We start from the raw sequence: 60948 nt of genomic DNA, 5'->3' as shown, positions 1-60948 counted from the left end.
TGAGGGCTACTGTGGGGAAATGAACTCCAACTCAGCCAGACCCAATACAGTTTCCTACTAGGAAGCCACAGTAGGCTCCAAGTCCTTCAACCTAAGAAATAAGATTGTAATTTCCTTATTTAGTAGGTTTTAATAAAAGGTTGTCTATCATGAATGTGGAAGGCATTAATATTTATGCCCAACTGAAAGAGGGCTGCTTGTCACTGACTGCCATTTGTCTACTGAACACCTTAATCTCTCTAGTCACTACCGCTCATATTTTTTTTCTTTGAATTTAACTGCCTTTCTTCTTGTGACCTATTTTCTAGAGAACATACACTCAGCTAATGCTGGTAGATCAAATCAACACTGTAGCTATGGTTCCTTTGAACGGAGACATGTCCTTTGCATTCGAAATATAACACATCAGGATTTTTCCGGCATTTATTTCTAAATGGAAACACTAGATCTGATGGGATGCCTCGCTTAAACTGAGACTCAGTGATCCTTATTATCAAAAGTCTTTTTGGATTACAGCAACCAAAGCTCATTTTCCTCAAAACAGGCTGGAATACTTCTACAAGTAACTCAATTGCTATCTCTTACACAATAGCCACATGCTGCACAATACCCAATGAAATTCAGATACATGTGTCCCCCTGTTCTACCTCTGTGGGTTTGCTTGCTGCTTCTGAAGCCTCATGAAATGTATTAACTTAAATGATAAAGCCGAAGCCAGAGGGAGGAAACACCTTTGCGATTCTTCCTACAGTGAGCTCAGCACAAGACATGTTCAGCTCTGCTTCAACACTTGGTTTCAGCTCAAAGTTTTTCTAACCTTCCACATATTGCAAAAGAGTATTTACCTTCATTGCCCAGCAGCAGCCCATAGTCTGTGCAATGTGTATTCAACTCAGTGTGTATCCTGGGATGACCAGAAGTTGTTTTCATCAGACAATCCCAGCAGAGCACTCTGATTTGAAGACCATATGCTGTGGTCCCCCTCACTGTGGGAGAGCTGCTAAACACTCACATGGGAGCTGCAGGAGCTCAGCAGGTATCAACCATTCTGCACAGGGACAAGGTGCTGCTGACTAGAGCAGTGATTTGCAGAGGAGGCAGCCTGATTCACAGCACTGGCAGGATCCTGGAAATAGCTTACATCAGCATAATGCAACAAACAGGATGCCTACTTGCAGGGGTTAAGCAGGAGTTAGGATCTTTCTTCCCACTGAAGCCAGCTTCTCCCAAGAAACAGTCTCACTTCTCAGCTGTACTTAGAGCTTGTGTTCATTTCACTGGCTCCAGCTTAAGTGGTCTAAGTCATACCATGTGGGGATCGAATCCTCTGACTTCCAGAATACATGCATTCTCCCCAGCTCCCATAACGGGGAGGCTGTGTATTAAAAAGGGAGATCTGGGATGGGTTTTGGCAGGGGAGCAGGGGCAAGTTTCTGTCTGGCAAAGTCAAACATTCGTGTCTCTCACTGTTGAGCTGCATCCTTGTCCATACCAACACAGATGGTATTGATCCTTAATGGCTTTAATGGAGAATTTTTTCTCATTATTTAACAACTGCTCCTTGAGCTTGTGTATCACCTGTGCTTTTAGAAGCCCTGTCTCCACTACTTCTCCTAAAGACTGTTTTTTATGGGCTCGGTCACTACATATTTGGATTTATTTTAAAAATACGTCTTCCACGTCACCCCAAAAAGGGCATTGCTGTTAGCCTGTGAACTGCACACATTAGAAGACAAAGTTATTACATAGACAAAGAACTCAGAGCAAACCTCACTACTAAAAAAGGCTTCATTAAAATTGTTTGCCATAGGCCAAGAGTCTCTTCTGATGATCTGCTATGATTCCTTCCAACCTGACTCATTCTGTGATTCTCTGAATATGAGGGCCCTTAGAATTAATTCAAAAGGCAGTCACCGAAGCAGTCTTAAAAGATTAAGATTGTAATGGATGTCTGCAGATGTATGGTAAACCCATTGCATCAAATTCTTCAAGGCTTCAAGTTGTGGTCTGATCTGCACTGGAGATGATGTGGAATGAGTTAAAACTCTCTATTTTCATTTTACAGAAAACATTTTTTTAAAGATGCATCCAATATTGAGTGGAAGGAAATCCATGGGAAAAAAGTACTATAGCATGTACAGTTGTGATTTTGAGCATAATGCTGCATTAGAAAACATGAATTCTGCTTTGTACAAACAAGAAGGAACTGCACCTTTTCCAGCTGGCGTAGAACAAAAAATCTAACCCTACCTACCTGCTCAAGCAGGGTCATCCTAGAGCACAATTCAAAAACTAGAGACAAAGAGGACCAAGGGTAAAAAGGAATGACGAATGAAGGAATGAAAAAAAATAAACCCAGCCTTACCATGTTTTGCAGATTTGTCTTTAGGCAACCAAAGGACCTTCTAACAACAGGGAATGAATGCCATGTATCACAGGGATCTTGGAGTGAAGCTGATCAGTGAGAAACTCAAGTACTGCAGGTTCATTTGGGTAGATATTCTTGAGAGGAGGGAGCTTTGATTCTGGAACAGTGACTCATTTTTCAAGTGTAGTACTCTTTCAGAATAGTCATCTGTGTTTCAGGGGAGAGAGCAAGCCAGGAAAAAGGCCTGAAAGCCAAAGTAATCCCATCACATTACCCCACTGATAACCAAACTCTCTATAGAAGAATTAACAGACTTAAGCCAGTCAACAGTTCCAGTGCAGCCAGGCCTGTGTCCCAGTTTAAAAAAGTAGTCACTGCTACTGCTGTTTGCACGACAATTCAATCCCGTGAAAGGCTTCTCTGTCTCTAAGCTGCTTTTGGAAAAGCAGATGTAAGTTCCTCAGTCACTTAGATATTACTGAAAAAGTCTACCCCGCTTATATTAGTTGAAAGGAGAATAACACTCATTACAGATCCTAATTACCACTAGATTCGGTAAGGGTCCCATATCATATATGTTTGATTTAGTGAGCATGTGGCAGATGTTAGTCATCTAATTTAACATGCAGCTGGCAGAGCTTCCCCTCACAACAGATTATTATAGTGAAAAAGAACCAACCACAAATACTGCTTGGACCTAAACTGTCCTTTGCAGAAGTATTTCTGGGTTGCTAGTTGACCTGTTTTGATTTGGTTTTTTTGTACCCTCCACCACTGATTCCTAGAGGTCCACCTAGATTTCGGTGGAGCTAGAACAGCCCCCCCATTTTTTCAGGACTGCTGAATGTCTATCAAAGTTGCAGGCAAAGTTGTAAGTGGTTATTTTGTGAAGTAAAAGGGATAAACCCCCACAGAGCCAGCCAAATCCTAGTTGACAGAGGCACACACACAATTACTACAGCATATCTCGGAGCAGGCCCAATTCTCCCCATATTCAGTTTTACTACTGTGCCCTTTGGCTGCCGGCAGCATTACTAAGTGACCACCATAGACATCTCTGTCAGGTGATTAAGAACATCAATAAATATCTGCCAAAATTTTTTCCCATCAATGGGTAGCTGCCTTGTCAGGAGAACGTCATGGCTGGCAGGTGGCTGTTGTGGGTCAGCATCAGCAGCAAGCTGTGCCCAGCGGAAGCTCATCCATCACAGCAAGTTGTTCCTTAACTCTTAAGCACTGGCAGCATTACAAGAGCACTCTATTAAATATGAATATCTTATGGTGTTAAGCTGCCACCCTCTATAAATAGTGAGGCATTCATTTTAATCATTTTATTGAAATATAGAAGCCTGCAAATATCTTGCTTTGGGATTTGAATATTTATGGCCATTTGCGATGTTCTACTGCTCAGTAAGCTCCCCTAAATGGTTGGCCGCTTCTTCCATCAAAAACTCATTTTATTTTTCTCAAGTACTGTAGAGCTGTATTGCAGAAGTTGCAAACAAAAAGACATCTGCAACTTGGGCTTTATAAGAAAAAAATATGTTTTAAAAATGAGATGGATTTTTGCGTGTATTTAGCCAAAAGGCTCACGTCTGACTGTAGTTAAATGAAGGACTTATAAAAATTAATGAAAATAGAGCAAATTAGAATAAATTCTTTGATAGTCTTGCCTGGAACATCAGTTTATCCCTTGAGTGTTTTTATCAACATCCATGAGATGTAGCTGCACTCACCTTGAAATTTGTGTTGATGCTTGCTCAGATAATCAATTCTGTGTTAAAGTGCTACAGTTAAACTCTGTGGAGGAAGAGAAGGCACCAAGTTTACTTTCTAATGTAGGATTTTGCTTCCTTTATTTCTTTTGCCTTCCCCTTTCTCCTCACTACAGTCAGGACTGGCAGGAGAACGTTGACCAAAGTTACCTGATTGGCAATTACAACTACAGAATAAAAAGTTTTTGTAAAGGGTGGATTAGTTATCCATTAAGCTCCTCTCTCCAGCCTACAAATGTGTGCAGAGGCTCTGTACTGACCTTTTCAGAAAGACATGCTAACTCACCCTCTGCATTTGTGGTGAAGGCTTCCTCAAATTTTGTAGCAGAGCCAATGGCTTCTTCAGTGACAGCCATGGAACCAAGGCTTGCTTCAGGTTTACAACAAACTCTGTGTTTCAATACAGCTTCTTCATAAGAAGATTTTTGTACCTGCCCTGCACCCCTGTAGATGTGCCCAGCATTATTCCTGGGTTCAAGGAAACAAATGCTCTAAAGAGCTGGCCAGAGTCTCAAGTATTTGCCCATGCTACTAAGAAGTGCAAAGACAAGTAGAGAACCACTGCACCTCTGCCAAAACTCCAGCCTTTTCCTCCATTTTATTTGGAGGAAAAACCAAAATTGAACTGTACAATTTTGAAGGAGAGAAAGCCCTTTTCTTTCTTACACAAGAAAACTGCACAACTTGGTTTAGTAGCATATTTTGCAACATAGCCTGTTTCCTGCCCTTTAATACTCAGGAGACCACAGAAATCAGAGTGCTTTCAGCAATCTAAAAAGACCTAATTGTAAAGGAGAGGGCTACATTTCACAGTAAGACAAGGGGGTTAAGAATAACCTCTATTTTTCCAATTTCATATTGGCTTTTACCTAGGGCGGAATGGCCATTACGGATACAAAGCACACTTACCATGTCCCAGATGCACTGGTTTTTGTATTTGCTCTCTGCAGATTTCCCACTCCAAGAGCAGCCATATCCTCGTAACCATGGCAACCACTCATGGCAAATTCCCTCAAAACGCAAAAGCAGAAGGATGTAAAGGAATAAACATTTTAAAAAGGTTGTACACAAAGACAGTATCTTATCTTCATAAATGCAAGACAGGAGAAAAACACAGTATTTTCATGCTGGAGGGTTAACTGTCAGGCTGGTTACCTTCCTCACTGGACAGTTAGCATCAGACAAAGTCCTCTGTTTTATGAGTAAATGACAACCTTTTATCATGCCCAGGACAGATGTGCTTTGAATTAAAAAAAAATAACTTAGATTTTTGTCTTCCGAAATAAAAAATAAAGGTATGCTCCTGACTAAAATCATAACAAAGGTAGAGTCATACCTGAGCAGACCTTGGTCCACCTAGTTCAGTTTTCTGCCTCCAACAGTACCTGTAAATGAGGTAAAAACCAAGTATCACTGGAAGGCACTTTCACCCTAATATTCTCCCCAGCCTTAGAGGATTCCCTGGTTTATCTAGACAGTAAAGCTCAAAGAAGCTCTATGCCAAACACTTTTCCAGGCTCCTTTCCAAACCATCCTTTGGCAGGCAGTACAAGAAGCCTCGTTCACTCCACATGAACAACCACCTTCTGTTTGCATTGAGCCTACTGGTGTCACTTGATGGGCCCCTGTTCTCATGTGAGAAGAAATAACAATCAGTCAATCTCTGTTCCCCCCCCTCCTATGTCACTCACAATTTTGTAGATCTCTACCATATCATCCATCCACCCTTGGAAAAGGACAATATAAAGCTCATCCTACTTAACTGTTCCTTGAAAGAGATCATCTCATACCTTTGCTCACACACATTACCTTTCTTCAGAATTTCTTCTGCTGTAATACATCTTGAGATGAGAGGATCAGAACTGCTTGGAGGGAGTGAACCTTGGGAACAAGCAGTACCTTTTTTATCTCTGTTGTCTTTCCACAAAGTAATAGTATTTAATCTTTTATTCCATTGCTACTGAGCACTAAGCTGATGGTTTCATGGAACTATTATAAACCCACAATTTCACTCTTATGTTACAATAACAAAGTCTTAGCTCAGAATACTATAGGTGAAGCCAAGATTACTTTTACCCAGGAGTTACAGTTACCTGCTCTGAATTTCATCTGCTATCATACTATCCATCTCTCAAATTCAGCAGATCATTTTTCAGTCTACCCTTGAGCTTTTCCAGAGCACTGGGGTGATTAGTACCAGCCCCGTCAATCAGCTAATTTTCATTTTTTTTATTTGTACCTCAACCTGTTTCATAATTAATTCAAATTTTAGGCTTATCATTTGCTGAATCACTGCTAAAAATAATGGCGTAGGGAATCTCCCCAACTTCTTCTACGGTACGCAAACACGAATAATCATCTCTGCAGCAGTCTTGTCCATATGGCTAACAGCTGGCTCCACCAGCCTTCTGGTGAGCTTTTTGTTCTTGGTGTAAGGCCCTGCAGACTCTCCTCCTCCTCCCAGGGCTCTGACAGCCATTGCCCAAGGCCAGCTCTGAGACGGTGCAGCTGTGTGACCTTGAACCTGACTGCTGGGAGCAGAGCTGGGAGAAGCCTTAATGGGGGCCTCTGCTCCTTCCAGAGTTTTAAGCTCAAGCCCTTGCTCTTGGACCCTGCTCAAGCTATGCTGTAGGTGGCCCTGTGTCCACCCTTGCCCCTCGCAAATCCAAACCCTGATCCAGTAACATAACTTCCCAGTTATGAGTCCATAACTGGACTCAGCTGTCAAGTTGGACTCCAGGCTGCTCCTGGTCATCATCACCCGACTGACTCTGCCCTCTCTGCCTGTGACCCATAGTGAGGGCACTGTCCTACCTACTTTACTTCACCTTCTCTCCTGGCTTCCAGTCCCCTGTGCAGCAGCCTCAGGCTCATTGCTAAATGGCAGACAGGCTGGAAGGAGGACCAGTTCATTTTCATATCTGATTTTCATATTTGTATTATATTATAATAATAAGTTTCAAACTCATGATGATTAAAACTGAGGAATGGTTTTGGAGTGAGATGTGGAGAGGAAGAAAAAGGGGACCTCCAGTTTATTCTGGTGTTAGCAGAGGAGGCTCAGTGGCTGTGTACACCACACACATTCTCTGTGCATGACCTTGATCTGGTTGCTTAACTGCTCCCTGTCAGTCTCTCTTGCTCTAAAAAGGGATTAAACTTTTCTCCGGAGAACAAAAGAATGCTCCTTCCTCCCTCCCTCCCTCCCTGCCTGTAACAAATGTCAGCAACAGCCCTGACTGGAGCTGGGAAAACTTGGAAGTTTGCCATTGACTTTAGCAAGTTAAGAAAGAGGCTTCATTTACAGAGCAGGAACAAGATGAGCTTTTCTGTAGAAAATCTTCTATAGAAAAGATTATAGTCCTTCTCTGTGTTCAACATGTATAAACACACTAGTATATGGTTGGGCAACAGATATCATCCCTAAGCCTTGTAAAGACACACTTAAAAACTTGCAGAAAACAGCTTTTCACTCTGAAGTAACAAAAATTTACTAGTGACTATAATACATTACAAGGCCCATGTCAATGTAGCCAGCTTGTAGCCTCAGCAAGCAGGTCTTCCTTTAAAAAAAGAAAAAAAAATAATCTGTATTTTGGCAACAATTTTACTATGCCAAGCTACAAAGGAAATGGCCTGTAGTCTTCCGCTGACTATGCTGTAGAAAATTCTCTCCTACAGTACTAATTATCAAATGGCCTTAAAAAAGAACGCTAATACAGTTTTGATAACTGTGTGTTGAGGTACACGTAGAGGCACAAAATGTTAAAAATAAAAGACAATCTAAGCTCTATAGTCATGTTTCAGCAAGCTGTAAGTGAACTTCTGCATAAGGGCCACAGAAGCAGGGAGAGCACTTCAGAAAGACAGGTCATCAAAACACCAGGTTTTATTGACATAAACCCCAACTATGATATTAAAATACCTTGTCATTTTTCCTGATTCTATTTAAGAAAACTAATGCAGTTTTACAGTGCTCTGCATTTTAAAATACATGTTTTTCCCCCTTCTCTCCCTCTCTCTTTTGTTGCACCTTTCTTAGTGGTAAAGTGACAAGAGAGAAGCAGAGAGAAAAACACTGATACAAACATCAGGGGGGGGAAAAAGAAAAATTAGAATATGTCTTCTTATAATTAAACTGTTCAGGGTGAAAATTGTCTTAAGAAAAGCCTTGCCATAATGGCATGCATAAAAATATATGGAAAACCAGGCCTGGAGGCCGAAACACTATTTGTGGGTTGTTTTTTTTTTAAACTGATATTGTTGGTAGTGATTTTAGGAATATAGTAAAGGTTATGAAGGAATTCTCTACCTGAAAGTTTCATGTTTTCTCCCCCCAGCCCTTTCATGTCAGTTGCACTTAATAAAACACAATTCCCTGCAACATTTGTCCCTTAAAAAAAGCTGGCATACCCACATTCATGTCTGTTAATGTTTAGCTCAGCTGCCTAAAATATTTATCTTAAATCAGATTCCAGTGTCATCTCTAAGATTAAGCAGCACTGGCATTAACAGGGTGAAATGAGAACAAGCATGGTGATTTTGTCACATTCAAATTTTAGCATTACTCCTGCATTTGAGTGCCCTAACTCGACTTCTGAACAGGGAATTTCATACTGTATCTATCCAGAACATGGGAAAGGTTATTGAAAATAATAATTAAAATGGATTACAAGATGGTCCTCAGCTCTGCAGATTAAATGGAATAATTTTGGAATTCTGGTCCAAAAGACTCTCAGAAAGGGCTTAATATTTACTACATAAAACTAGACAACATGCCATAGTCACAGGAAGAGGCCTGATGGAATCAGTATTTTTCATTGCATGTCATATCCTTTCTCTCAGGTCCTTGAAATTGTAAAGGTTTAAATTGTTGTGCTACATCTAAAGAGAGATTTTTAGATCTCTAAAGAGAGATCATAAACAAGCCTTACATTTCATGGACCACACTGCAGATTTAAGGTGGGTGACTGAGCAGTAGACCCTGTTACAAGCCTCGTGCTGACACCAATTTAGAGGTGAGTTATTTGGGAATAGCTTGGTAGACAAACACCATGTAGGACTGTGCAGAGCAGAGACATCTTGAATCCTGATCTAAGCAGAAATTCAATTTCACCACTTTCTGAAGTGTGGCAACAGCCAGGTGGGAAGCTGCATTTCCCACCTGGGAAAATCATTCCTATGCTCTAGAAAGCTCACTACAGGCTTTAATTTTCCCAGAGTAACAGTTCTTCCAAATATGTGCCACATACATCTCCTTTAATCAAGAATTCAACATTGGGAAGTGCTATGGGTGTCTGTTTCTAATCTGTAGCTGTGCCCTCCGCTGCAGTGATAAGCTGTGGACAGGTATTTTTAGCACAGCAACCTGGAGTCCCATTTGATGTGTGTTATGCTGGAGGCTGCTTCACTGACCAGAATGATAACAGTACCATGTACAAGGAGCATAATTTCCCTCTTCAGACGAATAAATGTGTTAGGGGAGGTTTCCAAGTGAGGGCATCTAACTGGAAATCAACCGAAAGATATCCATCCTCCTTCACAGCTATTAATGGATCTTGCAACTGCTCTACAACTCTCTTCTGACTCACTGAGATGTATAATTCTTTGCCCTGTTGCTTGCTTCATAAAAATCCTGTCTGGTATTGTACCTTTATGAATAATAATGTCTGTTCTCTATGCAAATGCTTCAGACATCTTAAGCTGAAGTCCTGTAGGTTCATTATATATTGCTATAGTACTTGTTACTGTATCCCTCGACTGGCATTCTTGCTCCTGTTTCACTAACATCCACTTATACCCATTAGCTGCCATCTTCTCCCCTCAATCATGCATCTAATCACCCATCCTCCACAGCCGACTTGCCACCTTTATCAATTCTCAGGTTGTTAAGCACAAAGGAGACAAAGTTAATCATGAGTCTTCTCACAGCTCAGAAACTGCAGTTCTGCACGTTTCAGTGCAGATTGGTTAAATGTCCCTGTTGTCTCCTCAACTTGAGGAGTGGTACTCCCAACCCTCTTAACCTGTTCACAACTAAACCCCGGGGTATTTTGATATTTTCCCATCTGCACTTCAGTAGTTATTAAGTATAAGGGAGATCAAAATTGTTCTTTCTGAGAAATGTATTGCTTGCACATTCATCATGACCAGCACCAGTGATTGTACAGGCTCCATAGCGTTGTCCCACCTATCAAAGCCCTGACCTTTATGGACCTCCTGCCAGGGAACACCTCCACTCTCTCTTCAGCAATGATCGTATTTACTACCTGGAGCCACAGGTTATAATGCCAGTATGGGTTCAAATTTGTGATTACTATAATGTCAGCTTGTTTGCTGGATTAGATATTTACTAAGTCTACAGAGAGAGGATGCCAATAAGCTGTTTCAAGTGAACTACCCATTGATAAATTTTCTACCAATACAGGCTGGAATCAGAAACGAACACAAGCAAATCTCCCAGTCATCAAAGCCTGTAAATTGATATTTTTTGGAAGCTACATGTGAACAGATGTTGTCATTTTATTCTAAAAACCAGGGCAACATTTATCATAAATATCAATGTCACATCAGTGTTTTCTGGCAGCTGAGTCATCAAGCAGCCATATTCTCCGGAACAAGATAACTGTACTATTAACTCACATGTTGTACAAAGACTATGTTCCCACACATGCAGTCTCTGTAGACATCTCCGGGAATTGAGTCCCTATAAAAGGAAAAATCATGCTTATATCAGGAATGCTTGTAAAGATGAGGTTTATCACAATAAGCAAAACAGTGAAACTCACTGTGAGCAAAGCAGGGTGGTGACAACACCACCTCCAAACAGTACCTCCCAACAGTCACCCAGTGAGCATCAGTCAGAGGGCAGCCCAGGAAATCTCCACAACTCAGGAGCAGGTCTAGGGTCAACTACTCTTGTAGTCCATCTTAGGAATGCTAAAGGCCCTGGGCTGAGCTGAAGCAGAGCCCCTGGTGAGAGGGTGTGGGTGAGGTCCCAGGTGCAGTGGGTCGTCAAGGCAATCCAAGCTGTGAGCACCCTCACCTGCAGCCACCTGCATATTTAATCCTACACACATAGACATGAAGTATACACTATAAGGTGCATGGGGAACTAATTGAAACAGAATTACTAAACCCTCTACACGATCTGAGCAGTGCTTTAAGGAAGCAGTCATAAAAAATTTTGTTGTTGTAAAATGTCTGTTTCCAAAAGTTCAGCACATTCACCTTATGCAAAGGCACCTGATCAGACATCTCCTCTTTTCAACAAAACCAGCTAGGGCTAATACTGTTCCTTGCAGAATGGTGGGTGAGGATCTGCACGATTCAGTACCTGGACACTGCCAACACATGAGCACACAAGCCCAGCTCCACTCTGACAAAGATGAATTATTACAGCTTTAAGACTGAAACTATTCCCGGAGATCTCCTCTGTTTGCATTGCAATTCTTCCCTTATTTATCAGTCCCTCTCCTTCCAAGCCATCCCAGCGCTTTCTGACCCCTCCTTCCACATACACCCACTGGTTGTTTTTCTATCTGAAGGTCACTTCAAGATGGTTGAATGTAGCTTGTGTCACTGTGCTAAACTGCTGAAGCCAGCTCCTATGAGACAAAAGGAAACTTGGCAAAAATCAGGAAATTTCTTTTTTGAAATGAGTGCATGTTCATTCAAAAGTCATGGAATCTGTTCAACTTAATTTTAATGGCAACAAGGGAAAAAAATGGATAATGGTTTTTTTGCTGGTGGTGGTGCTGATGTTTTTGGTTTTTTTTTCATTTTACATGACTAAGTTGGCTTCTGGTATATGTATTTATTTCTATTTCCAGCCTGCCCGGTAGAAGGTGATACAGCGAAACAAGAATTACTTGCAGATGGTTTCCAAACTAAACTACAATGCTAAATGAAGTAACTTACTAATGGAAATTATTAAAGTTGCTTGGAGACCCCCAGAACACTGGAGGCATTTTAAGGTTACTGCAAAGAGATTTGTAGACAGGATCAAGTGCCTCCAAGGAGTTGAGAGCCTCCTGTGAGATGCCAGGGCAGCCAAAGGAGTCTCAGTGGTTCACAGAGCCCTATAAACACACACATTGCAATTGCCACCAGGTGTTTTTGCCAGGTTGTGTCAGAAACAGCTGTAGCAGAGGGACATGCAAGGTTTTACATGGAGCACCAACATATGCTGTAAAAGATTTTAGTTAATAACTTTTATTTTTTGAAGTTCACTTGAAAAAACACACACAGAGCTGATGCTGGGATGCTTTTAATCAAAATTCAGTGTTCATATTTGGATTTTCTTCTTGCCAGTATATCAGCTGTCATTTCTATCTAAAAGTTTCTAAAAATTGTTTAAGAGAATTTGAGGACTAGAAGATGGGTGTTGAAGGCACCTCCGCAGCCCAGGCTGGGGCTGAGGTGTAATCCAGTACTTTCTGAAGATAGTGGGCCCTTGTGCAGCTGAGAGACAATCTCATACCAGCCAGATCTCCAGTTCAGACATGTAGGTAGCCTCACAAGACAACAGAAAATTAATTTTACTACTCTGCAGAGTTAGACAAGGTATCTTTAGAGAATAGGGAGCTTTTCTCCAAATACTTACCTGGGCAGGTTCCCCTAACAGCAGCCTTTAAAGTGAAGAACAACCAAGTCTGTAGCAACTCCTCTACTATGGTGCAAGGCATCTGCCTGCTAGATGTCCTGCCAGGACAAAAACTAATCCCTGAAAAATTCTGTCTTAGCCACCTCTTAGAGTCCCATCTCCTGTTCTGTGACACCAAAGTTCAAGTTGTTCTTTCTTTCAACAGGGCACGGTGGGTTTATATACATCATTTGTAAGAAATATAGAGATGATAACAGGGATTAGGAAAGCCCAGAAAGTTTGAATTCATACAGTTCAATAGTAAATGCATCCCAGCAATTTCCACATCTTCACTACTGCTATGGACTTTTAGGGAAATGCAAATTTTCCATTTGTTGAATCTAGATATATAATGTATATTACCTTGGTATTTTGCCCTTACCTGAATCCCCCAAAGCATTTATTACTAACAAAGTTAATTAAAATGAGAATGGTTTCAGAGCTAGAAGAAATTACCTGACAGCACTGAAAATGGGAACGCTCTGTGTGCTATAAAACTTGGGAACTGCACTTCAGGGTGTGAACATTTCCATGAAAGCAGTTACATTGATGAAAGATGATAGGTAAAATAGCCTGAAAATTTGTGTATGTGTGGAAAAGGGAGTTCAGAGATAGTTGACTGGAACAGGAATGGATATTATTATAGTAAGCCACTAGAAAATGTTCTTTTTTTTTTTTCTTTTTTTTTTTTTAGTTTGTTGCTGAGCTATAGATTATTGCTGTTATAAAGAACGGCCTTGGAATCCAAGACCGAGCTTTTAAAAAGTATTTGATGTAACAAAAATATAACAGACTAGTGGACAAAACATAGCATAGTGTGATACACTTTCTCTTCTCTAACTTTTATAAGACTTGGCAACATTATAATGCCAGCATATTTCATGACTCGAAAAATAAAAACCGAATGATTTTGTCATCACTGTTCCTGCCAAGAGACACATACCTCCTGCTCCTTCACTAGATACCAGCATACTTCAACTCTGTTCTGCTCACGAAGCTAACAGCCAGGACTGGTACATGTGACCCCCATGCAGCGTGCCAAAGGGAGCAGCCAAAGCTGCAGAGACAATACAGACCAGCTTTTTAACAACACAGCTCTTATACAGGAAGTATCTTTGCATTGTGGAGAGGAGCTTGGGGATAAAATTCTTGTGCCACTTGTTTCCATTAGAGTCATCAATAGGTTAACCAATAAATAATTCTAAAAATTACATGTTAAGTGTTATGTTTCTGAAGAACCACAGACCAATCACCCAGTTGGATGGTAGCGCTTTGCGTGTTCCAAGATATTTTTCACAGGGCTCTGCAGATCTGGGCATGTGGGATTTTGCCTGCTGCAATGCCTGAACAGGGGAGAGGTCTTGTTTAGAAATCTAAACCATGAAATTTTATTTCAGCTACATTTTTTTTAAAGGATGAAAGACTGATGTTTGTTTGTTTGTTTGGGGTTTTTTGGATGCAATAACACAGCAAGTACTGAATTCTGCACCATATTTCAGGTCCCCAGAATACAAGGGTACATGGCAAAAATAAATTAAAAAAAAAAATAAATTCCAAAACATGCAGGACGAAAATCCTGAGCATTCATCATCTGGGCCCCGAGGGCACCCGCAGGTCTGGCTGTCCCTACTGGCCCCTGGGTTTCCCACACCTGCCCATGGCGCAGGTCACCATGTGAGCCCCCCCAGCCCCAGGAACACTGCAGCAAGGCTGGTTTCACACTCCTTAGAGCAGATCCAAGTCCTGGCCTGTCCCTGGCCCATCCCCATCCTCAGGGAGATCCCTGATGCCTGAGGCTGCCCTGGCTCTCTGCTCCTGGCAGGGTGGTGGGACAGACCCTGGCTGCCCAGCTCTGCCCTGACAGCCCCATGGGAGCCCCTGCTTCCACCAGCCCTCACGGGGCTCTGGCATTCAGCTGGTTTTCATATGAGGAATTTGGTTGTACATTTTAAAAATTAGCAATACTTATATATTTATTTTTTAATACATACATTTTAAAGTGCTTTAAAAGATAAGTAGTTATCATGTTGTTAATAATTCATAGAAAAATTCAAATTAATCAGGGGACAATACTGCATCACAAGCCAATGACGCTGCTTTTCAAAATATTACTCAAGGAAAACTCAGTGATAGGGAGACCAAAGAAACATGGTAGGCTGACAGCAAGGTCAGGAATTGAAATAGAATAGTCCAACACCCACTCCAATGCACACGTCTACTAGGTGCTATTTCTACTTCACCATGGTTAACTAGAAGAACTGACAGAAGAGTTAAAACTAATGAGAGTAAACCAAATAAACAAATAAAACCATTCCCAATTCTAATTCAAGAGGTTGCTCAGAAAGCCTTTGCATGAGTGATATCTCTATTCTAGAAATTTACCTTTACAATTTTCCTTTACGATCTGCTTTATTTTCAAAAAAAAATAATTGCCAGGTTTGATTTCACTGATGGTCTTGAAAACGCAGAATTCCTCCTCTAAACCAAGTGGCATTAAACCACACACACCTAGACACAAGATCAACAGCTAGGCAGAGAGGTTCCATATGGATACACACCATGTCTACAGTATGAGTAGCACATGGAGCACAGAAATTGCCAAAATTCATCCTGTTTCCAAAACTATAAGAAAAAAAAGAGGATTAGACATGTCTGGGAAAGTGCCCTCAAATGAAAAGGAAAAAAAAATGAAGCCACTGTTTTAAGCAGTAGAAGTGTACTGAAGGTGAGTTTTATTTTATTTCATTAAAATATATTTTAAAAACATACTGTGTAAAAGAATTAGGATCCTCAATAATTTATTATTTACATTAACAAATTCTGTTTGACTGTTATTCTATAGATAGAAATGAAAAGTCTGCAGAAGGGAGTTGTATCAGTTTTTTAGGGACCAAGCAAGCCTCTTTTCCAAGAAACCCATCCAAAATGCATCCCTTCCCATTTCAATCCCTTCAAATTCAGATTTGCAAACAGTTTGCAAAAAGCTCAATGAAAGGTCATGTTGGCAAGTGTTGAGCACTCGTAGTAAGAGCAAGGACTTCGGAGTGCTCTGCTAGAGAAAGACTCTGAGGAGACTTTAATATCACACTAGTCAAGAGGCTGCAGAGTCCAATCCCACTCTTGCTCCCACTGTCCTATCTCTGCTGAAATCCATGGCATTACATGACCCCTCCAGGCAGATCTTGGAAAGCTAGACAGACTCCTTGAGACTGGTTGGCAGTGGAACAAGTGTTTTTCCTACCACTGTAGACACAATACAGCTTATCAGGCTTTTTCAGTCCAAATACAACATAAATCTTTTTGTCTTCCTTCCCAACCCTGGGAAGAAATATGCATAGGGAATTATTTCTCTGATGTAAACAACTGTAAGCACCATTCACATATGCTGGTCCACATAAAAAAAAAAAGTTGTATCAAAGTGCCTGCCATAGCCTTGACCCTTCTTAGCAGAGCAGCTCAGCTTTCCCATCAGCTTTCCAGAGCTCTGAAATTGTATGGGTACCCAAACATCATGCACAGTCCATTGCAATGCCAGTTGCTGCCTGCTTTACTATTCCAGGAAAGAGCAGTCACCCTTTCAGTGATTATATAAAAGCCCATGATTAAAAGAAGTAAAGCCATCAGCTCATGTGTTCTGTTTCCTGGAGGCACTCAATGGTATTTCTGACATCTCGTGTAAGGCACCAATCAACCAGTAGCTGAGCAAAAAGCGACCCACAAGACCTCCATTAAGCAACCGCAGAGGGAACTGACAAAGTTCAGCTGGTTTGCTTGTCTTCTTGCTTGCACATCATAAAAAGCGTGGTCACGCCATCTGGGGAAGTTTCTGCTGGTATCCTAAAAGAGGAAGCCTCAAATTGCACTGCAAGCTGAGGAGCACGGCTGACAGAGTACCACAGCACAAGTTTCTGATGGCTGCATCAGAGTGGCAGCTCCCACAGACACGGTAGAGATTTCCTTGAGCCCCAAGAGGCCTCTGCTGCTTTGCTTTCACAGAAAACGAGTTTGTTGTCAACAGCCAAGCAGTAACCTCCTTACAAGATGTCTCCATAATACACAACGGAGGACCACACTACAAAATCAGCTTTGTGGCGTACTTGCTGCAGCTTCTCTGCTGTTGGTCTTGTCTGCACAGCCTTATTCACAGAGTTGCAATGCCAGAGATAGCAGAGCCTATAGATGAAGAGGTTGGCTGGATGCTGGCTGACTGCATCCTTGAGCAGTCTCAGTCCAGAATGTCAGTCTCAAATGGAACCAGGTGGTAGTATGTCAAATTGGTGACATAAGCTGTTGGATCATCACTGTCTTCTAGCTCTGAGGTAAAGTCACTAACACTTTCGAACCTAAGGAGAAATGAAAGAAAAACAAACACCAAAAGGCATTAAGTCATTAATGTTCATTTAGAAAATCAAAGTCAAAGGAATTGGAAGAACAGTACTAAGGGAGAGGGAGAAGTACCTGGAGCTGATTCCATCCACACCTCCTCCTCCTCCCTCTTACACCCATGTGAATAAGAGTAAACCATACACCAATGAGAGCCATGGTACATGCAAGCAAATAATCTTGTTATCCCTGACTTTCAAAGCTACTGGTGAGGAAGGAAGGAAAGAAGCATCAAGTGAGCCTTGGAAGAGTGAATCATGCAGCTGAAGTCCACATCCTTCTATTTTTTTCCCCCAGCATGTGGCAACAACACGAAACGTCTCAGTTCTTATGCAAAAGTGGAAAGGGAACTGCCTTTGTTTCCCATCTGAATCTGGACTCTCACCGTTTTACTTCACAGGTACCTTCTTTGGGTCTGGCTTTTGTAAGAAGCCAAATGTCTAACGTGAGTAGGAAGATATGACTACAGTGTCCTTTTTCCAGAGCCTTGCTGTCCTCCCTGGGGCACAAAATTTAAATTTTGGCAAGCAGAGAAATCCCAAATATAAAGAGATTTCAAATTTAGTTTTATTTGTTTGGGTATTTTCCTTCCCACTTCCCAAATCCTGTGTTATAACCTGAACTTTTGCAAGGATTATCCACTGTCTCACACCTACTCTCAGCCAGAAGGCATTGACTTGCTAAAACCTACACCTTCCTCAATTATACACATTTCCATTCCAACGAGGCTTGAATTTCTGCAATAAGAAACATTATCTTCTTCCTTGATAGCCTAACAGTTAAAGGCAGTCACTGCAGGCCAAGGATTAAATTTCATCTGTTTTAGAAAGGGATTTGAAGAACTGTCAAGCTTCTTTTTCTCACACTGTCTTTAATATTCACTTTGATAGAGTGAGAAATAAAATAAAATAGAAACTGGAAAACTGCACAAGATGGAAAAAGAAATCCTAACCTAGCTCTGACTATAGCATGTATTCTAACACCTTTTTAGGCTGGTCTACTTCAGCTCTCTGAATGGCAGATAAACAGAGGAGCTTTAAAAGAATTAATGTTTAAAACTGCATCTCACTAGCACACAAACTAGTTAGACTCTTACCTAAGAGTGGCTTAGGTAAGTGAAGCAAACTCACCCTAGAGGGTGACCTAAGAGTCAGGTATTTCAGAGGACCTGAAGAAGAGTGGTAGGATAAATAAACAGATATATCTCCCACTCCCATCTCTTCCTGAAACTTTATTTAGAAGCATCGTAAGTTATTGGATAGCCTGGTCTACACATCCTGCAATGTATGGCCATAGTTCCGTCTTTTCCATACTCCTGACTGGTCCTTCTCATCTCTTTTTTTTAACTATGAGAACCACAACATTTTTTTGAGCAGAAATTCGTAGATTTTCTCCTGCAGTGCTGTTGCTATGCTCTTTGCTTTAAATGAAATAGAAATGAGACTGAACTTTGAATGTTTATTACCCTCATTCCTCCACTCCCTCCAGGCTATTTGCTTCCCTGCATGTGTGGGAACATGTGCAGAAGGAAGTTGACTTGGTATCTTGCAAATACTTCACAGATCACGTTGTGCTATCTTATGCACTGCTAGAGATCCAGAAACAACAGATTATGAAATACCAGTGGGGCAGATAGAATGAAGAAAGCGTAAGAGGAGTCAAGAAGGCTACTCAGATTCTGCTCTCTTTCTCTTGTCAATAGTATAAAACTAGATTATTACAACTGAAAGGTCCCACAGATTTTTTGGTTCTTCAGAAGCACTGATAGGTTACCACAACCAGAATGTGAGGTACAAAGCAGTGGCATTCAGATGCTGTGGTTAAGCAGAAAAGCTTTCCTTGCCACCAAAAAGGAAGTGAGCACAGAGAAGTCTGCAAAGCACCACTCTAGAGTGCTCATACAAAACCAAACCCAATGAATCAGGACTGTTTACTACAGTTAGCAGTTTATAGGGCACTTAACAGTCAAAATACTTTTGTGCTGTTACCAACAGGTCTTTTTCTCAAAATAAACTCCGCAAGCTACTATGGACCTGTAGATTCCTAAATGCCCAAACTCCTGCCCTTGCTATTTTTTCACAAAGTACCTTGACACACACACTGTCTTTCACAAGAGCCTACTTCTTGTGCTGTAAGACACACTTCTTTACCATTTTAACCTCTGTTAATGCATTAGAGGAAGAATGCCTGGAAAGCTGCCTCCCATGGGCAGGGATACCTTCCACTAGACCAGGTTACGCAGAGCCCCATCCAGTCTGGTCCTGAATGCCTCCATGGATGGGGAGTCCACAAGCTGGGCAAACTGTTCCAGTGCCTCACCCTTACAGTAAAGAACTTTTTTCTAATATCTAATCTAAATCCACCCTCCTTCAGCTTAAGGCCATTTCGCCTTGTCTTATTACTACAGAAAATTTCTGCTTTTAAAAAAAAAAGTTCAATTTTTTACAAAACAGCTGTGCTACACTGGGGCCATTGTCTCCTTGCTATTACCTCTCAACTATAAAATACAGCTACAGAATGAGAAAATTTAGGCCATCATATAAAACACACATTTGAAATTTACTAACTTCTTGCCTTTTGACTTCACATCCTTCAGGAAGTTAAAGCACAAATGCACAAAGTCAGGCTGTTACCCTAGATTTATTGCTTCCACCACAGTTTCTGGGAAACCATGCCAACAACATAGTTTTTATCATATTAGTATTTTCTGGCCTTAATAGTCTCTGACTTCAATGGGATGACATATAGATGATGGCAGTTTCTGATCTCAGGTCAGCAAGTTTTGCTTGGGCTGCAGCACATTTTTCAAAACAAAACTAATTTATAAGCATTTTTTAATCAAAATTTTTTAAATAATCAAAATAAGAAAGAAAAAGGCTTCCTTTGGTAATTTGCTCTTATTATTTGTCACTCTCAGTATTAAAGAGTGATCCACTGAGAAGTATATCAACTTTAATTTCCAGACAATGGCCTTACAGAATTACCTCTAGTGTGCCATTTCAGCCTCATTAATACAAGCTTATAAGCTTAAATGCTGTTAGCAAGGTCAAGGTTCAAAACACTAAGTGATAAGTTAATAAAAAGACTTCAAGAAGTGACACTGTAGCCAGAGATACACTCCAGCTTCTGAAAAAAATCTTGTCAAGCTCTAAATCTTGCTACAGACTGTCAATTACCACATTTCAAATGTGGCAAGACAGATCACTGCTTTCAAAGATAAAGGATCCATAAGGCTTTTAGTATTCTGTTTCCATCATTTTGACTGGTCTAATGAAAAAGCAGGTAATGTTTCTCATCAAAAATATTTAAATGCCTCACTACCTGAAGTTCATTTAAACAATCAATCACCTGCTATGACAGAAATCTGTGCAGATTTCCATCAATACCCATTAAGTCACTGACTTAAGACCTACATGAATCACAGAATTGTTAGGGTTGGCAGGTACCTCTGGATATCATCTAGGTCAACCCCTCTACCAAGGTGGGGTCACCAAGGGCAGGTGACACAGGAATGCATCTAGGTGGGTTTGGAATGTCTCTAGAGAGGGAGAATCCTCTACCTCCCTAGGCAGCTTGTTCCAGTGCTCTGCTCTCCTCAGTGTAAGTTCTTCATGTTGAGGCTGAACTTCTTGTGCTTTGGTTTATGGCTATAAAAGCCCTACTGGTTACAGGTCTCTGACCCCAGAATACCTCCATGCATTAGGAGCAGAATTTACCAATAAAACTCCAAATTCCCTTTTCCCTAATGAAATACACATGCTCCACCAAGTCCCAGCTGACCTTTGTTCAATTACGTTCCGCAGCGTCTTCCCCTCTGGGGATGGTATTTTGCATCCCAAACATCCTACTACTCTTCGTAGTAGGATATACCATCTGTAAGGATGTTTGTGTTTCCAGATTTGGGCTCAAAGAAGCTCTCATCACAGTCATGAGAGAAAGAAAAAACTCTATTCTCACCTGGCAGGATCCCTATGACAACCACAGTTCTTTTTTCATACAGAGGACTGAGCTCCTTGGCATCAATCATTCTGCCATTTTATCCCTTTTAACAAGAAATCGCTGTGAAGTGCTAGCAATCAGGCTCAGTAATCTTTAGCCAGTCAGAATGACAGCTGTACCAGTCTTGCTCTTAGACAGACAACAACATTTTGCTAGGGGGTAGGGAAAGCTACAGTTTACCCGAAGGTGACGGCACTGGTCATGCTCAAACCCCACTTACAAATGTTCTGCTGAATCTACATCCAGGTGCTTCTCTTTTCCATTAGGTATACTGTGGTCAATGACTATTGTTTCAGTGTTGGCTAAACAAAATCCATTTGATCGCATGATTTCTGTTGGGAGAAGAAAGAAAACAAGATGAAAAAAAAAAGCTGAAAACCAACTGCGTATGGTATGTAATTGACACGGCTATGAACTGAGACGCGTGCATGACACTGAAAATCTGCACATGAAAGCAGGAATGAAGAGTTGCTTTCGTAGCTTCTTACATCTGCAAACTGCCAGTGCTCAAGCAATTTTATTCACCTAATCAATTCATGACACAGAGCATCTGAAACAACTAGCACTACCAAAACACAGTTGTATTTTTCCTTGTCAGTCCCAGGCTTAAGCCACTTAAGGAAAAAAAAAAAGACAGAAAAAGGGAAATAAAAAGTGGCTTTCCAAGTTAATTCACCCACCAGTTTTAAGTCATGTAAAGCAATACCATGTTTTACACTGTCCTTAACCCTGCTTATTTTTCTCACTGTTTAAGAAGCCTCCAATACAGAATATCTAAAATTTACACCTAATTCCACCAACTTACTACCATGGGGAGAATTTATAATTAGAACAGTATTTGATGTGAATGAGAAGTTAATCCACATCTGTGCTGTATGGAAAGTCAAACTAGGCAAGTCACAAGGATTTCTTTTGGCCACACAATCTTAGATTAAGCTAGAAACGTCAGAAAACAAATATACATCTTTTAAAAAATCAGCACTGACTTAAGTAGGATAACTCTTGATCTGCCTCAAGGTACAATGGCCCTGTGTTACAGCCTTTCATTCTGAGCACAACAAAAGGAAATTAGCCTGTGGCAGAAAATATGGTAGGCAGAAAACACACAAACAAATTTCAGCTATATATACAGTTCAAGTAATGAACAGGAGATGAGATAGGAGAAAGAAGGTAATTTTTTAACATTTACATGGTCCTAAGGTAAAGTCAGAACTCACTTCCATATTTTTCTTGAGAGTCATCTTCGACTTTCAGTCTATATTTTACTGCAACCCACTTCAACAGAATATGTTTGGGGGTTGTGAAAACAGTGAGTCCCAGCAGAATCACACTTCACATTACTTATCTTGAGCAAACATCGTACTGCAGAATAAGATTTACACCATAAATTCAAATTCAGCTTTCATCTAAGAGTCTAAAAGGGCGGCCCCTTCTCTCTTTCCCATCACCTACCACTGTGAGAAGGACCATGTGGGGGACAATTTGTTTTTTTCAGAGAATATACTTTTGCCTGCTTTTCTAAGACTGCAAGCCACGTAGGAAGCTGCTGCACTACGATTAACACAAATGCCAGTGTTTTCCTAGTGTCCTTGACATGACCTAAGAGTTACAGCATTTCACTGCTTTACACATTATCATTTACTGCCATCTACTGACAATGCTGCCAGACACCGAACCATTCCCAGCGTGCAACATGCAGACGAGGTAAATACCAATTAACAGCAAACTTCCACCTATATTCTTACATTCTTAGCAGCAATCACTCCAATGATAAAACTAATAGACACAAGATGCTTTTGGATAGCTACATGGGTAGGAGAATTTTCCTCTAATTAATTAGGTATGACAAAACCTGCTATTATTCAGATAACATGGTTTCCACAGCTCCTCTACATACAGGAGCTGTAGGAGGGTTCCCTTTGCTGCTAGCCTCTGTCCATCCGACAGGCACCCTTGCTCTGAATTTAGCTTCATCTTGACTGTCTTCTCTGTGTTGTATCCACCGTGTGCCATATTCAGTCACGCACACACAGAGTACATGTGCCCTGAGGGGGTGCATGCCTTCCCAAGAGGTATATGAAACCCTTCCAAACAGCAAAAAGCTCAAACCAGAGAAATGCTTCAGCCTCTAACCTATGTAATTCCAAAAACATTTATTCTTGATATTTGCTGTTTGCAACAACAGCAAGGTATTATTGACAGCAGCCACCTTCTGGAACATTTTTATAGCATTTAGTTTGGCTTTCCTTCACTTCATAATGGGCAGGATCTAGGACCCACTTTGCAGCTCCGGTCTCACAGACTATCAACATACTTCAGACAAAACCCATTAATACGCTCTCAAGGGTCAGTGCTGAGAACACGACCTGACGTTCAGGAGCCAAGAGAGTAACCGTGGTCAGCCTTTGGAAAAACATACACATGAGGAATTTTATGTCAGGTTTCTACATCAATTCAAGGCATCATCCAAACCTTCCTAGCCACAAGTGGGGAGCGAGATAAGCATGTTGGCTCCCATTTCTTGCTCCCAGAAAGCCAGACTTGCGTCACCCGACTTTGCAGTATATCCCTGGGGGTGCTCTTTACAATCCCTGAGCTGCCCCACAGCCTGGGCTTGGGTGGCTCAGCGAGAAGGCACGAGACCAAACTGGCTGGCAAGATCACGCTTCTCACTGAGTCTCTGTATTACACACTATTCTTCTAAAGAGTTATTAATGGGCTTTCAAACCATCTTCCATTTAATTAAAAAGATACTTATTTAACAGAGGACTAATTCACTTAGAACCAGAGCTAAGGATCAATTACAAATAGTTTACCCTGTGTATAAGAACAACCTTGAAGGCACACTGTTTACACCTTTTAGCACGTTGACTGGCCATTAACAGACACATCATTAGCACCAAAGAAAACTGATATCAGTTTCTTGCTAAATGGTTTATGCGTTTTGGAGGACTATGTAGTATTTCACTTCAACTAGTTCTCCGAATACACACACCCAGCAGTTGACATTAGGCACAAACAAAATGTTTCAGTATGGAAATACAAAACCAGGCACACCAGAAGTTCGCAAATCTTTTAACAATGGTCAGTAGCAGACAAAGAGGGAAAAGGTTAAAAGAATAGGCAAGGATAGAGTAATACTGCTCTCCACAATCCCCACTAGCAATCTGTGGTTTAGGAACTGCCTGTGTCTCCACCTGTGACAGGTTTCAATGTACTTTTCCTCCACTTGCTTGTCTAATTCCTTTTTGAAGTCACTTATGCTTTCAGTTCCACCATATCCTATGACAATGAGTTGCACTCATCAACTATGTTCTGTATGAAAACAAAACAATATTATAACCTTTCTTTTGTTTGCTTAAAGCCTGTTGTCTGTCAATGATATTGGATAACCTATAGCTCTTGTTTCAAGAGAAGTACAGGGTACTGACCTCCTTCTATTCACAGCTCTGTAGATTTCCATCACACCCCCACTCTCGCCTCTTCTCATAGGTGAAGTGTTTTTCTTTATTTAACCTCTTTCTTAGAGAAGCTGTTCAACAGCTTGAGTCCTTGTCCTTTATTTGTGTAATTTTAAATTCTATTATATCCTTTCTGAGATGGAGAGACCAAAATTGTGCACAGTGTTTTCAAGATGGGGTTGTGCTCCTCTCCTCTGTTTTTGCCTCCTTTCCTAATAATATCCAATATTCTCACTGCTGGCTTTGTTCATCACTTGGCACTAAGCTTACATTTTCATAGAACTGTATCAATAGCCTCAAAATCTTCTTTTTAAGTGGTAAAAGCACTATCATAAGTGACAATACGCAGTAAGGACTGCATTTTCCTCACATCCACTTATTTGCATTCATCAGCCTCCATTTCACCTGCCACTCTATCACCTGAACACGTTGCATAGTATCTCAAGGCTAATTATATGTTCTATATAATAAAGCAGACTACTGAGAACTATCTTTTGAATTGCTGATAGAGAAAGAATAAGGGGAACAGCAAATAAAGTAATTTTTATTCTGTAATTCTTGTGTCAACTGCAGGAAGCTAACAACTCTTACCTGATATTTTAACTGGACTTTGAAAATTTGGCTGAATTTTATGGACATTGTCATTTTTCAGAACTTGGTCCAAAGGAGATCTCTCAAAGAATGTGAGGACAACTTCAGACCTTGAATACTTAAAAAGAGAGAGAAAAAATAACAGATATAATTTTTTACCAGTGGTTTGCTTTATTCCCCTTCTCCCTCTCCACCCCTTTGTAGTATGACAGAAAGACTTATTACAGGCAACAGCTTGGAGGCATGGTACACAGTTCTGGCCCTCAGCATTTCTCCAAGATCCTCAATAAATTACTGTTTCTTTCAGAGTTTGGCAAAACCCACCACTTCCTAATCTGTATGAGAGTGCACGTCACCATAAGGAGGATTCAAGCTGGGCTAAACTGGAATTTGGCTTGCTCACCTTCCAGGGCATGTTTATAATAGTCTTCAGAAGCTTTTCCACTTCATTAAGTCTGGCTTCTATATCATGGGCTTCTTTTATTGTGATGAGCCCTAGAAACAAGGCAAATAGATCATAAGCATAGACAAAAGCACACTTACACACATTTCAGCAGCCAAAAGCAGCCACTCATGATGTGAATAACCTCAAATATGCCTCCCAGAAATGTCTTTTAAACCAACTGATCATAAAGAGTGCACCTCAAGCTGAGGTGGGTGTAGTTACGAGCAGAGTTGCAAGCCTGACACAAACTCAGCTGTTTGTGATCATATTTAGGAATTGCAAGACAAGCAGAAGTAGAACCACCTACTCCCTCACCCACAGTTTTGCTACACAGCATTCCCAGCAATGATAATCAAACAGCCTGTTTTCTGCTTCCAAGAACCATTATTCATCTTTTTCTTCCTGACAATAAAAAGCAAAAGAAAACCCAAGAAAACAAAAAAAATACAACCCACAGATAAGAGGAAAATAATAAACACAAGCTAAACAAAAGGCTTTGAGGGTAGTTTTGTATTTCTCTGACTGTAAGCCCCAGTGAGCGCCCCAAGGAAAATTTCTCAGTATCATGTTCTTCAAGTGCAAGACCACTGTTTGGATTTCTTTTTTTTTCATATAATCACTGAATTACCACAGTGTTGCTGAAAGAAATAAAATGGGAATTTTACTGTCCAGTGTCCAGAATGATGGATTACAATGCAATTTTGAATTGCTCAGTATGGTGATCTTCAACTGTAATACTCTATTTTGTATGTATAACCTGCAGGACATCTGTAACTTCCCCCTCCTCTAGCAGACTGAGAGAAACATAGCACAGGTTTCTCATGTACAGGGAATTCGAGGAGAACTAAACCCCAAAATCTCACATTCCTCTAGCAGCCCTTTTATTTCTGATATTTGCAACATACTTTTTCTAACTCAAGCATCATTTAGCCTCTACATTTGTGCATCTTTTCCAAGGAGTACGACACACACATGAAAATGAAATACCTGAGAGAAATTATAAAATTTAACAAGCCACACCAAACAAACAAAAAAAAAACCAACAAAAAGCTGGAGCAGGAAAAGACCCAATAAATCAAAACCATAAAACCATCAAAACTGCAAATCTGCAAAGCAGTCTGTGAGAAAGTACTTCAATATACTAAAACTGTGTTAAACTAAGTACATCTCTATCTCCCTATTTAAAAGACAAATGTACATGAAGAACCATAAATATGCACAGCGTGGGAACATCCACAGTTTCAGTCTGCATCAGTCTGTGTTGTTTGCTACCAACGAGATGTGATACCATACAAACTTTCCAGACAAAAGTGTGACTTTGAAGCTGTCAGCTCTCCTCCAGTTACAGCTCTAAATAAAACAGAGATTGTTTCCAAAGCAACTGGGTTTACTTGATGGTTGACCCACAAAAGTAGCCTGTTTGTATAAGCCCTTCTATTGCTCAAGTCCTTCATTTTGCCTGTTTTTTTCAGCATCACTATCACTTCACCCCAGTACAACTCACTGCCCCTTCTAATAGCAGAGCAATGTATACCTGCAGGCATATAAGGAAGGCAGCTTGTGTTTTGCTTTGAATGGTTACACTACAGTCGAGTAGCTTTGCATGAAAATTCTCTGAAAGGCTGAAAATGAGAAAAAACTCATCTGCATGGGTCCACAGACTGCATATTAGCTGGGTTGTGCTTCACATTACAGACCTGAATTGCAGACCAGCTCAGCTTCCTAACTACTGGGTGTGACCAGGCCTGAGTGGATCTGCTTCGCCCCTCCACAAATATGTTCCCATCCCACATCTGAATGACGTTCAAACCTTTCAATACAAGTGGTTTCATCTTCCCTTTAAAAAAAAAAAAGAAAAAAAGAAAAGCTGCCAATGGCCCCATGGCTCAGACACCCACCTATGGATGTTAGAAACATGCTGCTGCCCTGCTGTAGCCCACATCACAGAAAACAGGGCCAGCCACCCTGGTGCCAGCTACTGTGGGGTGCCTCCACTTCACCTGCTGGTCATGATCCACTCTGCACAAATATTGATATAGTTAGAGCAGAGACTACCCGGCTGTGCCTCCCACCTTGCAGGTGAACATCTCATCATTGACCCACACAGGATTTGGCATTCAACTGCTCTGTGTCAAATCTGCCCTCGATCTTGGACCCTTTCCCAGATAAGCATTTACTGTTGAAATAAGCATTTTACCAAGAAAAGGGATACTTTCAAATAAATGAAGATATTCGGATTGGGAGGGGGAGAAAAAGAAAAAAAAACCCAAACCAAAAAAACACCTTGCCAACAACTCTGAGCATTCATCCTGTGAGGAAAACCAGCCAAGCGGTTAGGCCTTTCTCTCATTAGTAATCAGGGAAAGCATCTGCAGCTCCACACGGCCTTTTTATGCTTCACCAAGAAGTCAGACAAGGCTGTCAGCCTGTTGCACTGTCACAGATCATCCCGTGGGAGGTTTCACAGCTTCTTGCATTCACCAGGAATTTCCAGCCCTGGTATATTTCCTCCTTCCAGTTCTTGGAATGACACCAGCCATGCAAACCCACACTCCAACTTGGAAACTGGCACAGACAACTTGTAACATCTGACACGATAAAACCACTTCTTACTGAAGCTTTTAGTAATATCAAAACCAAAAAGCAGACAGCGTAGGAAGGAGAGTAAGTGATACATCTGCCTGGACAGCTTCCTATATATGTGCTTAATGATTGCAGACGAACAGCTTTGGGGTATACAGCTGCTGACCTTAAATGAATTCCCCATGTAGGGAATTCAGTTTGGCCAGGCTAAAGCCTTCCTTTTCATACATCTACAGCCCAAACACACAGAAACCACTTGCCTGGCTATATATATATGTTGAAACCCATAATTTCTTCTGCAATTGCCAAAAAGTTTGTAAGGCTGTCATTTATCTTAATTCTGCAAGTCTCTGTTTTTAAGAGTTAACAGATGCTTTTGTGGTTTTCAGTTAGTCATAGCCAATGATCCCATGGCCCAAGACACTGCTCCCAATCCCACACCCATGCAAACCAGAGTGAGGCACTGGCTGCCCAAGCAGCCAGGAGGAGTGCAGATCCCAGTCCCTCCATTCAGTCCCTTTCAGCACTCACTAACTGGCTGCTGTCATCAACCACGGCACCTACGTGCATGAGGAACACCCTGGTTTTGCAAGTTAAAGTCTGTGGTGTCGACACTGGTTTAAGGTGCTCTCACCCTCCCCTGCACCTCATTTCCTCTCCCACACCACAACACAGGGCCTTCTCTGCTTTGCCAGCACAATTAGGTGAGCAGCAGGGAATACCTCAGACCGCTCTTGTCAAAGGCTACACCTCAGGAAACCCCAGACTTCACAGAAAAAGCAAGAGACTGCAGGCTAGGATGCCCCATTCAAGCTCCTTTCTCACCCAAGAATCAGGATTTGTGTAGAGAAGGGTCACAGAACTACACCCAAGTTTCTTCACTTTGTGGGAGCTTCTCTCCTGTCTGTCTTCTTTCTCCTGTTTGGAAGATTTGATGAGGCAGAAAGAAAGGGAAAAAAAAAAAAAAGCCAGAGACTGATGTAGGATCTCCAGACTCTGGAAATGCCTGAACAAACAGACACACACATGCCAGCTGACTCTGCAGACAGAGCCCAGCACTCCCATCATTCATTAACCCTGATACAAATGCACCACAAGCTGGATGCATCTGGAGTGCGTGGGACCCACTGACCGCATATGAAGCACCCATACAGCAGCTATAACATGCCCCAAGGCTGTTGTCTCTGCCCACAGACCATAAATATGTGTCTAGCCTATATTTCCATCTGGGGCTTTTACAACCCAAGAGCCCTTATTCCACTTGCTATAAAATAAAAATAAGATACTGGTAAAGCAAACAGTATCCTGGAACCAGTTGTGTTTTCTCCACTTGTTCAGTCATGCAACAGAACTGAGCTCAGAGCTGGGAAATTTGTTAGTGAGGTCATGGTGAAAGGCTGTTCTCATGCCTTTTTCTCTGCCTTGGCCCTTGTCTGACTGCTAATGGAAAACATGCACAAACTCCTCCCAGGAAAACTTTGCTCTCTGTCTTGTTACCCATAACGTGCTTGGACAATTAGCTATTATTTCAAGTGATTTAAATGCTATAAACATCTATGTTTATAGGGCTTGAGGTAAACTGGAGTCCCTCTGGCTCCTTTTTTTACCACAAACCCTATTGCCAAATACCACAAACTTCTAAGATTCCTTCACCCTGCATACAGGGGAGCCCACACGCTGGGTGCCGGGAGGGACGACACAGGCATACCACCTAACCCAGGGTGGCAATCACCTGCTGTGTGCACGGCCCCCATAGTCAGTGACCTCATTCAATCCCTTTGACATCATCTCTGCCACTTTCCAGACCAAAAGCCCCAGGCAGAGTCCTCAAGACTCTGTGAAAAGGATTTGGTTGCCATTTGAGACCAAGCGTAGGTAGCAACTTTACACAGAGCAACACGTGTCTGGAAAAGCACAGTACAAACAGCACCACAGGCCTGCAGCATCCTTCCTGCTCTGGGACCCTGGTGCCGGAGCAGCTGCAGGAGGCTTGGGGAGCAGGCCAGCAGCTGTGTACCTGGTATGCTGGCTTAAGGCATGGGAGAGGGGCCCAGAGCTGCTAACAGGCAGGAAACGAGCTCAGTAGCAGAGGAGAACAAACTGAGAGCCAACCTCTGATGTAAACACAGAAGCCTTGGTAGAGCTGTCCTATTACTGCCATGTGAGCCACCAAATCTGCAATTAATGACATTCTGAAAACCATAGATAATGCATCCCATGCTTCTACCGCAGGAAGCAGGACAGGAATTGCAGCATGTGCTTCATGGCTCATAATGAAATCATAGAGCAGTCCTGATGGTCAGCACTGACAATGAGCACGTTGTCTCAAATATCCTATGGTGCCTTCCGAGGAAGAGTAAGCTCAGGCCTAACTCCCGTATGTCTCCAATGTCATCTTTCAATGATGATACACAGAAGTTTGTTTTTTCTGGAGATGTGTTGCTATATACAAGTTGCTATGTATGCATGATCTCAAACTGTGGGCAAACCCTATTTCTCCAATTTAAAGGACTACACTTCATGTTTGTGGCCAGGACAGGAACAAAAAATATCCAAGAGATACCCCACTTTCTCAAAATCAGTTCAATACATATGGGAGGCTGAGCAAGAGCAGAAGCCAAGGTGTACTTTCTGAAGATGTATGCAAGGTGGAATGCAGATACTCCTAAATGCTCTATATTTTAGTAAGTACATGAAGATAAGTATTACACTGAGCCCCTCTCATCTAGATTCAGATCTTGAGTCCATCCTTCTCTCTTTGCACAAACCTGCAAGCAGCAGTTAGGAACTTTAAATCTTTAGGGAACACACGTAAGCTGTCTTGCATGGGAGACTGCTGTTCTGCTCTCTCTCCTGACCAGACTATTGCTTCAACAGGAGATATGCCCTTTTTTCCCAGTTACAGTATTCATTAACACTGTAGTCCTCAATATTTTTTATCCTTTTCTCTTATTCCTCCTTTCCCTCATATATGTACTAACCCATGTGTACACACACAATCCAGGATGGAGCAATAGGATGAAAGTTCCAGCCGCGACAGAAGATACACAAAATCACAAATAATGTTCAATAATGTTCAGTAAAAGAGTCTGATTTGATTCATCCAAAGAAGGGCCAAATCCAAAGTCAGATTAGGCTGCTAGGGACCATCTACAGTTGACTTCTGAACAGATCCACAGACAGATATTCCACAGAAACATGCAGGAACTGAAGCTACTCAGCTGGCACATGGATCAAGGCTGAAAGGTGGCAACTCAGCCCAATGTTTTCTGCTACTGTGCTCCTTTGTACTGCTTCCCATTTCCTCCCTCTGCTAAACTGGGCTCTTCTCAATACCACTTCAGCTGTCACTTTTCCCTGCTTCATGGCCATGATCCATTGCTCCTCCTAGCAGCTGCCCAAGTAGCATCCCTCCTCCCTGCAAACATGTGTTCCCTCAACCTCGCCACCTGGGAACTATGGCATTAGCCACCTCAGACTGGATTCTGAAAAGGGTAAAACTCCCACTAACAGCTGACTCCTCTCTGATGAAGAAGAGGATGAAAGGTTGTTGGAAGGGCAAAAGAATACTCAGGGGTATGTAAAGGCAGGAAATTAAAAAAAAAAATCAGCATATGGGAAAGCTTGTTTCACACATTCTTCAGAAACTCTGCAGAAATAACACCACAGGAATCCCTTACATCCAAAGACTTGATAAGATCCAGAGAACGACAGATAATTACAGGCAATTAGGGATAACAGGTCTTCAATTAGTAGAGACCAGGACTGTCAATTTTCTGTTCTCTGCCTGTTATTTATGCTGTCTTCTGCAGCATCTGATTCTCATCACAAGGGACAGGAGCTAGCTACAGCACTGGCCTGACTTAAGTCTGGCAGCTCTAGCAACTCCTCTTTGATGCCTCTTGCCTACAACACCCCTCTCTGGGACAGACACACTTACCCCTTTCCTTTGTGGGTAAATTCATTCATCTCATATGACAACAGTCACTACAGTCTCTAAAGTCTTTACAAAGGGTTTGCTATCTATGCAATATTACTGACAAGATATATCTTGGTGGCATTACTCAGGGAGCAGCTAAAAGTATACAGTGGAGTTGAAAAGAGGGGTGTATGGAGATGGACTTTTCACGTGTATCACATATTGCACTGCCCTTCTTACCTTCTTAAACTTGATGTTGAGGAACAAAATTTTTTTAAAGAGGTATCAATGCACAAAGTGCATGTAAGTCACGCCATACTTTACAAGCATATTGAAGATACCAAGATAAATCTGTTTGATGCAGAAAGAGAAATTCAAAACACTGCCCACACCTAGCTCTAACACAGGTCACTTCTTCTTTTGCAGTTCATATAAAGCAGATGTAGGATAGGGAAAAGTCCTATCCAAATAGCTGTCTGACTGAAATCCCCCAGAACAGAAGTTGTCACCATGACCTCCTGAGGACCCTAGCACACTCAAATACTTCTGCAAAGCACGGAGGCAAGTTAAAAGCTGAGAAATCCAGACCCTTGAGATGATGGGTTTTCCACACATTGTATTATTAATGATGGGATCTCCCAGGATCTCTGGAGGGGAGATGGCACCTCTCGGTGGCAGAACTCAGCTGACAGGCTTTCCCCAGAGAGCTCTCTGTCTTGATGCCTGATGAACCACAAAAAAGAAAAAGATGTAAAGGGAGAATGAGATAAAATGAATAAAGCAGTCAAAGCATGATGAAAAATGCGAGCTCCTACAATCATTTTTACTGCTGATTTCTTATCAGGTGAGAACTGTCATGAAAAACACTACTCATTTCCATTCCTTTCCACCAAAATCTTCCCCCACACATTGCCTTCGTTCACCACAAAAAAGCAACTTGTGTCTAGCTTTATAACAACACAGCCAGCTTCATTTATCTCCATCATTACCAATGAACCATGAAATTCAGCTAATAAAAAAACAAACCCAGAAGCCACAAACTTAATTTTGGTTACACATTTCTGCTAGAGCCTGATAACCAAGAGCTGCATCCTTTGTCTGCCAGACAGAAGCTCTGAGCAAGCTCCACTAATGAACTGTTGACAATGTCAACAATGAAAAGAGCACAATAGATGCAGTGTATTTATCTGTATTGTCACAGCACCGGAACAGCTGCTGTCTGTGGAAACCACTATGCTCCTTCTGTAGAACTCCCTCTTCTCATAAATCACACTCCCAGATGGTCTTGTAAACAACAACAACAACAATGCTATAATGCAGCATATAGAAAACTAAGTTATGTATGCGACATTTGCAAGCAAATACAATGTTCCTGGGCTGGCTCTTCAGGAACTGCCTTCTGCTTTGTGCACGTCCAGCAGCAGCCCTGCAGGAGCTCACCATGTGCTTCCTGGTGCACAGCCACTCGGACAGGACACAGAAAACAGCTGATCATCTGCTTCCCACATGAGGCAACCACACCAGAGGCAGGCACAAGGCTCAGAGATCAGCACTAGTCATCTGTGAGGGACTGCTCAGGGTCTGCTGCAGGTTAAGTGACTACCTCTATGCGATGGGGCAAGTTAAAGGTGTAAAATTTCTATAGGAAATCTCTACCATTACCGGAAAGCTTCTATGGATGGACAAAAGTCGAGCACCAGCAAGGCAGAAGGCAACAGAAAAGTTCTGGAGAGCCACAGATAACTATGGATGGCAGCAAGCCAGTGAGGGAAACCTGGAGGCAAAGAAAAGGAACAGAAAGCAGTTCAGGGAAAGCAACTTGGAGGAGCAGAGAGGAAATAGTAGAAAGGAGAGCAAGGGGAAAAAAGGCCACAACAGAGCAGAACGAGTCAGAGGAGGCATGGAAAGGAGGAAAATGAGCACTTTGGGAAGAGAGGCCCGTCTAGTATTAAAATAAACCTGTCAGAGAATTTTTGATTTGGCAGCTCAGAGTATCAGAGCAGAACTAGGTGCTACACATAGGTGCAATACAAACAGTGACATTGAAAGAGCATCTGAGCCTCTGTTGTGATGACAAGGGCAACAAACAAGTTCAGAGGAGGATTGTCAGAAACCACTCTGCCACTCCATGGGCAAAAAAAAATCCCAACTTCAAGGGAAGGATTGATTCTGGGTTGATTCCAAGGGTTGATTCTGCCCACACTGAAGTCAAGGCAAGAGAGGTGCCTGACTGCACTGAAGCTGGATCATCTTAGATGAGAACCCCTCAGAAGCAGTATTTACAGAAAATAGGAGGGGGAAAAAAAAAGAGTACTTTTTCAGGTTTAGACCTCACTTTTGGTTTCTATTGGGTCTGTTGTAACTATTTCTAAATCATCAATTTTAAGTCAGCTTCTAAGTCCATAGCTCTGCCTTTCTCATACAAACTGATTTAAATACAAAAGTTGTTTACTTTGCATATAGAAACAGACAGTTTAGTAACATTAGGCTGTGTTCACTGCAAGAGTGAACTAGCCTGTGTTTTTCTGTGATCCTCTTTTCTACATTTGCCTAGAGCAAGGGACAGGCATATTTCAAAGACGAATAAAGTACTAGCAAGTTATAGGTAACATCATAGTGAATCATATTTAGTCACCCTGCAGGTATGCACATAAATAACCTTGTTTACCAGCTTACTAGTGAGATGCCTTGTGTTTTTGAATGTCCTTGGCCTTTAGCATCATAGTACACTCCAGATGCAGAAAGTGCACTTTGCCACGTGCTCTTATTAGTTATCAAAGACAAGACCAGATTGTGTGAATGCCAGACTCCCCGCTGGGACCTCCCCTCTTCTCATATCAAAGAAAGGGTAAGATGAACTGCCACTGCAGAAAACTATACCTCCCATCCTCTCCTCGGCAATTTCAAAGCACTCAGCAGCTCCAACGAGTACAGAGGGGGAGAGCATTGTGGAAGTCAGTCCAAAAGGATGAGGGGTGAAGAAAGGAATGGAGAGGATGGTTCGCTGTTGCTGAGCAAGAAAAGGAGCACACTTGTGCTCAGTCTGAGCAACTCTTTCTAATATTGCTGACTTTTTTTAAAAAAAAAACCCTCTTAAAGAGTTAATAACATCAAATAGCTCCAGCTTTCACTCCTCAACCATATCCCTTAAATGTAACATACTGCAGCTTCACTGAGCTGTAGGATAATGCTAGTCCTTTTAATGCTCCTTAGGCAAATCTGTAGGGACTGTGGAGGCCTTCAATGCAATGCAAATTTGGTTTGCAACACTTCACCACTTCCTTCCTCCAGATAAAAGGCACAGCTGATATTCACCTTCTTTCAGAAAGCCCAAGATAAATACACACACATATACAAACTCACATACATATGCATATGTATGTATACAAAAATACACACAAATGTATATGACTAAATGCTAATACACACAAGAGTGGGCTTTTGTCAGGTGTTTCTGTTGCATTAAGTGTACTGAGCTTCACTGTAGGCAGAAGGATGTCTGCTTTTAAACAGGACATTAAGAAACTATGCTTACCCCACGAATTTTGTAAAGATCGGACATGCCCCATGCAATCTCTTCTTACCTCCAAAGCTTTGCATCAGTGTCACTAAGTTAAATGAGATTTTTATGTTTCAACTTTGTCAAGTTACACAAGGCTGTGGCCAGTCAATTTAAAATGTTGGTATGACAAAGTGTTCTCTAGGCAGAGAAGCACACTCTGCAAAATAATTTTTGTTAGAGCAGGAGGAGCATAATTTTAAACAGAGTATTACTGAAATTGTGACGCATGCTGTGACTGCTTAGAAACTACTCCTGATTTTTATTCTAACTCTGTTGCAAAGTTAACCCCAACCCCTCAATAAGCTGAATAGATCATTTGTTTATATTGGGTTTTGATTTTTCAAATCCTGGGCTGATGTTTTGCTCATTCCCAATTCTACTAAAGTCAGTATGTCTCTTCCTGAGAGAAAGGTAAGTCAGGGTTGCTGGCTCTAGGTCTTAGGGAGGGATTGAGCAATGCAGTCTGAGGATGGTTAATCTTTCCCAGTTGTTCATGCACTAATGGTGTATGCTACCTGGGACTGTCAAGTAAAGCCAGTGCAAGGGACTGTAATCCCATCTGGCTGGAACTGCACAAATAATGCCTCAGAGAGATGTGAAAATAGTTTTAATATTTTGCAAAAGCTGCAGCAGGCCTTGAGACATGAGAGAAACCACGCTCACTTGAGAGAAGCACTGAAGAATGAAAATGGCTCTAGGACAAGAAGTGGTTCCTGTGCACAATGGGAGGGGCAGGAGGCCAGGGCCAGCAAGGATTTGCGGCCAGACCCAGCACACACCACAGCCCAGCTGCCAAGCTGCTCTTCAGAGCCCCATAAAGCCAACAAGAAGGACTACTGGCACCCTGGGAGGCCCAATTTTAGCCACAGTGACCCTGGCAGGTGCTGTGCCCTGCAGGCCATAGGCAGGCTTGCTCCAGACCTACCCAGCATTCTCAAAAGCCAGGGCCCCGGTGCCATATACACTTGAAGGCCGTGTTACTTAGAATTTACAGACATTCAGCGCTACTAAAAATCACATTCTGAGTACTTTATGTAGGGCACACAAAAAGGGTAGTAAGTTTTCACAATACTTTAGATCTGTGGTCAGCAATCTAATAGCATAAGACACTGTATGTGCCAGGCACACATCAGAGCTGAGAGGTGGAGGTCTGGGAGCCGCAGGACCCCCTATTCCCAGCCTGCACCCAAGCGGGGGCAGACAGCCCTCCTCCGGCACCCAGCCCCCGCAAGGACTTCCCACCCCGCACGCCGGAGTGGGCAGCAAGGGGATGCGGGGCTTGCAGCTCCCCGGCTGCCTTGCGCCCGTTCCCACCGTCTGCAGAGGGCACTCAGGGCCTGCGAGTGGCGGCGGAGCTCCCGGGGCCGGCGGGGCCGAGCTGCCACCTCCCGGCAGCGGGAACGGGAAAGCCCAGTGCCGGGGAACACACGCCGGGAAGCGGGCTGCGGCTCCCGAGATCGAAAGAAGCTAAGGAGAGGTAAAGGTACAAGCACTTTTATGTGAGGCACATAAAAAACCCCACCCTACTCCACCACCAGGGGTTAGGGATCTGGCAAGACAACGGAAAAAGACCTGTCTCACTTTAAACACCCGTCAGAAAACATCCTTGGGGAGTCAGTCCGGGAGAGACAATCCCCACTCGCAGGGAACAGGGCCCGCTGTCGCACAGGGAGGGCAAAGAAATTAAGTCCACTATGAGCGGGGGAGACCCAGCCCCAAGAATGGGAAACCGCAGACCCTCTGCAAGGGGGTCACACTAGCAAGGCGAGAGGCGAAGAGAGATCTAGGGAAAATTTCCCCATCCTCTCAGAGAGGAAAACATGCACAGAATATCGGCTCCTCCCCGTTCCTCTTCAATCAAATCATCTACGTGGTAGCTCAACAACTGGGGAGACTGGAAGTGCTACGCATACATCCATTTTTAGATGACCGGATGCTCCGCACCACTCTACACACTTGAAATATGTTAGAGCAAAACGCGTAGCTCTACCTAAAAAATACCTCAATCGTTAAACAAATTAAAACCAAGCCCCAAGACAGCTTAACGGGTACATCCTGCTTCTGCACAGAGAGACCTGAGCATGGGAAACATCCCCCGACTTGGGTTAATCCACTTCAGAAACTGGAAGGGAACACTCTCTAACCGCTGGTGCAATTCCCATTTTGCAGAAGTTATGCGAGGAATTATGCCAGCTCCCAGACTCGCTCCGTCCACTGGCAAGCGTCACAGCCTCTTTTTTTTTGCCCTCTCCTTGTGGCAAACAACATACCAAGATAGAGAGATTTTTCAGCTACGCCCCTTCTCCCGCCAGCCACCCCCCAGCCCTTCCTCGGGGAGACCGGAGGCACCGGAGAGGGGCAGCGCGAACGGGGACCCCTTTGCTCCCCCAGCCCAGCAAAGCCTGGAGCTGCGCAGCGGGAGACAGAGACTGGGGTCTTCCTCCAGCTGGATCCCCCGGTTGCGGGGTAGCCCGTATATTAAAAAAAAAAAAAAGGAAACACAAATCAACATCTCAACATCCCGGGCGGAGTTTCCGACCGCAAAACGCCTCCGTAGCTTTTCTGCCCCCCACCCCGTCCGGGCCCGCAGCGGCTCCAGCTCCTCACCCCCTTCCCTCCGTCCAGAGGGACCCGCTCGCCCGCCCGTCCTCCCCGGCCACCGCCACCCCCGGGGAACCCGCCCGCCCTCCCGCCGAGCAGCGAGAGCCATGCCCGAGAAAGCTGCTCAAACCTTGGAGCAAAGGGGAGCGGGACAGCTCGGGCCGGTCCTCAGGGAAGGAGTCGAGGAGCCGCTTAAAGAGGCGGCCGAGGTCAGAGTAGCTGCGGTGCAGGTAGAGGATGTTGCGGTCCGACCACTCGGTGCGGATCTCGTAGAACTCCTCCTCGTCGCCCCGCCGGCTGATGATGAGCCGCCGGATCCCGTTCACCCAGCAGCCCCGCACGTACATGTTCACCAGCGAGGTGCCCTCAAACACGGCCGAAGCCATCCCGCCGCCGCCCGCACATCCCCCGTCGCCGGCGCAGGGCGAAGCGCACCGCCCCGCGCCGCCGTGGCCAAGTTAAGAGGAGGAGGAGGAGGAGGAGGAAGAGGAGGAGGAGGAAGAGAGAAGGGGGGTGCCACCCGCCCCACGGCCCCCCCCGGCCCGGTCCGGCTCTGCCCGCCGGGGCTGTGCCGCCTCCCGGCGCTGGAGGGAGGGCTCGCTAGTGCCTCATAGACGGCGGCCGGCGGCGAGGGGACGGCCCGAGCAGCTCAGCCTCTGCCCCGCCGAGCCCCCAGCACTGAGCAGGGCGGCTCTCACCCCCTCCTGGGGCGGGGAGCAGGGTGGCTCGGCCCCTTCTTCCTCGGCGCCGCAGGAAGGCTGAGCCCCTCCCGTCCACGGCGGGGGGGACTCCCCCAACCCCGGCCTCGCAGCCAGCGCTCACTCCCTCCACCAAACACTGCGGTCCCCGCGGGGCGGGATCCTCCTCTTCCTTCTCGGGACGGTTTCGCAGACGTAACAGACGTGACGAGGAATTTTTTTCCCCTCCCAGTGACCCCAGAAGTTTTCTTTTCTGTTTTTTACTTTTTTTCTTTAAACCTCCATCCCGGCCAGCTGAAGGAGGAAGAGGGGGATTGTCAGCCGCTAGCGGCGCACAGGATTGACCAGCGTCCTGGTCAATTGGGAAATCTCGACGGAGACCCCGGCAGCCGTGACTGCACCTCCGGGAAGAGGGGAGCCCGTATAGAGGGGAAAAGCAGGAGAAAGGGAGTATGGGGCTGGTGCCTGGGACTGTTTTAGCCTTTCAATAGCCTGGCGGGACGCCATCCCTAAGGGAGCCTCCAGCAGCATCGCATTGGGGAGGGAGGTGGGGAGGCCTGTGCCTACAAATACAGTCCTTCCTTCCCACGGGGACCCCATGGCATGCCCTGGGGCACAGGGAATGCCGGCAGGGGGTGCAGCAGCCAGCAGTAGGCATCTGGCAAAAACGGAGATGCACTGTAAAGCGACAAAATCTGTGGGAGATGCCTGGATGCCTGCAAATGCCTTGAAGCTGTGGGGTTAAGATATACATACTGAAGGTGAAGCAAATGACAGTGCAGTGATGTGGGATGCATCATCCAGGAGGGGATTCTGCTTGAAGGCAGTGGCCTCAGGCACCAGGCTTTTTGCAGCAGAGGGGCTTGGCAGAGCCAAGGGAGGCAGTGGATGACTTCCCTGAGTCATTTCATGGCCTGGAGCAGGAGAGACCTTTCCTGTTTGTATAATCTAGGGAGGTCAGAGGTCACTACACTCACACTATGTATTATAAAATTTAAGCCGTTTTTTGCTGTGGTTCAGGAAGCCAGGAATTCACACGGTAACAATTCAGGTGTAGTTTAACTGCTCAGAAAAATCATCAGAGCCCACAGACAAGACTACTTTTTTACTCAGCCAAAAAGCAGTGCTTGGAGAGCATTGCAGCTGTATCACCTTGGGATAGCACAAATAAGCACGATGGAATGGCACAGAGGTGAAAGTTACTTAATAGTTTTCTGTAAAATGTATAATTAAATAACTAAGTCATACTCTTTTCAATAGATAATGTTGTAAATAGCTGCCTACATAATTCAGATGCCAGATGCCTCTATATTAAACCAACTCCTACAAATGCAATGATGTTGCAATTGTGTATTTTATCTGTTTAGCTTCTATAGAACAAAACTGGTTTTGGTTTGTTCTGAAGCACAGTCATATATGAAGAATGCAAACTGAGTCCCATCTCTCCAAACATAAAGGTGCGTGCCTGTTTGCTGCAGCTTTGACTATACAGCACTTGCAGCCATTTCTTTAGAGAAATCTGTATTTTTGGAAACAGGCAGGCAATACTCAAGATGTCATAGCAGATCCTATTCCCACCAAACCAACTTCCTTGAGAACAGTGCTAGACCAGAGCTGCGATACAAAACTAAACAAAGCGAACAACCTGAAAGCAGGCACTTCCCACAGAGACCTGTATAGTCCTGACCAGAGCAAAGTATGTGGCAGAGGCCCACTCACTTCACCTTGGATCACCACAAAAAGGGTTTTCACATCACTGTCGGACTAGACATCTCCCGAGTATCCCATATTAGTTGTTCAGAATGTTCAGTGTGGCTTCACAGGAAAGGAATTATTGTGAACCTCTGTACTGCAGGAAGATCTCCACACAGCTCCTTTTGTTCAGGGCAGGCTTTTGTAATCCCTCCTCTTGTTCCAGGACATGGTGGTCTTCCCTGTTCTTCAGTATAAAAACAAAACAAGAAAATAAAATGCATTCTCTTCTGGCAGTTGCTGTGCTAACCCAAAATAACCACATATCCTAAGGAAGTGAAACTTCTAGGAAGAGAACCACGAGAGTAACTCCCCTTTTTTTAAAGATGTCAGCCTTGCATTGCTTCTGTTTAAGTAGGGAAAGCATTTAACTTCTGCTCATTCTGACCGGTATTTTCTGCCTCTGCAATAGAATGATTTTTGCCATTGTTAGCCTGCCCACACCCTGTGTGTCACTCAACAGACCTCTGAGACCCTCAGCACCTTGTAGGAGTTCTGACTTCAGTGAATTCTGCAAGGTCTTGGATGGGGGTTCTCATCTTCTGCTGGGCTAGGGTTGGCATGTAGCATCCTGTAGGTTCAAGCATTGAATGTTTGGTTCTATTTCTCAGCCTGACTGGTGCCATGCTTCCAGCTTAATTAAAATATTCAAATAGCGCAAACCTCTGTGTGCCTGTCACTGCCTGCTTATGGAAAATGAGCCTATGCTGAAAATTCTGTATCTAAAGGGCTTGAAACTGGCATCCTGATGCCATACCCTGCTGAATTTTACAAGTATGAAGGGTAGTAGTACTCCTATGCCTAATGCTGCACATACAGGATCAGTTTGTTGTTCCCCCATGAGTACGATCCTGTTTCAGAAAAACCTTAATCCAGTAAGTCCAGAAATACAACATCCCCTTTTTGGAGTGAAAAGTAGAACTGTGCACAGCTTTATATCCTGCCAATGAGCACTTCTGGCACCCATTGCCTGTGGACAAATTGGTAGCCCACCACAATTTAATCTCATTCTCAGCTCAGGCTGCAGGACATGCATATGTATGTCCTCTCTCCTCCTCATATGTATGTCCTCTCCTCCTCATGAGTGTCCCTATTACAGCAGTGTAATGCCAACCAGACATTAAATCTGGACACAACTGTTAATCGTGGAAGTTGGGTTACTGTGTGGCTCCACAAAAGCTGGAAAATGCTCACACACAGAAAAGAAATGTTTGCATTAGACTAGTGGTGTGCTGAGGAGAATGGTGGAATTCACAAATTATCTGTTTCATGGAATGTAAAATGGATGTGCAGGAAGGACAGATAGTTCCACATCTACGAACTATGTACTTTGCAGGGGAGGAAGAGGCTTTTGTACGTTTGTACTATAGCCATAATTAAAGTTGTAATTTTTGGAAATAGGCTTCATATTAAGTAACAAGGAGTTTCCATCTTAAGGAAAAAATGAACTGTATCTTTTGTGAGCATGGCCGGTGAAGTTGGCAGGTTTCACTACTTCAGTTTAGAGATTAACCTCTTTGACAGAAATGGATTATTGAAGCATCAGCAGCCACTGACCAGCCAAAATACATCTCCAGCTGAAACAGAGGTGAGTCTCTCTGCGGCAAGAACACCTGAAGGTGATGACTGTCATGGAGGAGCCAAGTTGGAACTCAAGGACAGAAGGCAGGCTGTAATCTGAAGGCAGCCTGGTTTTGGCAGCACTGTCAGAGCTGTTTTCTACACCATAGTGATTAGCTCTGCCAGGAGATCTGGGTTAAAACCACAGCACTGACGTACAGAGCAGGACAGAGAGGGGCAGAGAGGAGAGATATTTCCCTTAGCTGATACTGCCAGCAAAAAAATGCTGATCTTAGAAACCAGTCTGAATAGCTTTGGTGCATCACCCTGGAGCCCAAGAGAGGCAGGAGGGGGACAATGCCTGCCATGGGCTAAGAAGTTCTCTGGTTGTTCAAGGTTTCCTTTCCTGAAGGAAGCTGACTTTCTACACTCTTGTAAATAAGCAAAAACTGCATCCAAGGTGCCTGGCTCCATTAATAATTGCTCCTTACAACCTCATTGCTGCTTACAACTAATATCCCAAGTCACTTAAGTCAAAAGGCCATCACAGCTCTCAAATCTGGAGTCATCAGTCAGCTCTTGCCTGATGACTTTTTAAAATCATTCCTGCATGGAGAACATGGATGGCCTGGATGCTACAGTGAAGAACAGGGTCACATTTATAGCCTTAGCTAGCAGATTTGTAAATCAGAGTCTTTGCAAAGAAGCTCAATCAGCTCATTCAGCTCTGTTGCCAGTGTGGTGTTTGAATAACTAAAATGTTCACCTATTGCTCAACAAAATAATTTCTAAAGCAAGAGGGACTGAAACTTTATACACTTAGTCAAGCAGTGGAAAGAAATAGTGAGCTTTAGAAGGCAGCCCTCTCCTCTGTAATACATGCAAACTGCATGGGGAAGGCATGGGGTTTTTTCCGTTCTCCCACAATGTGCACTATTCTGTTAAAAGGGTTTCTCAATGTACAGTCCAAAGTCAAAGCAGCCTCTCCTGTTTTAATCCTTAGTTCATACGACAAGATCGTTCCCTCTGAGCACCTCTGGTGAGGGGGAGCCCTTGATTAAATGAGCTACAGACTGAAATATCCTTTCATGCTCCTGTGGGGCATTTTGACTGCAAAAGGTTTGCATGCACAGCCAGAGCACTGCTGGGACTGTGTATTCTCACTTTGTTCTCCTCCTCTCTCCCTCAGGCTGATTCTGTGAAGTACTGAGCCCTCCTGGAGCCAATGGGAGTTAAAAAAGTGCTCAACAGTCATTGAGTTTTGGCTACCTCATAATATAGCCATTAATGTATGCACAGCCTATTTTTAGAATCTGTAACATGCTTTCTGGGTAAAAAACTGCTTGAAAGACCCCTTCTTCTCCCTCAGACTTGACATTGAATTCAATTTTATAGAAGAGCCTGAAATTCTTTCCATTAAAAAGTGTATTATAAATGCTCAAGGAGCTGTAACTGCAGTTGAAAGCAAGGTATATTCCTGCCAAAGGGTAAACTAGCTTCATTTAATAGGAGAATATTTCTAGGGAAACAGTTTACCCTTTATGAGCCTTTTTCCTGGAGACAATATACAAAGTATATCTTCGCTATGTTTTCAGTAGAGCAAAATAAATTAAATGTACCTGCAGGTTACTAAAAAACCCCATTGGCATAAAAATATGCAAGACAAAATTTATCTGTGTTTTCAGATTCTTAGCCTAGTGCAATCAGTCAGTTGGGCAATAGAGGGTCCACAGTACTGGCCTTCAGTATGGTTTGTACCGCACATTGAAACAGAAAGGCGTAAAGCGTTCTAAAAGATAAGCATTATTATTCTGTGTCTGCAGAAGGGGAGACTGAGACACAAAGCAGAGAAAGCAGCTTGCTTAGGGATGCAGAAACAGGTTGTTCTAAAGGTTAAAATATTTGTAGCACTTGGCGCATGGACTTGTATACAACCCTTAGAGAACGTACTGTTTTGCAGGGGGAAAATATTAATGGCCAGTAGAGGTGTAAATGCTCAACAGAGCCATTTGCACTGCTAAGAAGTCTCTCTTTTTTTTTTTTTTTAATAAGGATGCAGCTGCTCTAATGTTCTTCCATTATTTTTTCTCATTACTGTGAAGAAAAATCACTCAGTTAAAAAAATTGTAGGCGTCAGATAACAACTTCAAGCTGGGAATTTTTTTGCTACTGTTTTTAGTAATTCAAACAGGTTCTTTCTTTGCTCTTGTTACAATACCCCAGAAGAAGCAGTAGTTCTTGTTTTAGATGCTGAAAACTCTGGCTGTATCCTAACTGTGGTAACTTTCCCTTAAAACATATGAGTGGTCCAGCTGACCTGTAGTGGACTATTCACACTCTTAAAATTAAGGGCACACAAAGTTCTTAGCCAAGTGAATATGGAGCTCTTCAACGTTTGCTTAAGGCAAGGGGAGGTTCTCAATGAAAGAAATACATAAAGGAGTCACAGCAACAGGAATGCTGAGTATGACAGACATGCAGGATTGGACCCTGAGCCTGATGAACAAGTATTACCGAATTGCATTCATTCACATAGCAGCATCCGTAAGATACAGCTCATCGGTGTTTGCTGCTTCAAATACTTCAAGTCAAAACAAGCGTGAGTGATTTGATGTGTCTACATGGCATAATTAGAGATGTAAACAATGACTGCCATTGCAGAAACTGGAGCAATATGCTAAGTAATTACCTGAGTTATTTTGGCCTGGCTATGTTCTGCATCATTAGTATAATTACGGGAATTGAATTCAAACCCATCATACCTTTAGTAGTTCAGTTTGTGCACCATAACCTCATCCTCAATTTTTACAATGTTTCCTTGATCGCCAAGGGTGGCCCATGCTCTCTCCCATTTTTTGTCGTCTGAGCCACAAAGGAAAGACCCATTAATGAAAACAAGGTTAATTATGCTTTCATCAGAATGGCTTCAGAAGAGATTCCTCCTGAGAAACAGCAGAGTGGGGAGTCCATTCGTTCTATTCCCTTCCTCCTTAAAAAATAAAGTAAAACCACACAATGAATGTCTCTATTTACATTTCAGAGTTCTTTTCATGTCTAATATGCCTGTGTGAATGTACCAAATACAAGTGAAGCATGAATAATGTGTGACTATTTTTCCTTTTTTTCCCCTATATTGCTTAGCACTCTATTTTTTTTAGCTCTTCCCAAGAGCAAGAAGGTAACCATTTCCCTGCCCCCTTCCGCTTTGTTTCTTTTTCTTGTTATTCAGGACGGCCCTTGTAGTGAATCTGTTAGGACTATTGTGCTATATTCATCAGTTCTACTTGGCACAGTTCATGTGTGAATCAAGGCTCTTTTCTCTACAAGAAAAGATATTTTCCTTTACAGCATTCTAACTCAATTACTGTGTTGACCTTCTTTACTTTTTTCCCTTCCAACGAGACATATAATAAGTATTTTCCCTAAAACCCTTTTTATTATTTGTCACATTATAGAGACCAGAGTACCTCAACATACATATGGTTTGGTTCATGTACACTTACACACTGAAAAAGGTCATGAAAGGTAGCATAGCATCTTCTTCTCATAAATAAAGAGAAGATCTGATGGACAACTCTTGTCACTTTAAATATAGAGTTAAATAATAAACCTACAAAATTTCTGTGTTTGCATAGGACAGTGACAGTTTTTCCCTGAAGCAAATAAGTCAGTTACATCAACCAAGGGTCACCTCTCAACTGAACATGCTGTGAAGCCTCAGATAAACATGAAGAATGAAGCAAAAGACATAGACTGGTTGTAGTACAAATTGCTGGAAAAACAACCTCTACCCATGTTAAAAAGCCTCTGGGCTTGATCACATAGATGCACCAAGTGCAAAACCCTGTCAGGTTCAGCATTAATGATATATATTGTTTTATCTGGGAGAAGATGGGATGCAAAGCCAGTGTCTGGTTTTTGTTTCCATACCAGGCAGGTAAAAGCACATTGTATCCCAGTGCGAATTCCACTGGACACCACCTTAATTTTCAAGTGCAGTAAGGCCTCCTGGTTCAGCACACAATGCTGTCATGTTCCATGGGTCAGAGCTAACAAGCACTGCAACATGGTGCACCAACCCAACTTATCTTGTGTGAGTGAGAGGGTCTTCACAGTCAATGTCGAAAGTACAAATCCTCAATTTCAGCTGCAAGTGGAGGCTATGCAGCAGGAATTGCTGCAATATCCTACTGCACGATTACTTTAAATGCAATGCATGTTTTCTTTAGGCCTCCCCAGCAAAGATTTACCCCTAGTTTTCCCAAGATAGCTCTCAGTCCAAGACTGTCTCTTCTCCTGCTTCTGTGAAACTAATACAAATAGAAATTAATTATATTAGAAGTTGGCAGTTGAGCATAAAATCAGTGAATCGTCAGAACAACCGGAAATTAAGAGAGTTCAAGGCACCCTCCCCTAGAAGAACTAGGTTTTATTGGGAGTAGTTAAAAACAATTTGACTGAAATAAATTAAAGATGTAATACAATGAGTAAGCAAAGAATGATGTAATACAGACCTCTTATGGAAAATTCATATTGTCTAACTGGAACCAAAAGTTAACAAAAGAAGAAATCTGAAGTATCTAAATATAAAAGAAAAAGGTTTCTGAAGAACTCTCATAGGGAATTTATGAATGAGGGTTGAAAACCCTACTTAACTTCAATTCAGAGCCTAACTGTTTAACAGATTTTCACAAACTCTGTGGATGGGAAGCTCTGCATGAACAGGGGGTTTGTTGTGGCAGGAACACCATCTTCATGGCAGACGCTTCTTTTTTTCCAGATTTAACAGTGTCATTACTAACATTAAATGATTTAATTATATAAATCAAAGAGATAGGATAATATAATCTTATCTTAAACATATGGTAAAAAGTGCATCTACTGGTTCATTTGTTGATCAAACCACTTCTCTGCAGTTGTTGCCTGCCAAACAGGAAGGCTTATTTTTCCACTCCTACCACTTAGGTTTCTCAGTTGTTTTATTTCCCATTACGCTAACTCCAGATGAGGTGACATTCTGCCCAGAACGGCTACTTGTAGCTGCTAAACTAGTATTCATATTTTTTTCTCCTCCAATCTTTACTGAACATCCTATGTTATGGGAATCCTATGCTTCCCGTCAAAAGGATCTGGGCCTAAATCCCAGTTCTATGTTATCTCATGGTAATTACTGCACTTAGGCTTACTAAAAAAAAAGTTAAGATTAAATGAAAGGTATGTATAGTTAGCTAAATGTTTCTTATCCAAACAAGAGATGTACATACCACTATTTTGTGTAATTTTCTTTGAATTGCATTTACTTTCAAAAACCCATTTGTCAGTTTATATACCCAGTGCATGTTCTATTTATAAAAAAATAAAACAGATAATGGTTTTGTGAGTATCTGGTTTTTTGCTTTTCAATTGCTTTCTCTTAACATTCATGACCAAACCCCCATAATGCTGCTTGTGCAGCGAACCTTCTGAACAAAAAGATCTGGAATTAAAGGCATTATTAATATTATAAGGATACTGACTGTTGACAGGGTCCCAAATGTGAAGCATTTTGTTAGTTGTTACTAGAAATTTCTAATAATTCATCTTGCAGGACTGGATGGGAATAGAGGAGGAACAGTCTCTGTGAGGACTAACAATGGGGAGCACCTTCTCATTCAGCCCTAAAGATATTTCCCATAAACTTGGAAGTTTTTCTGAAGGTTTTGGAGTGATGTAACTACACAAACACAGCTTCATTGGTGCAAATCACTACGGAGCTCTGATCACTCCCATGTACAACTATGTGTCTGCACAATTAAACACCCATGCCAGTTAAGCCCATGCAGAATTAAGTACAGAATTGGAGCTTTATAGCAAAATGCTTCAGTGGGACTGGAATTTCAGTTTTCTATTTTTTCCCAAAAGGAGGAAGGATCTAGAAAAGACAGAGACATCTGCATAGATGAAAAAGATATGAGAGACCTTGGGAAAACCTACAGGGAATAAGAAAACTGACAGTCTAAACCTTCAAAAGTGCAGCAGCTTTCATGTCTTTTTAGCTGCACAGAAAAATCAATACTAAGGCCTTGTATCCTCCTATCCTGAAAGGAAGCAAGGAATACAAAGGCAAAACAGCATTAAGTATCAGCCATCTGCTTGGGGGGAGCTGCCAGTCATGTGGTTTCCAATAGGTGATGGATGGATGCATGCCCGTCCTTCTGGCAGGTGGGACAGCAGCAAGCTTTTGTTCCTGCCTTGTCTCAACTCACAAATGCCACCTTCTTTCAAGTCAGAAGTTGAGAAGCTTCTCTCTTTAGAGTGGCTTGATTCCACCACATGCCAGAAAAAAACCTGCCTCCGAAGTAGTTAAGGACAAAACAATGTTATATATAGCCAGCCCCTTGCACAACAGCCTGGTAAAACAAGTAAAACTCTTTTGACTTCCTCTTCTCCACAGTTTTAATTTTTGAGAAGTGTATATGTATGTGGGAAGAGATTCAGCTGCCTCCTAATTGTTCCTCAGCTTCCTGTCAAAAAGGCCTGGACCTAAATCCCAGGAAACTTCTCACTCCCTCTCTGAGGCAGGACTCGGGAGAACAATAGCTGGCTACAATCAATGGTGTTGCAGCAGAGACTTGTTAAAATACATGTTTGCATTGCTATCTTCTACTGAGAAGTGCCAGTATGTAACAGTCACCCATAACAGTTACAGCAGAAAAATATTAGTAATGCTAAGTGCTGAAAATCACCCACTAATTTATCTTTTAGTTTCTCTGACAATTGCTAGCAGGATTTATCTGCCATTAAAAAGAAAACCAGATGGATGGAAGGTCTACAAAGAGATTTACCACAGTACAACCCAAAAACATGGCACAGTGTGTTTTAAAACAGAAGAGCTCATTTTCCTCCAACACTGTATTTTTTCATCCTTGTTTTGGTTCCAAGGATTGGTGATGCCATAACACCCGAGATGTTGAAACAGGCTGGCCCTAGAGTCATTATTCTTCACATCCTTCTCAACACTATATTACAGCCTTCAAAACTGATAAGCACTTTCTTCCAGTATAAGCCCAAAACCTATTTGTCCTGTAGTAGTTTTCCAAAGCCATCTTTGGTACTCAAATGAGTTGGAAGACAGAGCCTGAGTAGCTACTTCTGCCACTACCAGACAAGAGACTCCAGCACATGACCGAGGGAAACAAATATCAGAATACATAAAACATATAAGGTTGCCATTGTCTCCGGCTTACTTCCCACCATTGTCAGTATAAAACTATTAAAAATACATAATGCTTTCCAGATTGCTTCAATACATGTGATAAGATCTTCCCTTTAAAGGTCTTCCTCTTCAAATCATGCTCAGATTTCATCTGATAGCAGGGGACCTAAAAAAATCAGTAGATTTGAATCTGACCTCTTTGAGAAAATGAAGTGTCATCTTTTATTTTTCTCTCACATTGCTGACACTTGATTGAGTCCCCCACTCAGGACCAGAATCATCCAAGATATCAGCTGTTTCCACTGACTTAAAAACTTGAAAAACCACTGCAGGAGACAGCAAACAGGACTGGAGGCCCAAATCCTGATTGTCCGGCTTTAAGGCAGAACCATACATTGAATCAGTCCTTTTTTTTCTGCAAGAAAGCATGAAGTATAGACATGATTGTGTAATCATCAGCTGCTCACTTGGGGACATCTGGTAAGAGAGCAGCACACCAGATAAACTAAGAAGTCAAGTGGAGCATATCCTCTATCCTGTTGGGAGCTGGGAGGTTTGATGATCAAACTCTCTCAAACTCAGGCTGCTTACTAGAAGCATCCCTGCATATGCATATCTGGTGCCTTCCCACAGGCACTCAAGCTTGACCAAGTCACACAGCCTAAAAATGTCAAGATCACCAGGGAAATTCTGTGAAGAAACAGGAATAAAACCCTTATTGTCCCATCACCACAAGGCTTGCTTTCTTCCTTTGTCACAGTAATTCATTTTGTACAGATTTAACAAGCTAAATCTTAAAATCCTTCCTAAAACAGATTTGGATCCAAGCTGCCCTGCACACTAGCTGGCATAACTGAGGTCAGAATTCAGACTTTCATTCTTCTTTATTCCTTTTCAGGCAGCCTTCCCACTCCTTCAAAACAAACCACAGACAGCAGTTGCAGAATTGAGAGTTCATCTCTCCATAACTAATTAAAGTACATTTTTTTCTGTACTTTTTATCTTATTAATAGCCTCATGGTATTTCTGAACAGAAACAGTGGCTTTAACAACGAATCATCATTTTAGAAATAGAAGTAATGCTTTGCTTTGCGTTCCCTAATCGGATCAAGAAAAACAGTGTGCAGTAGAAATCTCTCTTGTGCATATCAGTCTCCCACGGAGATCATTACCAGGGTGCACATGTTTAACAGAAACATAATCACCAACTTTCTGTTCCCAAGGAGAGGAGAGACCACTTGAAGGAATTCATCACAGTTATTAGCTCACGGGTTTCTTGTGCTCAGAAAAGATGCCCAAGCTTTTACTCCTTAACGAGATGGTCTTCAGAAAGCTTGTCTTGCTTCTGCACAAGAGATGAATAGTCTGAGTAACAGCCACTGGCTTCGATGCTGGCCGGGGAGCACTGCTGCTGTCTTGGTGGTGGTGAGCAAGTGCCCTAGGCACCAGTCACAGCCTGCCTGGTAGCCAAAAAGGCCACAGCAGCATCGTGGGCAGCAGACCAAAGGCAGCGATTATTTCCTTTTACTTGGCATTCATGAGACTGCACTTGGAATATGGCATCCAGTTTTGACCCCAGGACAGTCAGACAGGACAAGTCCAGAGAGGAGGGCCAGGGGCTGGCACAGAGGTCTGTAAGGAGACACCAGTGGACCAAAGCTTGTTCAGCCTCAGAAAGGGATGACTTTGGGGACCTGACACAGACATCTCACACCTTTGAGAAGAGATAAGGAGGGAGGTGCTTGGCAGAGAGACAATGGTCACAAATTGGATCAGGGATAGAAAGGTGAAACACTCTGCATTGGGACAGTCAGGCAGTGGCTCAGATTGCCTAGAGAGGTTGTGCAACCTCAGTCCTTGGAGGATTTCAGGACCTGACTGGATAAAGCCCTGAACAACCTGGTCTGATCTCATTGCTAATCCTGCTTTGGGAATGAAGTTGAAGTAGAAGCCTCCTGAGGTCCTTTCTAACCTAAGTGCTTATGTAAAAAATTAAAAAGCAATACAATTTGCAAAATACCTACTCAAGAAAGTTAAAAAAAATCCACCCCTTGCCACAGAAGAACTGCAAATTTTTAGGAAGAGGGATTTTTCAGATGCAATGTACAAAAACAAAACTAAGCCTCCCCCATCTTCTTCAACAACATGTAATATTGAGCTATTACACTAAAATCTACTCCACATATCACTATCTGACACTTAAACTTTGTCCTGACCACTCATTTGAGAGATTAATGTACTTGGGATTCAGAAGAAAGAAATCTTTTCTTCTGGCAGATATTCATAGCAAAGCAAAGAAGGGAGTGTATTATCAAAGCTTAACTGCTGTTGAAGCTTTTGAAATAGGACTTTTGCCTGTTTCTTCCAAGAAAATCCCTGCTCCCCTGCTCTACAAACATAAACCAGACTAAATCCACTAGTGTCATCCAGGGAGATTCTTATCCTGTTTACACTGGCTCAAGTCTGAACAACTCCCCAAAAAAGACATTCCTCTCAATCTACACCACAGAGATTGAGAAATGCATGCCCTGCTGAATCTCAGCATAAACAACTGTATAAGGTAAAAACCAATCAAGTTAGGTATTGCTTAAAAGAATGAAAAGCTATCAAAATAAAGCAGCTAGTGCATATCACTCTTTGCTGGCACAGGTAGGAAGCTGCATAACACTCTCAGCTCCTGAATTGATTGGCCCCATAAGCTGGCCAAAGGGGCCTTTGGAACCTGAGCAGGGAAGGCTGCCCTCCACCATCTGCACAAGGACTTTTAAAGTCCTCTCAGCTGTATGGGGAATGCACTAAATATCCAGAGCGCTTATTGCATGTCCCTTCAAAGAGCCAGACATGGTACTGCCTCCTCACCCAAATGAAAGGAGTCAGAAACCACTTGCAGCTCATACTGCTACATTAGCTCTTTTAAAACATCAAAAAACATGGGCCTGGCTTTGTTTTTCATAATGGCCTAGATTGTTGATGACCAACTTGAGAAAGATGTTCAGGATCAGCTTCCACACAAAGAAGAATTTTTAACCAAATCCTGGGTGTATTATAAGGGTTTTTATCTGGAAAGACCATCTATATGGCAATTTGCAGGGTGAAGAGTAAGCTCCACGCTGAAAACTTACCTCATTCCCTGCTTTGAAATGCTACAATCCATTTTCAGATTAACTCCCATTCCTGCTTGGGTAATGCAAGTTTAAATATTCCTTCATAGACATCTGTATTTTAAAAAGCATTCCAGAATGAACCCCCTCCACCCAGCAAGTAAAATGCTTTGGGGAATTTGTAGGAGTATTAGTGCTTTAACTACAAAATGTAGAATAAAATATTAAAGTATTATAATGCCTTTTCAGAAACCAGCCTTTCAAAAACTGGCATTTTGCTTCAGCAGTTCTGTGGTAGAAACCCCTGCCCATGAATCTTCTCTGCTTTGAAATCTTAACACATTTGCAAAATAAGAAAAATTGAATGTGGAGCACAGGGACTGTAATTATACTCCATCATTTAAAATAAGGGGGAATAAAAAACACGTGCTTCCATAAGTCTTTGAGGTGAAATGGTCATGACCATGAAGGAGATGGTAAAGCTCAGGACAAAATTCCAGCTTTGCTGGAGTTGACAAGGGTTCTACTATAAGGTTGCACACTTAGAATTTTACTCCATGGGCTTGAGCCTGGATTGTACTGGTGTAGGTCTCATTCTAATTTGGCGTGCAATTACACACAACTTCCACATTTCAAAGGGAAAATCTCTCTATGCAAAATTCTTTTCCTGTGCTTCACTCACACCTAAAGAAGCATCCAACTCTTTAGTTAGAGTAAACAATTCAGGAATTTTCAATAAACAGAAAACAATTTTTTGTATGTCTAAGAATAAAAAATTTTAATGCTAGGTAATATTTAGCAGCCTGTAATTACAAGAGGTTTACAAAATAGAAGGATAATTAAACTTTTTGTTTCAGAGCAAATATAATATCATTCACTATAACCAAAGTTACAAATGAAGAATTTATTATATATATGAACTGCATGCTTTTCAGGAGAGTGCTGTGTGTCTCCAACATATCCCTTTAGACAGGAAAAGATGTGCCAGAAACAGATCTAGTGTTTATAATGGGGAAGAAGGCAAATGATCACAATTGTGTAATACAAAAATTAAAAATAGAATTTTTACATTGTATATACATCCTCAAAAAATGTAAGAAGGAACTATTAGCACTTGAAGGATTTAAGCCTTCCCTTTCTTGTAATGTTTCCAGGGTGAATTTTTGGTGTTCCTTGTAACAATCAGCAACAGAAAATAAAGAATAACATTTTAAAAACAAAATCCCATTGCTCAGTTTTGTTTCTCTGCAAGAAAGCATTGCGCACAAAGGAAGATGAAGTCTGAAGAGAAAGCGACAGCTGTCTTGTCATGGTGGGAAGCAGAAAACCTACACTGTATTTGCTGGCAACCCCTTGCATACAGCCCCAAAGAGTTATGTAGGAGCAGCTCACAACTGTGTTTAGGAGAAATTTCACTTTCACTGTACTTGAAGTGAAAACTTTCATGAGCAATGCCTCATGACAACATACTGTCATGCCTATGCAGCCTCGTATGTCAGGCTGTGTAGATCAGTAATACAGGTTAGACATGATAAATATTTACTACTTGGTTCAAAAGGAAACTTATTTTAATGCTACTGCTATCTAATCTTATCATATATATTTTGTTCAGCATTCATACCTTGCTTGCAAATTAGTTTTGCATCATGCCTGTAACCCTGTAATTCTGGTTGGATCAGATCATCTGCCATGGATTACTACCAAGACCTGCCCAAAAGTAATACAGTGATGGAAAAGCTTTTTGAGAAGCCTCTCAGGTCATTCCTTCTTATCTCTTATTGCTTCTGGTACAGGACTCTAGCTACAACCCAAGAACACCTATTAATACAGTACATTGCACTTCATATGTAATTTACATTCTTCTTTGCATAGGGCAATATAATGTTGTTATGGTCAGGTGTGCCTTGAGTAAGTCTCAGCAAGACATTGCAAATCTTTATATTTTAGATTTATTCTCAGACATTCTCCTTGTGTAGTTCTGTAGCCCCACAGTTTACCTCCGTTTTCCTCTTTGTAGGAATTTTACTTTCATGGATTAGACCTAAAAATGTCCATGTTGTAGGTAGAGAGAACTAAACATACCAGAAATGCTAAAGCCTGCAATACCATCATCTTTTCTTCTGCCTTGTTTATGGTCATTCCCTGTGCTGTGATACATGATGGAGTCATTCTCTTGAAATCAAGCATGGGAGAGGATAAGAAGGAAACCAGTTCTGTTAAATTATTGCCATGCTTTAAATGGTGTATCACCTCTTATGGTCATTGATTGTGGGTAACAAAGTAGTTATTTAAGTGTCAGTTAGCCCTGGTTTTGGACTAAGTTAACTCTTCCAGAGTAATTTGGACTAATAAATGAAGTAAGATCTTTTCTTAACACCTATTTCACTGCCCGTACCCCTGTGAAGAAAAAAAAAAAGAGAGATCAAATTATTTCAGACAAGCATAATAGAATATTATTACAGTATGTTGCACTGGATCACCTAACACTTCTAGACGCATGCTGACCTCTCCCTTTGCTGCTCCAGTTCCCGCAGAAGCAAAGGGACCAAAAAGCTTAGGTGCAAGACATTCTCATGTAGAATAGGTCCACATAGTCTTAAAGTTGATATCTGACAGAGCATCAGAACCCACCAACTTCAATAATTTACTGTTAAATAGTCATTATACCATGGAACAGTAGGAAAAACATGGTCTGAAAGAAATTAGAGAAGAACAGCATCTACTGCATGCTCCATGTTACCATTTTAATTAAGACAAGGAGGATTTCTTATTTGTCTTAGTAAACATTCAAACACTCTAGGAAAAAAAATAATAAAAACCTCCGAGCCTAAAGAAAGAAAGAAAAGAAAGTTCTGATTTCCTGTGCCTATTTAAACACCCTTCTTTTTCCTCATCTTTCTGACGTTACTGGATTTTGGCTTACATGCTTTTTAAATCCTGCCTGAAGAAAGCACTTTCCTTTTTGGGGCCTAAATAGTTTAGAAGGCAAAACTGAGGGCTAAACCACTATGACAGGATCACCAGTATTCTGCAGTTAAGGAAATGAGAAAAGGAGATGAGAGCACCAAGACTGAAGTTCCTCTGGAGCCCCAAAGCCCTCTTGGTGTCATCGTGAATGTCCACTGTGCTGTGTCCCCTGCAAATACAACTAGAAACAGTATTTTTAGATCACAAGCATAAAAGAGCTTTTCTTCACCCCAAGTGTTGAGTCTAGTCAGCTTATCTGTCCTTCTTAACTTAGTCAGTCATAAAAGTGGAAAATGACATCTGACTCACTTCTACAGTAATTGATTGTGATTTCATAAAAGCATCATTATGTTATTGTTTCAGACAGAAGGTTATTGAAATAGATAAATAATAGTTAACAGTCACACATATACCAACTGTAATCATGCTATGTAGTTGTAAAATCCTTCATTCAAAGAATTACACCACATCTGATTAAATATGATGGAATGTACATAGAAAGCCTATGCAATAATATATTTAAGCAGTGACGAGTTTCCTACTCGCCAGGTAGTTCAACTATACCACAGACAGACATTCTAAAGGTTAATTCAGAATAAAACACTGACTTAGGATCAAGAAGATCCACCTCCAGTTCTCCCCAGCAACAGAAGTTTCTCCTGAAACTTTTAACAAGTGTCTTCTTCTCAGCATTATCTGTGAAATTATTTTGTCTACATTAAGCAACTCCAATACTTCAGTAACTTTCCTTAGTTTGTGTCAGTGCCATAGGTCCTTCACTGGGTTAGCGGAGATGAAGCCTGAATGCCTCGATACAGATCTGGAACTCGAATGTGATCATCAAAACTTCAGGAGGTTTTGTGGGGGTTCAAAGGACCAGTTTGGCTATAGGACTTTGATAATTCTCTTCTGTAATCAAAATTCTCATCTCAATAACAGACTTCCACTTCCAACATTTCAGAAGCACAGATAGTCAGAAATCACTTTTCAGTTCAATTCGTCCAGAAGCAGGCAACATTTACAGTGTCTTCACAACCCCCAACACCATCAAGTATGCATTTAGTTTTGCTAGGGCAAAACACCCCAGAAAACGGGGTATTCAGGTCCCCACGAATACAGCTCCCTTCAGCTGCCTGCAGAGTTCAGCCCAGTTTAGTACATTACTTGCCCACACAACGCTGTTCATTAACCTCTAGGTCATCCTGATGAAAATCTTTGAGACCAATCCAGGCTGCAGAATCGACCAGGTAAAAGAAGACAGCCTTGGGTTTGTTTAAAAACCCAACTCAAACCAAAACGGTGGTTTCACCTTTCTGGTTGCATAGCATGGCCCCACCAGCAATTGCTCTGGCTCCTGTTTGGAAGAGGAGGGCAACAGAAACAAACCACACTCTAATTTAGCTGGTCCTGTCTTCTAGTTTCATTTAGGTCAACAGCAAATCTCACATTTACTTTATCAGATCTTAAGTTTATACATGTTTGCTTCTATTTGTCACTTCAAAAGCTCAGTTTGTCATAACTGGTTCCTATTCTGAGTTTTCCCTTAAGCACTTCAATGTTCCCTGTCTAGACATTACTTCTATATATCAGGTCAAAATTATTTTCCCAGTTGTGCTCAGCTCTGGGCAATAAATCCCTCCTGTGTGGTAAATGCTACAAAGACCTTCCCCTTCAAAAACTGAAAGGAGGATAAAAGCTGCATTTTCCTCACACAGAAGCAGCCTTCCCTCTCTTTGTAGGACCAAAGAAAAATGTTTAAAAATTAGTTTTCGTTTAAACTCTTCTCACTTTCATTTGCCTATATTTTCATTTTGGGATGTGTTACAAAAAGGAGCAGAAAAACAAGTTTCTGTATATGGTTGGTTGTTTTGAAACCCATCAAAAGTTTTTTCTCCTCATTTTCATATCCAAAATATTTTCCAGGAAAAGAATATAAAATGTAATAGAAAGTAATACCAGTTTCTCTTCTCTCCACCAGGAATAATAATAATAATAATAACAATAAAAACCCCACAGAACAAAGAGGAAATTATGGTCTCTTTTCACACTGATCTTTTATCGTCTCCATTAGAAATCTGGGACATTTAAGAGCATTTTGCTGCCCTATTAATTTCCCTTCGTGATTTTATTCATGTTTGCAGAAAATTAAGTCTATTTTCAGTTGGCACTCCATAAGAGCATGAGCATTTCAAGAGTTTGCTTGGCAGAACACCTGATCAGAAGTTGCTCCTGTTTACAGGAGACATGGCATTCTCAGGCACAGCACAGCCCTGCTCTGTAGGCAGCTCCATAAAGAAAGAAAGACTCAGTTTTGCCCAGGGCTTCTTTCTTCAATAAAATTAACTGAAGGGTTCACATTTCGTGAGTTGGTATGTGTTCAGTCAAGATTAATGGGTGACTTCTGCCTTCATGAACAAGGAGGTGATTCCACCCTTGCCAAGCGTGATAGTTGCTAACATCAGAAGGAAGCCTGGAACACCTTCGAAGTCAGACTCAGCCTTTACTCCATGGATGCAAATCCAGAGGAATGCCACATATCCTTGAATTGCATTAACATCCCATGTTAGGTGAGGGGATTTGGTCCACATACATCAATAAAAGTATTCTCAATTTGAATCTTGTTTACTGGGGATGACAAAGGTATTTGCGTACAAGAGGAGCTCAGTACAGAACCAACCTGGGCACCCTGGAACATAATGAACACCCCTGCGAGGAGGAAAGGAAAAGGAAATTCTTCACATGTATACAAACCACAATTTTGTCTTTTGGAAAGGGTTCTTTTAAGGACACTCTGTAAGGACAGGTTTGGGAGTTTTTTTGATAGCTGCTATGTCACTTCCTTCTTGTCTAGCAAAATATGAATTGATGCTTTTTGACAAACTCATACTCACAACCAAGATAATTCCTAGCCAACCATCACATAACGTACAATTTAAAACAGCATAATAATAAAATAATGTGGAAAGTTTGGAGCTTTTAAGAACAACCTTTTACTATTTCAGCTTGAACTTACTGCCACCAAAGACAGTTGGTGCTCTGGGGCTTGTAACAGTGGCAGACTCAGCCTTCAGTTTTGGACACTTCATCCAGAAAGAGCTTATTCACAGGTCAGTTCTTCTAAAAGTCTAAGTATAATGGTAAGGGACACTACCAGTATACCATCACATAAAGATCATTTGCAGTTATAAGCTTAAGCTATTTTTTATTAGGACATACTGGAAAATGTGCACTGGGTTTGCTGGTGTGTACATTTGGGAATTGGAACAAGGAAGAAAGATAAGAAAGATCTCTTTGTACTGCTGTACTGGCCTATTGCTTTTGGGGGGTTCTGCAAGCTGCAGAAGTGCAAACCCATCAACTGCAAATGTGGCCTTGGGGAATTTACTAATGCAAGCGAGCATCAGAACTTACAATGTAGGAAAAAGAAGACTCCTAGAAGACAAGATATGGAAGATTAACATAAGCCAATGAAAAGCCATTCTTGGTACCTGAAAACCTACACTTTTGTTGCAAACATAAATAGGACGGTTTAGTTGTAGGACAGAAGAGGAAGACCTTAGGAATGACTTCTCGGAAAACTTTACTAACAGCAAAGCATTTATTCTAATACATCCAGCATGTCCTTTTGAGACCTATTATCCATATGCATTAAGTTCTTACAGCTGCTTTAAAACCAAAAGGGTCTCTATGAAGGTCCTGCATACCTTAAGTAAAGGAGACTGACTAAGAGCTACTGAAGCAGAAAGACTCACAGGAACAATTTTCCCATGGTTGACTTGATGTTCTTGGGCATTCTGTAACTTCCATCACTGCTGAATGTGAAGAGTTCAAACATGGTAAGAAAAGCTGGAGACATCTATGGGCAGAAACCCATTGATTTGAGTTGGAATAGGTTTGAGGTCCCCTTCCAATGAGACAGTTAGATAAAGAATGGCAGACTGGGCCACATCTGCAGTTGTGCAGATCACACAAAAGCAAGGCATTAGTACTCCAGTCTGCCATTTCTCTCCTCCCCTACCTTAGTTCTGCTTGTCTTCTGGCATGCTTTAAAAGCACACTGAAAAGCCAAATAGAGCAGGGCAGAGCCAGGAAGTCTGGGACACATCCAAACCCCCTAGTAGAATGGAACAGGGAAGGGAGGAAAGGAGCAGTGAGACACATGTTGCCCTCGAGTGAGAACAGAGAGAAGACTGCTGTACAGCAAAGGGCAGCACCTGCCAAGCAGCTGCGGGATGTGCACTCTGGGAAGAAAGATGGTAAGACACACAGAAAGTTTGTACTTGCATGAAGTACTTTATTACAAAAATCCTCCCAAGTCCCATGAAATACAGCCTATGGAAGCAACAAAGCATGTAACCTTGTAGTTCAAATGCAAAACCAAATTATGCCAGTTCTTGGTAGGTGACCTCTTCAACGTACATATGCATGCATAACAAGATGAGACAGTTGTGTGCAAAGGAAGAGCCAGCACCAGTGATAGGATATAAAATGACAAGCCTTTTCGAAATAATGCATTTGTTTCAGATGAGGTTTAGATTAACAGGCTTTTAGGGTAAGCCTTTGCAGTCCATCTAATCTCACAAAGGCCTTGGAGTTGCAGAGCTGGAAACCAAGGTGTAAATCTGAATATGGTTCTAGATGATTTTTGACACTTCAAGAAAACTCTTCTGAGATAGCAACAGCCACTGTGCAAAGACCCTGAGGGTTGTGTCTAGGCTCCTCTCAGCTCAGACCCCAGTTCCAAGAAGAGATGGACCATCTTCTTAGAGTTTCAGATCCTACCTAGAAATACCACCTGCACCTGGGGATTTTCACCTGGAAAAAACATGCATATATGCAACAGGGGAAAAGTACAATGTACAACTGTAATTTCTCTCTGAGGGAAAGAAAATAACAGGAGGCAAGAAAAATAAGAAGAAATAGGGAGGAGGTGGTTGCAATAAATGTATCAGCCCACGAAGAGCACTTTCCAGTTTGGAGAAAATAGACATGCAGTCATGAGCAAAATTTGAAGTGTGATAAAAGCAAGTCAGAGAAGAAAAACACCAGATATGAAGTGGCAGCTCACAAAATCATGTCAGTTCTGCCACTAATTTCAGTTTAGTCAAGCCTTTGCTCCAGGTTTCTTTAGGGCAAGCTATGGTAATTTCCTTGAGCTGCAAAGGAAAGCATGGAATTTCCTCTCTCTCCTCTTCTTTAAGACATTTTCAAGTTTACTGAATAAGGCACAATGAGGACTTTGCCAGAGTAAATCACAGCCTTTGTGTAATTTCCCCTGCATTTGCTGGAACAGTATTCACACTAGGGTTAACTTTGGCTTGATAACCACAGTGGGTGTCTTGCT

The 60948-nt window shown here is 42.1% G+C and overlaps 1 protein-coding gene across 1 annotated transcript; it reads right to left on the bottom strand.

Moving 5' to 3' along the window:
• Window positions 1-15502: 15502 nt before the first annotated feature.
• Window positions 15503-39105, bottom strand: PXDC1 (PX domain containing 1). The gene is made up of 5 exons (XM_051799108.1): window positions 38462-39105; window positions 25625-25716; window positions 25222-25339; window positions 21390-21501; window positions 15503-17130 (listed from the first exon to the last, which is right to left on the bottom strand). Exons 1-5 carry the CDS (start codon window positions 38715-38717, stop codon window positions 17013-17015), a joined length of 696 nt encoding a protein of 231 aa, XP_051655068.1. The 5' UTR covers window positions 38718-39105; the 3' UTR covers window positions 15503-17012.
• Window positions 39106-60948: the final 21843 nt, after the last annotated feature.

The sequence above is a fragment of the Manacus candei genome, unplaced genomic scaffold (assembly GCF_025592945.1).
Source record: "Manacus candei isolate 608988 ecotype Guabito, Panama unplaced genomic scaffold, ASM2559294v1 h1tg000049l, whole genome shotgun sequence".
Taxonomy (NCBI): domain Eukaryota; kingdom Metazoa; phylum Chordata; class Aves; order Passeriformes; family Pipridae; genus Manacus; species Manacus candei.
This window is presented reverse-complemented; position numbering and strand designations above follow the sequence as displayed.

Bases quoted from the DNA above. Each gene is read 5' to 3' on its own strand.
- PXDC1 (XM_051799108.1), bottom strand. From the start codon at position 38,717: ATGGCTTCGGCCGTGTTTGAGGGCACCTCGCTGGTGAACATGTACGTG. The intron at 25,717-38,461 runs GTTTGAGCAGCT...CCTTGTTTCTAG, and splicing joins CCGCTCCCCTTTGCTCCAAG to GGCTCATCACAATAAAAGAA. The intron at 17,131-21,389 runs GTAAGTGGGGTT...ATTTCTCCTTAG, and splicing joins GTAGATTCAGCAGAACATTT to GTTCGAAAGTGTTAGTGACT.